The sequence below is a fragment of the Rutidosis leptorrhynchoides genome, chromosome 1, assembly GCF_046630445.1.
Source record: "Rutidosis leptorrhynchoides isolate AG116_Rl617_1_P2 chromosome 1, CSIRO_AGI_Rlap_v1, whole genome shotgun sequence".
Taxonomy (NCBI): Eukaryota; Viridiplantae; Streptophyta; class Magnoliopsida; order Asterales; family Asteraceae; genus Rutidosis; species Rutidosis leptorrhynchoides.
The window spans coordinates 487,190,600-487,262,688 of record NC_092333.1 but is presented as its reverse complement, the minus strand read 5'-3'; the positions used below and the strand labels follow the sequence as shown (position 1 = coordinate 487,262,688).

At 33.3% G+C, this 72,089-nt stretch overlaps 1 protein-coding gene and 3 non-coding genes across 4 annotated transcripts; 1 reads left to right on the top strand and 3 right to left on the bottom strand.

Annotated features, from left to right (window-relative positions):
* Positions 1–31,748: 31,748 nt before the first annotated feature.
* Positions 31,749–32,546, top strand: LOC139875324 (bZIP transcription factor 53-like). The gene has a single exon (XM_071862666.1). It carries the CDS (start codon positions 32,122–32,124, stop codon positions 32,542–32,544), a length of 423 nt encoding a protein of 140 aa, XP_071718767.1. The 5' UTR covers positions 31,749–32,121; the 3' UTR covers positions 32,545–32,546.
* Positions 32,547–35,459: 2,913 nt separating this feature from the next.
* LOC139887457 (small nucleolar RNA snoR97) lies at positions 35,460–35,569 on the bottom strand. The gene has a single exon (XR_011773289.1). It is a non-coding gene; the product is annotated as a small nucleolar RNA snoR97 (small nucleolar RNA).
* Positions 35,570–35,654: 85 nt separating this feature from the next.
* LOC139887431 (small nucleolar RNA Z278) lies at positions 35,655–35,770 on the bottom strand. Its single transcript, XR_011773263.1, has one exon. It is a non-coding gene; the product is annotated as a small nucleolar RNA Z278 (small nucleolar RNA).
* A 31-nt stretch (positions 35,771–35,801) lies between these two features.
* On the bottom strand, positions 35,802–35,892 carry LOC139887429 (small nucleolar RNA Z223). Its single transcript, XR_011773261.1, has one exon. It is a non-coding gene; the product is annotated as a small nucleolar RNA Z223 (small nucleolar RNA).
* Between the last annotated feature and the right edge of the window lie 36,197 nt (positions 35,893–72,089).

Genomic DNA, 72,089 nt, shown 5'->3' with positions numbered 1-72,089 from the left:
TTGCGGATGATTCATCTTGGGTACTGTTAGACGAGATTGAGCTAAACAATAAGTTAGAATATATTGAGGAGCCGATTGTCATACTCGATGAGAAGGTCAAAAGGTTAAGACATAAAGAGGTTAGGACTTTTAAAGTTCAATGGCGTCATAGTAAAGGTTCCGAATTTACTTGGGAGCCCGAAGAATTCGTGTTGGTTTATCTTCCCTCTTGTCATGCGGCTTGGATCGCGAGGACGTGCTCCGATTTAAGTGGGGGAGAGTTGTAAGACCCTAATCTTCATTGTACATCAGTGTAAATAGAGTACATAAAGTGTGGGAATAATTGTTCAGTTAAACAGAAGTCAGAGACGGATCTGAGCTAGGTGCGCTCAGCGCACCCTTAATAGTGCGCGTGGTGCACTAACACTGTAGCCGTGTTTCTGATCTTTTATTCAGATATTTTGATGGGCATTTTGGTAATTGCACTTGTGGACGAGTTAAAGGCCAGTTGGTCAGTTTGTAGAGTATCGTTAACTCCATTATCAACAACCTTATCCTCTTCACTTAAATTTTAGAGAGAGAGTGTGATTCTTGAGTGAGAAAGCTTAAATCCAAGAGAAAGAAGTTGTTCTCAGACCAAAGTGCGGGTATTAAAGTTGTTCATATCCTCTCTAGCTCCGTTGTGGTTGTAGTGGTATGTTCTAACTTTAATTTCCTTACTTTGATTTTGTGTACGGGTTAGGGTTTGGGTAAATGAAGAACATAAAACCCATATTTGGTGATTTTGGGTGTTCTTGGGTAAGATGGAGTCATGAAGACTCAATGGTGACTAACCTAGGGTTTCAAAATGTTAAGTGATGTTTATGAGTTCTAATTGGTTAGTTAATCACTAGCACGCCTAGTTAATTAGTAAATGGGTGTTAGATGGGTTAGTAGATAAACCGAAATGGGTGTGTTGACTTTAAATTAGTCAAAGGGCTAATGATTGACCTAATTGGGAAAAATGGGTATGAAATGCCCTAATTGTGTAATGGTTAGTGTTGTTGGACCTTAATCACTAGCTTTTAAGTGATTAATGATGGTCTTGACCCTTAAAGGGTGGTTTTGGTGAAAATGGGGCATTTAATGCATTTAAGTCATTAAATGCACATAAGTGAAATTGTTGGTATTTAGTCCAACTAGTTTTTGTGAGTTGATTGAAGTACTTATTATATTAGGTATTTTTCTTTGAAGCTTGCGGAAGTATAAAACCATCACCGAATCGTTAAAGGTGAGTGGAATGATTATATGCATATGTATGTAATGTATTTATTTGTATGTTTTGGTATGAACCAAAGAGCCGGTAGTGCCATAGTATGTGTGAGCGTGCTATGATGTGAACCAAAGAGCCGGTAGCGTCATAGTACGTGTGTTATAGTGTGAACCAAAGAGCCGGTAGCGCTATAGCACGATTTGTTAGGGTGTGAACCAAAGAGCCGGTAGCACCTTAGCGTTGTTAGAGTGTGAACCAAAGAGCCGCTAGCACTCTAGCGTGAGTATGACTCGAGTTGTGATGTGAACCAAAGAGCCGGTAGCATCATGACAAATGCATATGGTGTGAACCAAAGAGCCGGTAGCACCATGACGCGAGAATGGTTAACCATGGTTGTGTATTTTGTTTTGTAGCATATTATATTATGTCGATTATATGTTATTGATTACGCTAGTAGCGATTTGTTGGAGAATATTAGCTTTGTACTTGTGATGGTATGCTAATTGTATGGCTAGCGTGTATGCGGTTTATGTGTAAGTGATTGCAAGTAGGTATATTATATATATATGGGTATAATTATTGCATTCACTAAGCTTTGCTTACCCTCTCGTTGTTTATCTTTTTATAGGCTCCGGCGTTGGCCTTCGATTGGATTAGAGATCCCGCTTGTTGTTTAAGGGACGCTTTTGGGATGTGATAGCTTTTGGAGTTTGACCGAGATATGGGTAGTTTAACCCCAAACACCATGCTCATAGTGTCGTTTGGAATTTAAACTAATGTGGTCGAAACTCGAACTTTTGTATGAAACTCGTAAAAAGGCCGATGTGGGCCCTGTTTTGTAAAACTCATTTTATTATTGAATCGTGTGAGTTTTAACCATTATAACATGTTGTGAAAAGCGTTTCATCTAAATATGTCGGAAAGTGGGAGATCTTTAATTGAAAATTGACAAAACCGGACAGAACTGAATTGGGGCCTGTGCGCGCCGCGCACCCTATGGTGGTGCGCGTGGCGCACTCCACTGTAAAAAAAAATTATTTTATTTACACGTATTCGATTGTATATTGGGTTGGGTTGTTACATGTAGAACTCCCTTCCCCTAGTAGGTACACCCAGAATTTCACCAAAGGTTTTGAGGGGGTATTCCCACCATTTTTTGTTAACATGAAACCTTACAACCTTTGTTTCGTAGTTAAAACTGAAGTTGACATAGAATTCTCTTATTAGATCAGGATATATAGGTCCATTGATTAGCACAAAAGACGCTAGATTTCTTTGGAATAGCTTGTCGATTATTTCAGGAAATGCTTCAAGGTTTATAATCCTTCCTTCTGCGATTGTTCTCATTTTGAACCATTTCTTGTTGTATAGTGTGCGTTGTCTTGCATCAGCTGGAGGATTATGTCTTTCCTCACCACCTCTTGATTGAGCATCCCTGGTTATTGCCATTTTCTACACAATGATTCTTCAAATTAATTCAAAGTGTATAATCCAATTGTAGGCAACAAGTTTTGCAAACTTTAATTATCATCGATACTTAGATGTTTTGATGTTAATGTTCTTCACATTTTCACTCTTCATTAGTGTCAATGAGTTTGCAACTAGATTAAGATTTTCACAAAGTTCACATGTGTTCTAGACTTTTGAGATCACCATCAACACATGTTTTGACATCTAACATTATTACACTCAATTTGCAACAATGTCATTTATATCATATGAACAATGATTCTATGAAAATCTAACCTAGATGTATAATGAATCCTAGAATCGTTCAAGGTTAAATTAACGCATAGATAGACATTACTACAATCGTTTCCAAGTTGTTCTTCAAGAACAATTTTGATTGTTTGATCAATTTAAGTTTTGATTCATTCTAGTTAGGGTTTCTTCATAACCCTAATTCATCATACAAACACAACTGAATGCTAGGAAAGCAAGGATTAATCATACCAAAAGTAGGAATTGAGATGGAAGAAATGCGTGTTCTTCTTCGTGCGGTCGATCTCCTCAGCCGTGTAGAAGGTGTGTATTTTGAAGTGAGTTTGAATGAAATAAGAGTGAGGGTTTTATTTAATTTAAAACAGAATCAGACCATGCACGGTTGAAGCACGGTCGAATGTGGTGTTAGCCGTGAAGGAAATTTCCAGACGTACAAAACAGGAATCTGCGGTCGAGTATATGCGGTCAGCCGTGATTCAGCCGTGGCTTTTTCTGACCACCAATTTCTTCACTTCTTCTTCCTTTGAGCTCGTTTTGACGATTCTTAGGTTCTATAGAATACTTAAGGACAAGTTTTCTTTTTCTAACATTGAATGATCACATCCTCCCGATGTTTAATCATCAATGACACGTAATATATGTATGTATGTATGTATGTATATATATATATATATATATATATATATATATATATATTCAATCATACACATAGTATACACAAAACGCATCAATCTTGTATTTAGCATGCAATTCATAGTTTCACACAAACACACAATCCTAATATAAGTAAACTTCCTTCAATAATCTTTTAAAATTATTTTTCAAAAACAATTTTGCATTTGTACAAAAAACCTTTCATTAATTCAAAGTCTTTTTGAAAAAGGTAATTCTCATTCGCATTTTGATCATTAGTTTTGATTGATTTTGAGATTACTTAATCCTTGATTTATCCCTACCATTGAATTGCTAGCTTGATCCATTTCCCCATGTTCTCAATTCTTTTAATAATAGACAATGGACTTTGATTAGATGATTTGTATTTGCTAGAGTCGTGACACACATTCATTTCAAGTTTATCTTTTGATGAATCATAAATAGTCATTCTTTCAAGTTTTCTTTTCAAAGTGTTGTTTTCATCAATTAAAACTTTGTTAAGTTGTCTAACATTGTGTAATTCTTTCTCTAAAAGGTTTACTTTATCACGACTACTATCATACACAAATTTAATAGTCTTGTGATCATCTAACAATTCTTCATAATTAGAAGGATAAAATACATGTACCTCATTGCAATCCATGTTTGAGACATCATCTTCTTTGAAGGGAGATTCAACCTCTTCTTCACTTTGACCATCTTGATTTAGATCATTCCAAGAACTCATGAGGCAAAAATCTTCATTTCCATCCAAACCCTTTTCTTGAAAATCTTCAAGCTTCTCTAAATTCTTCCTTACCCATTTACCCTTTAAACTCCTAGAGTTTTCTTCTTCTTGAGAGCATAGTTAATCTCAACATTTCTTTGCACTTTCACATGAAATTATCTTTGTTCTTTCTTCATTAGAAAGAACTCCATGAAGTAGTGAAATTGCATCAAATTGTTTCAAAACATCATTGTTTTGAAATGTTGACTTCACTAGTCTTGAATTTGCTTGTGGAACAAAGTCTCATACTTTGATTATTCTCCACAAGTAGTAATCTTTGGATTTGAGATAAGTCTTAAATCTCAATTTTCACACATCAATATCTACCTTATCAAAGATTGGTGCTTCTTTCACCAATTCTTTCAAGTATCTCATAGTTTGAGTTGATCTGAGAATCGTTGACTCAAGTTTTTGCACAAAACGAATTTTGGCACTTTCAAAAACATTTATAGAGCAATGATTTTGAGAAACCGCTCTGATACCAATTATAAGTAACTAGAGGGGGGGTGAATAGTTACTTAATACGTTTTTAACTCTTTTTCAATTGATCACCAAATTCGATTAACTATGATCAACTAATTCAACTCAAACTTGATGTGTGTAGTGTATATGTTTAAAATGATGAATAAAGTAATATAAAGAACATAGACACGAGGATTTATAGTGGTTCGGGTAGATTTTAACTAATCCACCTTAATCCACTCCCTGATTACACTAATCGGGATTTTTTGCTTCACTAAGCACTTTTCTCCAAACCCGGTGGAAATCCAATTTACAAGTCTTCAGCTTCATTGGTAGACAACAAACCTAATCTTTCTATCCCTTTGAAATATCAACTCCAACCTAGATCAACTTTTCTTCACCTTGGACAAGTATTAATCTCCAAATAAGATTAATCAACTTCCAAAGTCGCTTTAAGGAAGTAGATCAGTAAGCTAACCTATGCTTCCACTAATTGAAGTTACAAGACTTGTACACTTTGAAATGATGATCTTAAGACAATACTAGGACATGCATTACACTAAGTAAACTCACAAGATTAATGATTTTGATTAGTAAGTTTACAACAATCAAATTCTATATCTATAAGATCATAGAATCTTCTCTTGCTTGATCACATTTGAGTAGTAATTAGAGCCCTTGTGATCTCTGGAAATAAGCTTTCGAAATATGCAAGAGGGTCAACTTCAAATGCTCTTCAATGCTTGCCTTTTATAATAGGATTCAAAAAATAGCCGTTGACACACGGTTGCCAGCACGGTCAACCGTGGTTCGACCGTGCATGCTCCAGTCCAAAATAGGTATCCGTTGTATAGCCATTTGACTCAAATTTAAACACCACATTTTGGCACCTTTACTCCATCTAGCACCTGCAAAAGAAACTCAACATCCTATACAAGTACTATATGCATTAAGTGTGTGAGATTTGGTCTTATTGAGTGAAAGTGACATAACACTCCAATAGTGGTAAACTCAACATTCTTGGAGAAGTGTCTTGATTGATATTTTGGAAAATCTCAGTTTGGTCAAGACTTAGTTAGTCACATTAATGCATTTGGTTCAATTATAAAGACTAGTCAATATGTCATTAACTTCCTAGTTTCAATTAATCACAAATCATGTTTATTTTAAGCTTAGGTAGAGATTAATTGAATGATGTGTTTCTAAGATAATCATTAAGTATGTAGAGACATCAAAGTTAAGTAATACTTGAACAAGCAATCACAATTTGTTACTTAGACAAGACCAAATAAACAATTGACCATAATTCCATTGTGAACCATTTTATACTTAATTTATTGGAGTAGACTAATTACTTGAATCTTAGAATTCTAACTAGTAAGCACATAGCAAGCATATTAATTAAGTTGACAAATTTATGAGTATTAAACACATTTAGCAAGTATCAAGTAATACTCACACATAGCAAGAGATAGTTACTCTAAGATCATATAGATATTTGCATAACTTATAATTTAAGCTTTTAACAAGCTTACTTGCAATATAACATATTGCATGATTAATGTGTAAGCACACATTAATGTCCAACACATGCACAAGGGAAGAGCAATCTCTAGTTGGAACTTGGTGACCATCCTAAATACATCTATGTGTATTTTAGGATTGCAAGTCTTCACTAGTTATACTTGAAAGCATTGTTCTTCATTTAGCCTTAATTAATCACTAAGTCATTTTTTATAGTAATTATTGTTCTAGTGATATTGGCTTAAGTGTGTTGGTACTTGATGATCATACTAAAGATGTCTACTTGATGATCATACATAAGTGTGTTGGTACTAAAGATGATCATACTTGATGATATTGAGGTTCTACGGCTGGGTATGCGGTCGACCGTACCTTGACCGTGTATTTTGCTGATCTTTAATTCCATTCTTTAAGCTATGTTTGACTTGGTCATCTGTAAGATAAAGTATGGATTAGTGACCTTGCATGTTTTATGGTAAGATGTCGATCATCACTTATGCATATGTATGTGTCATCATCAAAACATATTCTTTGGTTAATCATCATACTTAACTTTGTCATTTAGTTCATTAACCAACATTCAACCAACAGATCTGATGATAATATTAAAATGTTAATCACTTTGTTTTGATGATGACACCAAGTCTTAAGTGCTTAAAAGCGTATAGAACAACACAAGTTCACAAGCCTACATAATCTCTAGCAAACGACCGATACACATAATAAATAAGTCAAAAGAATCCTTTGAAAAACTCAGGAAGTACACGACTCAAACCACGGTCGAACGCATGTCAGATCGTGGGTGTCTTGTACCTTGGTTTCTGAGAAACCAGGTACACGGTCGACTCCACGGCTGATGGTGGATCGACTGCAGTTTGTTCTGGCCAAATTTCTTGACTAACTAAAGTTTGACCACTTCGGGGCATCTATAATTCACGAAACCTTTTCCAACATGCTTAGAATAGGTAACCTCTTTATATCCAAGAGAGTTTTGGTCAGTATAACGTTAATCTTAGTTAATGTCACCTAATGATGTCTTAATGATATTTTAGCTTGTAATTAAGGGTAAAACAAATAAGTGTTGCAAGATATTATCTTGTACCTAATTGCAAGTAACCTTTTAAATCTAAAATATATCTAGACATGATTAAGATGGTCATTAAGTTCCAACTAAAGAGATGCTTTTCACTTGATTAATCATTAAGCATTACTTACATTCTTAAGTAAGTTTATCTCTTTATGATTGGTGTAATTTTCCTAGAAGTCTTCATGTAAAACAATATTGGAGTGTTGCAAGTAACCAATGAAAGCACATACTTGCAACCAAATGTTGACAAAAGCTTGGAAGACTTGTGATATGGTATTTAGAGGCTTGTGGTTTGTCAAGGGATAAAATTCTGTATTTGCCATTGTGGAAAATCAATGACACAATGCAAAGATTATGTGACTTTCATCTTTTACAAGCTCATGTCCACTTCAATGAATGCATCCAAAGTACTTTGATGATGGTCAAGCCTGTCAAGATGTTTTGGAATCTTTTTGCTGACATCAAATAAAGGAAAAAGGCCAAAAATAGCAGTTTACAATGGCTCTATAACGAAGATGAGCTTGCGTATTCGTTTGAAGTTTGCGTCTAAAAGGAACGCTTCTAGTATCACTTTGAAGATACTTTTTGTTGTTATCGTTTATTTTATTTGGCAGGAACGTAATTGCAGATTGTTCATGAATGAGTCTAGATCATGTGATAAGCTAATGGTGGTGATTTTTTCTACTGTTCGACTAAAGTAAATTAGGGGCGGATCTAGTATACATCGAGTGGTAGCACGGGACACCAGTAAAATACGCGATGCAGTAGAAATGTTTTTAGATTTTTAACTAGTGACACGAGTGGGTAAAGCCGAATCCTGCTTGGGACACCCACATCAGGTCCTTCTCGGTGCCAAAAAATAAAAAAAGTAATTTCATGAAGTTTTATGTAAATTTTGCAAGAAAATGGTTGAAGGTGAATATTAGTTGAAGATGAAAGAAATGAGTTAACACAAAGATGATGAAAGAGAAATGAAGAAGAGGTGGTGAACTATATGACCCACATTAAAATGGGTGTACCCCTAACCTATCACTTCATTCCATCAATGACTTTTTATTTTATTTTTTTTTTTGTTTTTATTTTTAATTAAAATTAAAAGAAAATTGATTATATTAACTAGTACGTATAACCAAGGTTGCAAAAATCGGTTCTCGGGGAGTTCTCGGCAGGGTCTCCAAAACGAGAACTCGGAGAACTTGAGGAGTTATCGGCGGTTGACTTTCGTTGACTTTTGAGATTTTACCGAGTTTTGTTGGAGATTTGACCGATTTTACTGAGATTTGACCGATTTTTCGTAGATTTGACCGATTTTTTCGAGATTTGACCGATTTTTTGGCCGATTCCAAAACGAGTTCTCGGCAGGAAGGTCAAACCGATTTCTCCCCGAGAAATCGACCGAGTTTTCCGATTTTTGCAACACTGCATATAACAATAGAGTATATTTAACCTTTTCTTTTCTTTCTTTTTCCGATAATAATTACTACCTTCGTCTCAACTTAATATCCGGTACTTTATTTTGGAATGTGTCAAATTAATTGTTTATTTTGATAAATGGATGAAAAAATAATATGATAAAAATCTTTTTTGTTCTTACTTTGTTATATTGTAGAACAAAAGGATAGATAAAAAATACATGTGACTGGTAGAAATCTTTTTTTGCCCCCTTATAAATATTTTCTGGATTCGCCACTTGTCGGTAGAATTTTTTTTTAGTTTTAGACAGTGACACTACTGACTATCATTTCTAGATCCGTTACTGAACTAAATCTCAGTGAAGTGGAAGTATGCAAAGCAGTCTAGATTAATAAGGGATGCATGGAAAATCCCTTAATATTTTTGTATTAGTTTTGGTTGAGCCTTAAAGTGCTTGTGTTGATTCAGTTAAATTGTGGGGTTTATCCTATAACTCGTTCTACTTTTTATTGCTATATTTTTTTATTAATAAAATTTATGGAGTGTATCCCATTACCAAAAAAAAGAAAGTAACCAAACATCCCAAAAAACTAACCAAAAATCCCACGATGCTTTTTACAAAATTTATCTAATACTCTAGATCACCTAATTAATTACGTAAGAAATATATAATTAATTACGTAAAGAAATATATGGTAGGCTAATTTGTATATATTAATCGCGTGTCTATCAAATACTCGTAATAATCAAGACAGTAGTTTAGAAAATATCATATACTCCGTATCTATCTATCTATACACGGAGTAGAAATTAGACGATCATAATCAAATCACCAATCAACATTACGTGGCCTTGCTGGCTGCCACCCATACATCATATTTACACCCATGCCACTCCTTCCTTGGAGTAATAATCACGACTGAGTACTTAACATTTTAGATTCTTATATTTATATTTATGTCACTCTCTACATTTTGAATAAGTACAAAACACACCTTCAAGTTACAATTCGAGAAATTCGAGATATTAGTTTTGTACTCCAAGACATTCGGCTTAAAAAGGGTCATTCATATCTTTATATATGCATCTGAAACCATTAACATAAAAATATCAAAGAAAAAAGTCAAAGTCATGGGTAAAACCATTAAAGCTCAAAGTAATGTAATCAACAAAGTGTAAAACAAATAATGATACATCAGTGTGAAAATTATTTATAATAAACTTATTATTTATGTTGCATCAACAATACTCGGGGCGGATGTATTACTTTGGCATCGGTAACACATGCTATTATTAGTGGAATGTGTCATCTAGTTAAAAAATTAAATTTTAACTAGTGAACCTTTTGATAATGTAATGAATTTTTAACTAGCAACACCCATAACACCTGTAACTACGCCTTCTAGATCCATCATTGACTATCCTTATTGGTGTAAAAGTCTTGAAAAGCATACACAAGAGGACTATAGCTACTAAAATCTCTAAAACAATACATATAGACATAGTAGGTTTGAAGTCATATGAATTTATAGAATCAAAGACGTAATGAATCAACATGGTATCGCCATTTCCACTTTGTAAGAAGAGCTTGGCTAAAAGCTATCAAACTACCAATATCTAAGCCCCCTTCGCCTTTGAAGCCAATGTCACATCCTATTTAATCCATGCCATTTTTGTTTTAGTATCATTATGTAACGACCCGACTTTTTCGACTTGCTTTTGTGCCTTGTGTTTTTGTGAAACTGCGTATTTGTGCGTACTGTGCTATCTTATACTCTGGAATCTTTATACACATGGCTTACTTTCATTTATATGTTAAAACGTGCCTTTAGGTACGTAGGATACTTAACTTGATCACCGGAAACCTTTATGACCGTTAGTGTCACTTGACGTTACGAACAAACTGCGTGTGGATGTCTAAATCACTAGGTGTTGAAGTACTAGCCATGAACATTGATAAACTCACATAAACCAATTCATAACTTGTATAATTGAACTAGAGTAAATGGATACTTACAACAATGGATCTATGGAAGAACATAATTGATTTAGATTAATTAGATTAATTAGACCCAACCCGATTAAACTCACGTAAAACCTAAATTACAACAATCACTTGAGGTAAATTCATGACTATGTAGTTCTAGTACTTATTCAATTACCGATATAAACATATAGCAAATTCATCAATTAAGTATATGTTTACCCGTCTAGATTACTAAAAGTATTGAAGCATAGATTGTGTTCCTAGTGTCACATGTAGTTAACAATCTATGTAATTGAAGGAAAGTACCAAACTAGCATAACTATGGTTCTTTTGGTTGGACATGGTAATTTAATCAATCAAACATCATATTAACTTAAATAACATTAAAAGATAAAACAATCCCAAACCATAAATCTTACATTAAAGTAAACACACAAGGCTTTAGCCAATCATAATAATGAAGGTTACAACGATACAATCAAAACAATAGGAATTCATAATCTTATCACTAAAATAAATGAAACCGAGAGTACCTATCTTAGCGTATGATCCCTTCTTCAATCTTGATGCTCAAAAGGGTGAAGAACCCTTTAGAATGGCTAGGGAAACCCCCTTTCTCGGACTACTACTGATCTATATTGTGGTGTATGTTTAGAATTAGTTTAGACCCTTTAAATAGCAAGAAAAGTAGGTATTTCAGCCTCCGATGCGCCGCATCTCTTTGTGATGCGCCGCATCACCTTCTCACCTACCACCCAGCTCACGTACAGGTCATTTCCTGCTCATTTTTGATGTTTTATACCCAGATGCGCCGCATCTGACCTTACTGATGTGCCGTATGCCTCTGAAACGCCGCATTTAATACTTTCGAACAAGAAAACTGCACAGATGCGCCGCATCCCTTGCAGATGCGCCGCATCTCTTGAGTTAAATGAGGAAATGTCTAAATGAAAGTTGTAGTTCTCTGAGTTACGGACGTCTGGGCTCCGGATTCACCTTTTTTCGAGTCCGTATGACCAAGTTATGGCCAAAACGGTGCAGGTGCGCAAAATCTTCTAAAATCAGCAATGTTTTCGATAAATCTTCGCTTCAACACTCACAAAGGATTATACACACATTTTAACTTATTACAATACACAAGTACAACAATTACATACAAAGTGATACAAAATCGGATAGAAATAACGACAACAAATATGTATAATTTTGGCGTTATCAACATTTTACATACTAGGCACGAGTACTTAAACTTTATATATGTGTGGGTTATACAACGGCATAAACTTTCCCCTTAGCTTGGTAACGTTTAGTCATTGGTTTTTGAACCGGTGAACGCGAATCTTAGATATGGATCCATAGGGTTTGACATCCCCACTCAGGCTAGTCGTGCTAGCATTTAACGGGTGTTTAATACTTCGTAAACATACGCACTCTCCAAGTGTACTTTTAGGGGGTTATAAACGTTAAGTTAGTTACCAAGTTCCCACGGATAAGCATATACTTTATCATACTGATTTGAAATACTGATTTGAAACGCTGGTTGAAGCACTGAAATCTCGTGACCTACATTACATTACTGATTGCAGATAAACTATAGCTCACCAACATTCGTGTTGACTTTTTAATCATATATTTCTCAGGTGATTAGACGTTGTTGCTTCCGCTGTTAGACTTGCTGTCTTGCTGTTATAGCTTTGCTGTTAAGGACCTGCTGTGTTAGATTTCCGCTGCATTACTTAGAGATATCTCAATCATGGAACTTTTCTTTTGCATTCGTAACTTATGTTATTTTCAAACAATGACTTTGTAACAACCTTTGTGTCACGTTATCTTTTGTAAATGCTGTCTTTTATGAATGCAAAACTGGTTTTCAAATAGCATGTAGTACTTGACCGTGTAAAGATCCTGTTGTTGACGAATCGTACACGATGGTTTTGTACGGGGCATCACATTTGGTATCAGAGCATTAGTTGTAGGGAATTAGGTTGCATTAGTGAGTCTTGACCGAGTCGAGTAGGATTCACTAATAGGACTAATCTACAACTTGCTTGTTTACCTGTTTCTACGGAACTGCTGCATGCTACTGTATTATATTACTGCATGTTACTGCTTACTACTACTGCATGCTACTGCTTACTTTTACTGCTATATGAACTTGTTGCATGCTACTGCCTACTTTCACTGCTATGTGAACTTACTGTATGTTGCTGCTTATTCTCGCTACCGCATGCTACTATCTTCTTTTTGCATGATACTTCTATTGATACTGCTATTACTGCCATGATATGTACTGTTGTAGACGCTTTAGGCTGCTTTAGTTACTATGCCTGATTTCGTGCTTGCTACTCGTCTGCTTTTCGCTGTACCGACTTGGAGAATTTACCTTTCCTAGTTTAGATGTTTTTCTGAACTCTTTTCCCACTCGTCTAACCCTAAGGACTAGTATGTAAACCACCTGTTACCACCGTTCCACCATTCCAGAGATTGAAACATTACTTCACGCAATCTAGGAGGAGTACCACTCGGATTACGCGCCCACTAAAGTTGATCCTTGAAGGAGGAGATATGTGAGAACTTGTCGGAGTAACCGCACCCCGAGCTCACTCTAATTAGCCACGTACAACGTATGAACATTAGAAGGATGTTCAGTTTCCGCGAGTTGACCCATATCCCGTAAGCTTTCATGATCGTCACTTATCTCTTTCATTCTTCACCACTACTCGACGATCTAACGATACTTCTGGACTTAGGTCCCTAACACTCTTAGGAATTGGAGAAGTCGAGAGGACATCTCCTTCCACAAGGTCAGAGCTTCTTCTACTAAGGCTCAGCCATATCCAAAGACTTGGGAGTTGCCTCAAGACATATCGTATTACTACTTGCTACACGTACAACTTGACGCGAGACCCAGATTGAATTTCTAGAAAGGAACCTAATGAAGTTACTTGAACCCGAACATTTTGAAGAAATTTCGAGACATTTAGGCATTGATACATGACCTACGGAACCTACGCACCCACACCGAAAGACCGTGAGGTTAATTATGTAGATTTGGTTTTGAGATAGCATAGATAAAGCACCATTATATGAAATTGAGTAGAACTTGAAGTGATCACGCTACATTGACCATATGGAGTGATATTGGAATGAACGTACGATTTAGTACAGTATAATGATGCCAGGCCAGCGTGATTATATTGAAGTAAATCATACAGAAGTCCCAATGCTACTATATAAGGAATATGAAGTGATTCAAAGAAAATTTTGGTAGGAATCACTTGAGTATACGCATTATGGTCTGTTAGAGGTAGGGGAAGAATAACCACTTAGCCCAGATACTGTACAAGGAGGGTCTTTATTGCAGAATTGATAACCCGGAAATTTTTTATAGATATAGACACCCTGGATACTTAAGGAAAGAGTTCTCAAATAGGAAAAACTTTGGACTTACGTGCGGTAGAGCAATCATTATCTCAGCTATGGAAACTCGCATGGATCCTGATTTTAGTTAGGATACGTTTCGTCACAACATTTTATTGTCTCAGAATTGTTTAATACTAGAGCGATAGAAACCTCATATCTAAGAACATTAGTGTTATGACTGATAAGCCATTAACAACCATGAGAGTTAAGTATTCTATTGGGCAAGCTAATGGTAAGCTGGCAGAGATAGAGGAATAATTTAAGGTAGTACTTTAAAATTAACAGGTGGGTCATTGGAGATGGCCTCATGCCAACAAAACTTGGAAGTTTTAAAGTAGTAATTGGAAAGGATTTGTTACCTACGCACAAGCTGATGTTATTTGAGAAGTTTGATAGAATTTTCCACGGTAGTATAATAAGATTTAGTTGGAATGAACCTTAAGATTAACCTAACACCCATCAATTTGAGAAGCTTGATGTAACAGTTGGAATGGACTTTAGGATTAACCTAATACTCATCAAGTTAGGAAGCTTTGATGAAATATTTGGAACGGATTGGCTTTCAAGGATGAAAGTGGAAGTTATTTATAGTGAGAAGATTATTCATATACCTCGCGAGAATGGCGAACCATTAATAGTTTACGAGGAGAGAAGTAGCCGAAGCTAAACCTTATTAGTTACATGAAGGCACAAAAGGTCAAAGCCGAATACCAAAAGCCATCTGGGGTACTTCAACAGCCCGAAATCCCACAATAGAAATGGGAATGAATAACAATGGATTTCATCACGAAGCTACCGAAAACGGTAGGGGTTAGGACACTATCTGGGTTATTATTGACCATCTCACCAAATCTGCTTACTTTCTAACCGTGAAAGGAACCGATACAATGGATAAACTTGCACAACGATACATAAAGGAAATTGTATCCCGTCACTTCAGCGATTCAAATTCTATATTAAGGACTACCCAAGAATCTTATTTGATACTCATACTTGCGCGACTCTAAATTCTAACTTATTCCGAGTGATTTCTTATATGATGATAATCACACCATCATCCTTCTTACTTCGATATTAGTCATACCAATTCAAAATTTTCCAAAATCAATGGGTAGTTAATTCACATCCTCATACTCTCCCATCCGTATCTCACTTATAAGCAACAACCTCACACTTAATCATTTTTGGTCAAAGGACTTATGCCCTACTAATAGTCATCAACCACACTTAAATTCAATAGTTTTTATTACCCCAAATATCACCGAAAATTTTTCAAAATCTTTTGCTTAATCCTCATCAATCTTTTCCCAACTTGTAACCTCCGAAATATGAAAATTTTGGTTGCCAACATTTTACTTACACTATTTTACTGTGCGATCCTCTCAAAGCTTAATAAAAATAAATTTATTTTATTTGCCATACGTGCAAATTTTTGAAATCGTATATGTAAAATAAAATAAATGATTACTTATTTTTGACAAACACATATGAAATTTTACTTTTACTTTTGCAAATCATATCTTCTATTCAAAAAAAATATCTTACTTTGAATGGCACGCGTTGTACATAACCCCAGTTTACTAAGAACTTCGTTTCTTTTCTTACATTTTCACCTTAAACGATTTCTATAAAATTGTCGTTGCTTATTCGTATCCAAGTCATCATGAAGACTTTACAACTGTCGAAATTGAGAGATTCATGTGTGTGTGTATGTGATGAAGGCACTTACTACCACGTCCTGCAGAGCCTTCGGGAATCCACTAACACTTAAACCATTCAAAATTACTGTGTTACCCTAAGGATCTTATTTGCCACGTCTGTTGGAAAGATGCTCTTTCTTACATAACTCGAAGTCCTGACTTATTCCAAGAGATTCTCATCTAGCGATATTAACACCATCAGTATTCCGACTTTAATGTTAGTCATAACCTGTTTGGCATCTTGCAAAATCAAGAAGCAATTAACTTCTCATCCTCATGCTCTATCCTTCATACCTCACTTTTTAGCAACGGCTTCGCACGTGAACATTTTTGGGCTAAAGACTTAAGTCCCTGATAATCATCAAAACTACATTTAATACATTATTTTTCATTACCTAGTAACATGTCAACTGATGATTCAAAGATTTTCCACTCAATCTTTTTTCAAATCGTAACCTCTGAAATACGAAAAACTATGTTTATCAAAAAAATTACACGTTGATTTTACACGTTGCTTATTTGTGCGATCCTCACGAGATTTATGGACAAATGAAAGTACTAAAAACTTTTCTATCACTTATGTAATTTATAAAATCATATATGTATAAATTTACCCTTACTTGTTTTGGTCAGTACATACTAAGTTATACCTCCAAATTATAAAAAAAAATAAAAAAAAATCGCTCCTTTATTGATTTGTTTAACTTAAGTCAAATAGTTTTGTACAAAATGGTACTCGTTGTACATACTTCTAAATTTACCAAGAACTTCGTTCCATTTATGTTGTCACATCAAATGTTTAAAAGTTTTCAAAACTTCCTTGGTTGATTTTATTAAGGGTTTTCTTATTAGACTACACCATATATGGATCACACTTCTTCTCGTCTTCCGTCAGGGATGAAGCTTACTATTAAGATCTTTGTTAAAAACTCTTGAGTCACTTTGGATGGCAGTTTTATAAAATTGTTAGGAAGTCTTTACAGTCATAAAATGTTCCTCTTAAGGTTAGACATAGCAAAAACGCGGGCCGATAAATCAGTTTCCGGAGTACACTCAGTGGTCACCCCATTGTAGGAAAGGCACTAGGTGGGTTTCTACTCTCAATATTTCACAACTAATCGCAACACCCTCGTAAACATCATCTCTACGAATCAGTAGGTTGAGGTACAATGAATCATTTTTGAGATTCTTTTCACTTAGAGTAAACCGTTCTTTACGACCAAGGGTCCACGTATCTTCTCGTCCGCGCATCCCCTTAAGTATAAGGATAAATTTAGAACAAACCGCTCGAAGAGTTCACCCTGGTTCAAAGATCACACCTTTCGTGCGATTCTCTTTCGGAAATGTGAAGTAACATACTTTAAGAATCTATGAATCTTGTTATCCTCTTAGAAGGGACTGCTTAAAACGCCTGTAACACGGATATGGTTACTCTACACATTCCTTCCTTCGTTGGTTGCAACTATATGTTGTTCTAGTTAATGTTAACCTTAACTTCAACATGTAACTGAAAGGATAAAGTTACATTATGGAACTGTGCTTTCATTCCATCTAAGGATAAGTTCACCTGCAGTATGGTAAACTGGGTGATATCCTTCATTGTTCGTTTAGACCGTCCTAAAGGCACTATAAATAATTATGGCTTGCATTGTATATAACTCCGATTAGTCACTTTCAACAAAAGTTTCAATTCATATAGTCAAATGAAATGTTCTTAAATATCGAGTTCTTTATGCCTATGGTCTCCTTCCGAAATCAAGGGGTTAGTAAAATCTGTGGCTAACACTATCCAGACATCAAATCGCATGGTTATGATCACCATGTTTTCCATCTTACCTGTCAGCTTTGTATTGCGACATAAGCGCTTAATGTTTTAGATGATTTTGGTAACGTTCATGATGCATTTCATGCATCCAGCTTACTGAAGATGCCTGTAAGGCTAAAAACATCATCTTTCCTTTTGTGGGTATATATTCAGATGGAAAACACATGTTAACCAGAAACGAAATCAATTTGTTGATCTCTTAGGACAAGAGACTTAATTAATGGCATATACCTATTCTTACTGTTATACGCCGAAGTACCTTTCAAGGCAATTAACTCACTTCTGAGCCCTCGAGTCTCACGGAACTTTAATACGCTACTTCTTAATTAAATACGACACCACTCTTAGTCACTCCTCAAATTTCAGGACGAAATTTCCATTAACAGGTGGGTAATGTAACGACTCGACTTTTTTGACTTGCTTTTGTGCCTTGTGTTTTTGGGAAACTGCGTATTTGTGCATACTGTGCTATCTTATACTCTGGAATCTTTATACACATGACTTACTTTCATTTATTTGTTAAAACGTGCCTTTAGGTACGTAGGATACTTAACTTGATCACCGGAAACCTTTATGACCGTTAGTGTCACTTGACGTTACGAACAAACTGCGTACATGTTTAACTTTTGTCGTAATCGGAATATTATGACTACGAAATCTTAATTATTATTTTATAATAATAATTACTTGGATTTTTGAATGCTTAATTACGCGTAGTAATTTACTTATGCTTACTAGTTAGTCTTGTTGGACTTTCTACCTTGTTGGGCCTTAGCCCACCCTACACTAGTTAGTGGACTATTTAATTAGCCCAATTATTATTAGCTAGTGACCTATTAATATGTAAGGCAAATGCCCATTTATTAGAGGGAACATACTAGCATTTATGTCAAGTATTATCCTTAATGTTGCATGGGATCCCAACATAAGTACCAACTTTAGACAACCATTAACCAAAAAGCAAAATTTGGTCTCCCTTGTCCCCCCCACCCAAGTCCACGGCCAAACACCCCCTCCCTCACCCCATCCACCTATAAATACAAGCCTCATTCCATCCATTTTACACTTGTTTTCATTTGTAATTCATACACACTCACTCTCTAATTCTCTCTCTAGTCCTTCTCTCTCTAAAAAGTGTAAGTATTGATTTTTCTTCTTCTTCTTCCTCTCCCTCTCTCTCTCATAAATTCATCATCATCATCATCATCATGGGTCTAGCTTTTTAGCTTTGATCTTGATTACATCTTGTAGATTCAAACTTAGATTTGAATCCTTCAAGAACATGGAAGATTCAAGCTTTCTAGCTTTGAATCTTCACCTACTTTATAGATCTACATCTTTTTAGCTTTAATCTTGTTATTTTGTTGTAAAGATTCAAACTTTTGTTTGTAATCTTCATGTAACTTAAAGATCCAAGCTTTATGCTTCAAGATCTTCAAGAACAACCAAGATGCAAGCTTTCTAGCTTGAATCTTCATATCTTTTGTTGGATCTAAGTTTTCTAACTTATGATCTCATTATTTTGTTATAAAGATCAAAACTTGTGTTTATGGTCTTCATATAACTTAAAGATCTAAGCTTTATGCTTCAAGTTCTTCAAGAACACTAAAGGTTTAAGCTTTCTAGCTTTGTGACCTTATAACTTGTGTGAAAGGGATCCAAGCTCTCTAGCTTAGGGTTCCATCACTTCATTTGACTTAGATTATGTTCATATTTGCTTGATTGAAGTAAAGTTTGTAGCTTTAGTTGTAAATGTAACTTGTAATTGTGTTAAGACTAAGGATATGATGTAACCTTGGTTCATCATCCATCTAAGACTCTTAAATGAGTTGTGTTCTTACTTGATCTTAACATATTGTGTGTTGATGGTAGAATCTTGGTCAAGGTGATGCTAACCCATCAACGAGTTGTACACTTGAAGCTACATGCATCAAGGATGAGAACCGTGATGAGCATTAAGCAATAAGAACCCCACCGGAGCACCTTGCTTACTATTTACGGGATCTGATCAGACCACCTGGGCTACTGGAAAGTTGATTTTCAGTTAGCTCGGTTCGAGTAGATGATTTTCTGTTTAGACCTCGTCTTAATCCGAGTTACGGTTTAGGATTTATGGCCTTCCGAAAGTCACTACACCCTATTAACGTTGTGCTGAAATTTCTGACCTACTCACACTTAAACCGTCGCCGCGGTCAAACGAAGACGAGTTAGGTTCTGAAAATTGGTCAGAGGTTAGGGGACTCATATACAGAGCCATAGCCACTAACTACGCGTCTTTTCGATTTACGTAGAGGTCATAGAAGCTGACCGAAATCAGCCTATTGTTTCGATCCCTATTCTTGTCAAACTTACTTAGCTTTTATGATGATGAACGATGATGATGATGAAACTTAAACTTAATTTATTCACTTTTACACTTATGATAATAACATACTGACCTAGTAACCTTTGACTTAGGTTGACGACCTTTCGGACCGACTTACTACTCGCATACTTTCATTATCGACTTTACCGCTCTTATCACTGTGAGTTATAGCATCCCTTTTTACTTTAACTATTTTGGGATTGAGAATACTTGCACTTTTTACGTTTTACATACTAGGCATGTGTGATGACCCAGAAATTTCTGACCAAATTTAAACTTAATCTTTAACGTTTCCGACACGATAAGCAAAGTCTATGAAGTTGAATCTCAAAATTTTAGAACTGTTTCATGTATTCAATTACATTTGACTGCTCTCGAAGATTCATGAACAATTATATGTATGTATATATATATATATATATATATATATATATATATATATATATATTTACAAGTAAAAACGACTTTCCTACATTAAAACACTATTTGCTACAGTAAAAATGACTTTTCTACAGTAAAACACACTTTGCTACAGTAAAACACTATTTGCTACAGTGAAACCGTACTTTGCTACAGTGCTACAGTGAAAACCGACTTTGCTACAGTGAAACCGTACTTTGCTACAATGCTACAGTAACACACTATTGCTACAGTAAACACTATTTACTACAGTAAACACTATTTGATGTCGACGAACTAGCAAACAAAAACGGATAAGGCGGCCATGCGATCGCATGGCAAAAACACTGAAAACTCATGCGAACGCATGAGGTACTGTAGCAGGCCACATACTATAAAAGCTCGATCTGGTCTCCACATACTATTATTATTTATTATATTATTATTATTATTATTATTATTATTATTAGTATTATTATTATTATTATTATTATTATTATTATTATTATTATTATTATTATTATTATTATTAATCTTATTATAATATTATTATTAGTAGTATATATACATAAAATACTACGACGAGGTTATGAGCGTGTCACTTTCAAAAATGGGTTTTCGAGCGGGATAGAGCTAAGGAAATTATGGCCTATTGCCATGGAGGTTATGGGTAATGTTCATGGGTAATATTCGCAAGTCAAACCTAGTGTTTATCATCTCCATTACGTCTACGTACTTTCCTGCAATATTGAATCACAATATTGATACGTGAGCATTCATATCTTATCTTTTATATATTAATTGTGTATCCAAGTCTAGTGCTAGAGTATATATATTTATGCATGCATGTATGCTAAATTTCGTCGTTAAACAGTTTATAATGAATCACGAATTAAATACATATATTACTGGTAAATGGTATATGATATACATGTTTTTGGAAAGCTGGCGAAAAATCAATAACTTTTCATTTAGATATCGAATAATTTCGATGAACAGATTAAAAAATATGATCAACTGAATTATGATTGACGTTAATTGAAATTGCTTTTGAATCTACAATTAAGATTTTAACAACTTGTTTACGAGATTGATAAATTGGATTTTTTGAATATTACCAACCGAGTAAATGAATCCTTATATAAGGTACGTCTCGTTTTGTTAAACAACTGTCAAAATTGACTTTTTGAAACGACTTTGGATAACTTTTGTATGTCGATATCGAGCATTAGGATTGTGATACACTATGACCTGACCTAGCTTGATAGACATTTATTGACCAACATATGTTCTCTAGGTTGAGATCTACGGTTATTTGGTAATCCGAGTTTCAGTCACATTTTGGTGAACGACTTTATATGCTGCTAAAGTGAGTTTCATTTGCTCCCTTTTTAATTGCTTTTGTAATATATATTTTTGGCCTGAGAATACATGCACTTTATTTTAAACGCAATGGATACAAGTACATACTAAGTTCTATACTGAGTTTGAACCGAAAATCCCTTAGCTTTGGTAACTAGTAACTGCCGGTTATAAGAACTGGTGGGAGCGAGTAGTAGTATATGGATCCATAGGGCTTGATATCCCCGTCCGAGCTAGAGCACTAGCCTTTTAACGGACGTATGCTATTTGAGAAGCGTACACGTTCGTTTGCGTGTATTATTAAGATGATTATACAAAGGGTATAAATTATATATACGTTAAGTTTAGTTACCAGGGTGCTCAATCTTGTAGAATATTTTGATAAACGTTTCTGGATGAAACAACTGAAAACTTGTGATCCACCTTTATGTACAGATTATGCAAAATATTAAAATTATGAACTCACCAACCTTTGTGTTGACACTTGTTAGCATGTTTATTCTCAGGTTCCCTAGAAGTCTTCCGCTGTTTTCTTATATGTTAGACAAGCTATGTGCATGGAGTCTTACATGGCGTATTTTTCAAGGAAACGTGGCATTCACCAAATCATCACCATGTATCTTATTTTAACTGCATTGTCAACGGAAGTACTATTGTAAACTATTATTTACAGTGATTGTCTATATGTAGAAATCATTTGATGTCTAAAATCTTTGATTTAAATATTCATTTATGGTGTGCCTTTTCAAAAGAATGCAATGTTTACAAAACGTATCATATAGAGGTCAAATACCTCGCAATGAAATCAATGAATGACGTGTTCGTCCATATGGATTTGGAGCGATCGTCACAGTTGGTATCAGAGCGTTGGTCCTAGCGAACCAGGTCTTGCATGAGTGTGTCTAACTGATAGTGGTTAGGATGCATTAGTAAGTCTGGACTTCGACCGTGTTTGCATGTTAAAAGTTTTGATTATCATTTCTTGTTGGAAATTACATGTTTATCATCTTAAGTCTAAACGCGTATAATATTGCAATGATTGCATAGATAGTGTATAGACAAAATTCATATCTTAGTGTATCTGTTACTGTAAACTTTTCCTGACATCTTCCGAAAATTCCTCCGTGATTTATGGAATTTTGGTATTATATATACATATGTAAATTATGTATTGAAGAGTACCAATCTAAATTCTATAATTTATTTCATATCAAAAATCATCTCTCTAATTATACAAGATGGATCCCGTATCTAGTTCAAATTCCTTAAACTCCGTCAGCTATTCGGATATGGATATTCACCTGAATTCCGAAGACAGTGTAACCGGAATGGATCAACCAATCAGCCATCACCTATTCTGGATGAATTGGGGATGGGTTCGTAGCCTACTTAATTATTGGAGACAAGAAGAAGGCGATCCCTTCCATCCACCACATTGCCCTCTTGGCGAAGAACCTGAAGCACTTACCGGTGAACCTATTTGAGACACCATTTTCTCTCTCATTTCCAGAGTGTCTCATCACGATTATATATTATCTCAAATTCTAGATCTTATTCGTCCACTCGTCCAAACCGACAATCACCCTGGTGTAATAGAAGAAGTCAACGAGCTTCGCGCTTGGGTAGTGGCTTTGGAGAATGTGGTGCAAAGGTTACAAGCACCAGCAGCAGCACCGGCAGCAACAGTACCACCATCAGCAACACCAACAGTACCATCACCACCACCAACAACAACATCCGCATCCCACACCTTAACATCACAATCTGTACCTCGAACATCAACGTCATACGCACCATAGATACCAAGGAATACCAACAACAACAAACGATGAAGTATTGATTCATAACTTCATCGAAGAAATATTTTGCAGAGAATATGTAGTTTCTAAAAGTTTTAGAGATTATATATTCTAGTCCTAGTCGAAAACCAGATGAGATTAATATTTTTTTAACTCATTAAATCCATGATTACATCTAAGGAAAAATATATATGTAGGTATATTTTCATAAAGATTGTAATTAAGAAAATTCTTTTGTACAAACTGTTAATGGTGAGAATATTTTAACGGGTAGGTAATACCCGAGAGATATATAAATTCACAATTAATATGTTACATTCTTCGATTCTGATTCAACAAATCATCAACTATACTCACTACTTTCACAACAATATATATATTCTTTTATAAAAATCAAAGCAACCATCCTCATCCAAATTTGATTACATATTTTGATTTTGACAAATCAAAATCCAAGTCAAGATTTAACAAAAGACATCATTCTTAGATTCATACATCTTTCGAAGCTATACTCTGACTTCAAAACTGTGCTAGAATATCATAGAACCCAGAAAAGTATTTGTATCATTCAAATTCCTAGAACATCATATGAATATTAACGATTACAATCTATGTTCAAATCCCTCGAAATTCCTGAAGACACTTCAAATAATGAATCATCGAGATGATGATCCAACCACATGTTACCGCAGTCTTGTACCTAAAAAACCCTCGAAATCAAAGTCATAGTTTAACATGTATCCGTGTCAGACCCTTTGGCATTTATTAGCTAAAATAACTTTTCAATCCCTTTTCAAAATAGACAGTTTTGTCACCACTCCAGCAAATCACCTTCAATTGTTCATTCGAATAAGCCTTATTATAATGATTACCCCTTCATCATTGTTATCAGGGAACCTTTCATATTCCACCACATTAGCAGTAAACTTATCAACAACTTCATTGATCATTAAGCCTCTCCGAAAAATCACGATAATTATTCATTGAAACTCTATCAAGTACTCATATACAACTTGTAACAACAATTGTCATACCAACTACTGGGAATTAGCAAATCAGTATTTTGAATTTCGTAGCAATTTTTCGCCAACAGTTATATATATACATATAACGTTTACCTTCAAGACTTACAGACATCGAATGTGAAGTTTCTGAAAAACACCCTAAACAACGAACTAGTTCTCAAAATCTTGAAAAATGCTGATGAAGCAGCAAAAACTGTAAACGACCTTAACAGTAAAAAGTTTGATGATAAAGGATAGTGTGCTGGCAAAGCTCAGAAAAAGAGAAAGTTTTGAACTGAAAAACGGATTAAGCAAAGTATGAAAGAGGCTGTGGATAAATCACAAGGTCGAAACCTGCCTTCAAAGAATCCAAATGATTCAGTATCTGCTGAAGCCATTAACGAATACCTTGCTTCCAAATCTAAACCCTTGCGGAAAATATTCTTCATCATCCTCTGATATTAGAAATTCTAAGATATCATCGTATCTTTCATTATAAATATCCTCCATATTTCTGGAGATAATTCCATAATCATTCTTATCGGAAATCAATTTTCTCCTTATGATATCTGTGCTACATCATAAAAGAAACTATTTTAGTTTCTAAATTCTGAAACCTCCGAGTTTAAAATATAAATGTTTTTGAAGTAGTGTTTGGGAACTGAAGCATGAGTTAGTATAATATAATGACACATGATCAACATGATTATATTACAGTAAGTCATGTTGAGTTTCTAATGGAACGTGATAAAGGTTCACAGATCATACCCTCATCACGAACCATGTTACATAACTCTTTCATTCTATATAATCTCCAAAAATATCAAGAAAATATTTTCTTAATGATTCGATCTTTTTCGAGGTATTCTGGTAATTTGACAAGTCAGATTGTGCTATTACCATTTCTTTCTTAGAACATTAGTTATGTTCATCTGAAACTTCATACCTACGAATTCTGGACCATTATCCGCTTGACTTAAGGTCAGGAAGAGATAACTAAAGCATGAAGCTTCGAAATATAATGGAGAATATAAAGCCCGATAACAACCCCGAAATTACAAACCGTGTATATCAATGCGTATAGCAATATAGAGACACGGGAGAATGAAAAATACTATAACCCCAAGGTAATAGTAGAAGAAAATAAATTCCTCTGGTGGCAGATGAAAAAGAAGAATGAAGGATACGATAGCCAGGAAAATATCAAGAATCAGAACTGGATTAAGCATTTTCACAATCTATTGGGATGTATGAAATAAAAAAGAAGATTATAGGAGTGGTAAAAATAAATGAAACGGAATAGGTCAATTTATAGCGAAATATCAGACATAGCAATAGAGGCAGATTACGCATTTAATCAAAGAAAATCCTAATTTCCGCAATTTTCGAAGAATCAAATCTTATATAGATTATGAAGATTTTCTATTCCTTAAATTTCGGAAATCAATCGTTAATACGTCAAAAGTTAAGATGAATCTCTATTCCCTCATTTCACTTTATTACGATAACTTCTCTCATACGCTTCGAGTAATCGGATTGTTTTATCTGTGTTATTCAGTGGTGATAAAACTCTATTTATCGACTCATATTCGTTATGAAAACATTTTTTATTGTTAGCCATGACGACCTCACTCAAATTTCGGGACGAAATTTCTTTAACGGGGAGGTACTGTGATGACCCAAAAATTTCTGACCAAATTTAAACTTAATCTTTAACGTTTCCGACACGATAAGCAAAGTCTATGAAGTTGAATCTCAAAATTTTAGAACTGTTTCATGTATTCAATTACATTTGACTGCTCTCGACGATTCATGAACAATTATATATATGTATATATATATATATATGTACAAGTAAAAACGACTTTCCTACAGTAAAACACTATTTGCTACAGTAAAAATGACTTTGCTACAGTAAAACACTATTTGTTACAGTGAAACCGTACTTTGCTACAGTGCTACAGTGAAAGCAACTTTGCTACAGTGAAACCGTACTTTGCTACAGTGCTACAGTAACATTATTTGCTACAGCAAACACTATTTGCTACAGTAACACTATTTGATGTCGACGAACTAGCAAACAAAAACGGATAAGGCAGCCATGCGATCGCATGGCAAAAACACTGAAAACTCATGCGATCGCATGAGGTACTGTAGCAGGCCACATACTATAAAAGCTCGATCTGGTCTCCACATACTATAATTATTTATTATATTATTATTATTATTATTATTATTATTATTATTATTATTATTATTATTATTATTATTATTATTATTATTATTATTAATCTTATTATAATATTATTATTATTAGTATATATACATAAAATACTACGACGAGGTTATGAGCGTGTCACTTTCAAAAATGGGTTTTCGAGCGGGATAGAGCTAAGGAAATTATGGGCTATTGCCATGGAGGTTATGGGTAATGTTCATGGGTAATATTCGCAAGTCCAACCTAGTGTTTATCATCTCCGTTACGTCTACGTACTTTCCTGCAATATTGAATCACAATATTGATACGTGAGCATTCATATCTTATCTTTTATATATTAATTGTGTATCCATGTCTAGTGCTCGAGTATATATATTTATGCATGCATGTATGCTAAATTTCGTCGTTAAACAGTTTATAATGAATCACGAATTAAATACATATATTACTGGTAAATGGTATATGATATACATGTTTTTGGAAAGCTAGCGAAAAATCAATAACTTTTCATTTAGATATCGAATAATTTCGATGAACGGATTAAAAGATATGATCAACTGAATTATGATTGACGTTAATTGAAATTGCTTTTGAATCTACAATTAAGATTTAAACAACTTGTTTACGAGATTGATAAATTGGATTTTTTTGAATATTACCAACCGAGTAAATGAATCCTTATATAAGGTACGTCTCGTTTTGTTAAACAACTGTCAAAATTGACTTTTTTGAAATGACTTTGGATAACTTTTGTATGTCGATATCGAGCATTAGGATTGTGATACACTATGACCTGACCTAGCTTGATAGACATTTATTGACCAACATATGTTCTCTAGGTTGAGATCTACGGTTATTTGGTAATACGAGTTTCGGTCACATTTGGTGAACGACTTTATATGCTGCTAAAGTGAGTTTCATTTGCTCCCTTTTTAATTGCTTTTGCAATATATATTTTTGGACTGAGAATACATGCACTTTATTTTAAACGCAATGGATACAAGTACATACTAAATTCTATACTGAGTTTGAACCGAAAATCCCTTAGCTTTGGTAACTAGTAACTGTCGGTTATAAGAACTGGTGGGCGCGAGTAGTAGTATATGGATCCATAGGGCTTGATATCCCCGTCCGAGCTAGAGCACTAGCCTTTTAACGGACGTATGCTATTTGAGAAGCGTACACGTTGGTTTGCGTGTATTATTAAGATGATTATACAATGGATATAAATTATATATACGTTAAGTTTAGTTACCAGGGTGCTCAATCTTGTAGAATATTTTGATAAACGTTTCTGGATGAAACAACTGAAAACTTGTGATCCACCTTTATGTACAGATTATGCAAAACATTAAAACTATGAACTCACCAACCTTTGTGTTGACACTTGTTAGCATGTTTATTCTCAGGTTCCCTAGAAGTCTTCCGCTGTTTGCTTATATGTTAGACAAGCTATGTGCATGGAGTCTTACATGGCATATTTTTCAAGGAAACGTTGCATTCACCAAATCATCACCATGTATCATATTTTGACTGCATTGTCAACGGAAGTACTATTGTAAACTATTATTTACGGTGATTGTCTATATGTAGAAATCATCAGATGTCGAAAACCTTTGATTTAAATATTCATTTATGGTGTGCCTTTTCAAAAGAATGCAATGTTTACAAAACGTATCATATAGAGGTCAAATACCTCGCAATGAAATCAATGAATGACGTGTTCGTCCATATGGATTTGGAGCGATCGTCACAGCATGAGTACTTAAACTTTATATATGTGTGGGTTATACAACGGCATAAACTTTCCCCTTAGCTCGGTAACGTTTAGTCATTGGTTTTTGAACCGGTGAATGCGAATCTTAGATATGGATCCATAGGGTTTGACATCCCCACTCGGGCTAGTCGCGCTAGCATTTAACGGGTGTTTAATACTTCGTAAACATACGCACTCGCCAAGTGTACTTTTAGGGGGTTATAAACGTTAAGTTAGTTACCAAGTGCCCACGGATAAGCATATACTTTATCATACTGATTTGAAACGCTGGTTGAAGCACTGAAATCTCGTGGCCTACATTACATTACTGATTACAGATAAACTATAGCTCACCAACATTCGTGTTGACTTTTTAAGCATGTATTTCTCAGGTGCTTAGACGTTGTTGCTTCCGCTGTTAGACTTGCTGTCTTGCTGTTATAGCTTTGCTGTTAAGGACCTGCTGTGTTAGATTTCCGCTGCATTACTTAGAGATGTCTCAATCATGGAACTTTTCTTTTGCATTCGTAACTTATGTTATTTTCAAACAATGACTTTGTAACGACCTTTGTGTCACGTTATCTTTTGTAAACGCTGTCTTTTATGAATGCAAAACTGGTTTTCAAATAGCATGTAGTACTTGACCGTGTAAAGATCCTGTTGTTGACGAATCGTACACGATGGTTTTGTACGGGGCGTCACACATTACTTCCCCAAAAAAATCGAGATCGAATACTTTCAAGAGATTTTGATACCGTTTCAGGACATTTGAACAAAGAAAAATGATAAACACCAAGGCTACATAAAATTGATTTAACAAGCGTTAATCTTTCACCTATCGATAGTAGATTAGCATGCCAAGTAGAAAATCTAGATTTAAATCTATCAATGAGGTTTTGCCAATTTGAAATAAAATTCATATTAACACTAATATGTAAGCCGAGATATTTAGTTGGAAATGACCAAACTCGGCATCCTGTATAAGTCGTTAAATCAGCTACTTTCGAAATCCAATGTACCAACACTAAAAATATTAGATTTCCCCCTTTCAAACCCGAAGCTAAAAATAAAATATGAAGGATCTGCAAAATATTAACCATTTCTTGTGTATCCCATTCAGATAAAATAATCACTTCATCAGCATAAATGAAATGAGATAAGAAAAATACCAGAACCGTCTATACTGATACCCTTCAAGAGATTCACCTCCAAAGCTCGTTAAAATGCCAAGTGTAAACCTTCCATCACCAAGAGAAAAAGAAACGGGCTAAGTGGATCACCCTGTCTCAATCCTCTGTGTAACGAGAACTCCATCATTGGACTACCATTAATCAAAACAGATGTTTTTGCAGAAAATATACAACCTTTTATCCAACTTTGCCATTTAATTCCGAATCCAATAGCTACAATGGGGTTTGGCTAAAATTGTATCATCTTGTCACCATGTTGCTGATCGTGGCATCTGGAATGCTAATTCCATACGCAAGCAGGTGGAGAATGGAACATCTATTCGTTTTTGGTTAGATGTTTGGATTGGTAATGATTCGCTGGCCACGAGGTTTAATAGACTTTATCATCTAGCATCAAATAAAGAAGCTATGATTTCAAACAGATTGGTGAATGGAGTTTGGCATTGAGGTTGGACCAGAAACTTGGGTAGTCGAAATGAGTCTGCTTTGCAGCAACTTGTTTTTGTTGTCCAAAATACAATATTGATTGATCGTCAACATACATGGTACTGGGAACATACATCGGATGGGGTTTATACGGTTAGTTCAGCTCGTAATATCATTGATCAGTTTTGCCTTCCTTCAGTTCCTACGGCTACTAACTGGTTGACTTTAATTCCTCGAAAAGTCAATCTGTTTATATGGAGATTGGGGTTGGATTGCTTACCTACAAGGTGGAATCTTTCGGATAGAGGAGTGGTTTTAGATTCTATTTTATGTCCTTTGTGTAGTGTGGAAATTGAAACAGCTTCACATACTTTTTTTGGTTGTCAAGTCGTTCAAGAAGTGTGGTCAAGGATAAAAAGATGGACTGATGTGGATCTACCTGATTTTGATGCTTGGTTACAATTGTTTGAGTGGATACAGGCGTGGAACACTTCCAAGGATGTCAAGAAAAAAGCTACTGGCGATTGTCTCAACGACTATGTGGGTGATTTGGCGATTCCAAAACCAAGTTGTTTTCAACGATAACTCGGCTCAGAAAAGTCTTATTTTTGATAATATTGTTTTGTCTTCTTTTACGTGGCTTTCTCATAGAAGCACTTCGGTTTCTAATTGAAACTTGTAACTTTTAAAGCCTTTGTAATTCTTTTCCTAGCGTCTTGTTAGGGAGGCTTTGTTTTTAATATAAAAAGCTTTGCCGTTAAAAAAAGACGTAATGAATCAAAATTATAAAAATAGCACACAAACTTTGACAATATTTGTTGACGCTTGCAATATAACGAAAGAGTGGGAATAATGTTAATGCTAATACGATAAAAAAAAAAAAAAATTGTGAATACTGTAATGCGGGTACATAGTACATACTCCGTACAATACATACATACATTTTAAATTTGTGACATTTAAAAAAGTATATTGTTTTAAAAGAGAAAATAAAAAAGACAGGGACTCATTTTGTAGTTAACAAAATGTAAGGGGTCAAGCTTACAAAAAAATAGCATCAAAATGGAATATACCTTCTTATTGCCATTAAAATATTGCAGAAATTGCTGGGAACCTACGACTTCATCCCCTATAAATACCCAATCAAAATCCTTTCTTAACCTTCTTTCGCCAATCGTTTGGTTCGCCTACCACAACTTCATTCTTCCTCAGGTACCTTCCATTTCTTTCTCTTTTTCTCTGTTTTCATCGTTACATTTTCTTTCTGATTATTTATTAATTTGTCTTTATTTATACTTCGTATTATATATAGTTATAATTATAATTATAATTATATTATAATTTTATGATTTTTAGTTTTCTGTTGTTTTCATAGTTAGGTATACCAATTCCTATTCATAGTTCTGAACATACATCGTATTTTTTGTTTTTTAATTGCAGATGTATTGAATTAGCTGTCTTGATAATCCGATCCTTCAATTTTATTGTTTTCATAACTCAATTTTGCTTTATTTTCAATCAAATCTATGGTTTTGTTAAAATTTGGGGCTTTTTATAATACGAATAAAATTTAAATGAACTCTCTGTATTTATGACGTATGCTGTACTGATGCACCGGATCCGTATTCTTCATTCATTTTCCGTTGTTTTTCTCTACTGGTTTCACGAGCTTTCATGAATAATTAGCCCTAATTTCGTCTGTATTAATTTCTTATTAAAAAAAATTCAAAATAATTATAATCTCTCCAAATTTGCCCTAATTCATTACACCTATTGTTAAATTTCCCCAATTCCATCATCGTACCTCAATGGCATCACCGAACTCGAGTTCCGAAACAAGGTACGCCAATCTCGATGAACGCAAACGAAAGAGAATGATATCAAACAGGGAATCTGCACGCAGATCACGTGCGAAAAAGCAAAATCGATTAGACGAACTGCTCAGTGAAATCAACCAATTGCAGAATGACAACACTACAATAATGAAGAAAATCGATGGAGCAACACAAATACTTGTTGGAGCTAATTCACAGAACAATGTTTTGAGAGCTCAACTTACAGAGTTAACGGATCGATTGCATTCGTTGAATTCGGTTTTACATATTGCTCAAGAGGTTAGTGGGCTGGCTATGGACATACCTGAGATGCCTGATACTTTGCTTGAACCATGGAAGCTTCCATGCTCGATTCAGCCTATCACTGCTGCATCATTTGATATGAGTATGTTTTAGTTTATGATATTGTTTCTGTTTGCTTATATAAGAAGTATGTTTAGCAGGGAGTGGTTTATAAGTTTATGTTGGTTTCATGTTATTGTTCAAAACTATGTTTAGTAGGTAATATATAGAACCTTTAGTTCTGGGGTTCGAAGATAATATTGTTGCTGTTATGGGTTTGCTATTTAGAGGTTATATTGATATCGAGGTATTGGTGATTTGTATGATTTATTGAATTTTATCCATATTCCTATTATTGATGAATTGATGATTAGTATTACGAGTATTATTGAGTATTGATTACATTAAAGTTATAATCACACTTTAATTTAATTCACTTAACATAAATTAGGTATTTATCGTAATATTTTCGATTAAAACAAGCTTTATATAAAGTTTACATTAAAGTAATTTAACATCTACGATTGACAATCAGTTCAAATAACGTAATACGTTTTTTATAGGTTTATGTTAATAAATTATATGACTCAATCAAACGGGCTTGGTTGAGCCGGTTAGGGTAACGGGTAAAATGGGTTTGGTTGAAATGAGACATGGGTCAAATGGTTAAAAAATTTAAACGAGTCCAGACGGGTCGGTTTGGATAATAGGTCATGGGTAAGTGGGTCAAACAGGTCAAACGGGTTGGGCCACTACTCATTTTTTCCCTTCAATTTTTGAAAGAGCTGGAAGTCTTACGATAATAAACGAGCTTGTAATTAAAAATAACCTCATATAAAATGTTTATCACATGTTTCAAATATCACATGTTTCAAAGCATAAGTTTCAAAAGAATATCCAAACATGTTTCAAAAACAAAAATAGATATAAACAAATATAAGATCAAGTTTAATGGATAACTAGTACATTTTGTTTAAGACACAAATAACCAGCATATAAGCACACTCAAAACCAGGATAAACACATTCAAATGTGTATTCACATTAGGAATTGAAGTATACCCAAGCACAATTCAACCATCAGTATAGCATTTAGCATAATTGGCTAATGACCAAGTTGAAAATTTGCAGCTAGAAAAAAAATTAATGATAACAAATACGGAGTACATCATATTACATTCGGTAAATTAACCACCTGAAAAGTCAAAATGCAGCTCAAAACTTCGGAAAAAAAAATCAGAATCACAAACCTGAACAACTCTAGATCCTAGATCAGTGGTGCCGTAAAACAAAGTACGGAAGTACCCCATTTATTTTACTGTTTTACATTTTGGTTACAGTGTCTCAAATTCCATCTCACCTACCAATTTATATGTATTTAAAGATAAGTTTAATTAACATTAACTTTGAACAAAACTATAACATCAAGAACGTGATCAGTCAACACCAAAATATGATATTCTAACCTATTTACTAATCAAATATTCAATTGTTACAAATCAAACTTATATGCGGAAATTTAAGCTTTCAATCAAATTACAAAAATCATAAAATCCCCAGTTATATACTACTGTAAGATAAACACCTTGATAAACCCTTTGATAAACACTTCAATTGTCAATTTTCAAAAATTCTTCTTCCGTATTCATGAATCGGTGTAGGGGTTTTTGATCTTGGAATCGCAATACTCCGGGTATCTTAATTTGTAAGCCATTAAACCTATTAGGTAAAAATGAAGGCTCATAATAATAAACCCAATATGGGTTGGATTGCCAGGCCTACTCCGTATTAATGTAATAAACTTTACTATTGTTTATATAAATTAAGAGTTTCCTCTTTTCATTCCAAATTCAAGAATAGTACCGATACGATTGATTGGTCTGTGCGCCTCTTTTATTACTTTTTTGTATTCCCCTGTTCTTCGGATACAATTCGATCCTTCTACGGCCAAATCTCAATTTGAAGGCTGATTTTGAAGAGTTTGATGGCATAGATGAAGTGGTTCGAAGTCTGAGGGAAAGTGATGGCAAAGGAAGAAGTCAATATACGCTGCCTGAGAAAGTCATTAACGAATAAATAGTTGAGATTCCATATAATTGAATTATTAAACATTATTCAAAGGTTCGGGAATGCATTGAAATGAATGGAGTTACCTACGCATCACAACCACAAAATAGAGAACAAAACAGCAATTTTTTTTGTTTACAATACAATTACTTGCAAGATATTAAAACTCGAAGCAGCAGCACAAAGAGAAAGCATGGCAAGATAGGCCAAACATGCATCAAATTAATTGAAAGAGCTCACAGCTTCATTTTGTAATTTATTTTGTTATTTTTTGTAAAAAAAGGTGAAAAGATATGGAAGGACAAACAAATTAAAACCAAACTAAATCAGCCTACCAAAAAGACACAAGAAATCAGAAATGGCAAAGGTCTTCATGTTGACAAGGTTGATGGGTTTACTTCACGTCCGGACGAAAGAAATCAGAAGGGCAGATCCAACGCCGGTTAATTTGGTTTTTTTGGTTGATTAATTGTTGGGGTTTGTTGTTGAGTAGTTTGATGGCTGGGTTGTTCTATCTTGTAATCTTGTTTGTTTCGCTCTTTTGCTCTTTTGCAGATGAAGTCATCCGTCTTGTTGAGTTTTGTTGTGGTTTAGATGTTTGTTGTTGTATGTTATGGCTCAACATAGTTACCTAGGTCACATTGTTGGTTATGGGTCTAGCAAGTTTGCTTTTTAGCGAGCCGTTCTGGTTTATTGGTTGTATCGGTTTAGAGGTTCCTTATCTTTTGATGAATTGATAGTAATCGTTATTTTGCCAAAAAAAAAAAAAAAGACGCAACAACCTCAAGTTGCAGCACAAAACAAACCAAACCAAACCCAAATATTTACCAAGTTTAGATTGTTTTAATCACAGTCAGCGGTGATGATGAAATAATGTCGGTATACATACTAGAAATAAACATAAACATTGTGTATCGTTTAAAAAAAGAAAAATATAAAGATAAAATAGTATAATACGTGATAAGCTGTTGTGCTATTATTTAACTCCAATCTCGTTAATATTACAAGAGACGAAGCTGATAGATAGCACATTCTTGTCTGAGTTTCTTCAGACTCCAAGCCCATTCTAATTCTATATATTGAATATATATAGAAATAGTTTAAGGCAAGAAGTATAATTTAAACTCATTAAATCAAATGCAAAATAAATAAATTTTTACCTCAGTTAAATCCAGTAATATCATTTGAAATACAATTTCAACCAAGTGGTTCTCCCTGTAAACAGGGTCTTGGATCCACTGTATCTCACACAATTGGATTATTTCATCATCGGCTGAATTGAAAATCTCAAAAAATTAAAACAAAATAAAGCTCAGATATATAACAGCTCTATCAATCATGAATATTCAGAAGCAGAACTGGCTTAAAGCTGTGTATTTAATCATCACTGCAGATCTTATAAACAGAACACAAAAATAGAACAATACAGAGTATCAACCATCAGTTAAACCCTAATACCAAACAGAAAATTCGAAAATAATTACTCCGTATATACAAATTTACAGATTAACATTAACAAAGAAGGTACTCCGTACTTTAGATGATATCTATGAGAGATGATTATGTAACGGCTTATATAACGTGATAATTGTTCTAGGGTTTTAAAGTTGAACGGCAGGTTGAAAGATTGGGCCGGCCCATGGCGTGGCGATGATAATTTCATTGTGTGTCCTTTAGTTTTAGAGATTGACAAGTTTGCTCCAACTACTTTGGTAAGAGTGTCAATCTCACCAAGTTGTTCTGGTATGATTGTATGTTTACTTTTTTCAACGACAGATGCACACCCCATTTAATAGTTAATGACATGATTCGAACTCACAACTCCAAATTTTTGAATTACCTCGATATTGTTAGATTTTAAGCCTTTGTTATGATAATGTGTTTATTGATTGATGAAGGTAAGTTTTTGATAAGTTGTTTTAGACATTAGACTTTGATATTATTAATATAATAATAATAATAATAATCAAGTTCGTTCAGATTGAAGTTCAAAGTTAGAAAATGACATAAAATAATACCTAACTCATATTGAATTTTCAGTACTAAATTTTTTGATCAAGTTAACATATCTAAATTTTTTATAACCTTCTAAACAAAAAAATCTGTGAGACTTAAATATGTTTGTGCTTACCATCAATAAGATCATTTCTATTAGTGTGTATTTCAAGTCTGAGCCTCCCATTGGTCATTGACATTGATGACATCAAAAACGTGTTTGATCGTCTTTTGATAGTTACTTCTTTGTGGTACGGTTGAAGATGAAAAAAGGTGAGGCCTTTTATTTTTTTTTATTTTTTTATCTTTGCGTTGTATGAATAACATATAATATTGCTAAATACGAAGTTTATAAAAGTTCGGTTGTTTGAAATCTAATTATAAGGTTTAGTATCTACAAGAAAGTGCTGATGTGACATTGATATTATACTTCAGTTTTTTAGTTATTCAGTCAACGGTTGAAAGTGACAACATCAGTTAAATTGTAACACCCTAATATTTATTGTACAAAAGTGTAAATAAGTTGCATGAAGTGTGGGAAGCTGTGTGTAATTAAATTGTGGTCAGAGACAGTTCAGATCATTGTGCGCACCGCGCACATGTATGGGAGCGCGCCGCGCACCCTTTCCAGCCGGCAGATTCTGTTTCTTTTAAATGGGTATTTTAGAAGAGCTTTTTGGTAATTTCACTTGTGGACGAGTTTAAGGCCACTAGATCAGATCTTGGAGTGTCATTACTCCACTTTCAATTACCTCATCCTTTCCACTTTAATTTTAGAGAGAGAGAGAGAGAGAGAGATTTTCCTAGTGTGAGAAAGGTCAGGCAAAGGAAGAAGAAATTAGTTTCGGGACCTAGCTCGAGTTATAAAGTTGTTCATCTCATCACTAGCTACGTTTTGATCGTGATGGTATGTACTAATCTTGATTTCCTTAGTTTAATTTTTTAAGAGTTAGGGTTTTTGGGGTAGTGATGAACATAAAACCCATTGTTGGTGATTTTGGGGGCTTTTGGGTAAGATTGAGTCATGAGGACTCAAAAAATGACTAACATAGGGTTTCAAAGTAATAAATGGTGTTTATGAGTCTTAAATGGTTAGTTGAATCACTAGCTCACTTGTGTTGTTAGTGAAAAGTGTTTCTAGGGTTCATAGTGGACTTGAAATGGGTCAAATGGTTAAGTTTGACCTAGCGGGATAAATTGGGTATAAAAACACCCTAGATATGTATTGATGGGAGTCTTAGAACCTTAATCACTAGCTTTTAGTGATTAGTTGGGGATTTGGACCTTGATTGTGTGATTCTAGTGCAATGGGGTCATAAATGCACTAGTGAAATTAATGGATGCTTAATACGTGAATTAATTGGGCATTAAATTGTATTAGGTGAATCGCCTTGAAGGTTACAAGTATTGTTGGAAACCTCACCAAGACGATAAGGTGAGTGGAATACTTATGTATGTATGTATATGATTTATGTGCCCGTGTTATGTGACAACCCGGAAATTTCCAACCAAATTTAAACTTTAATCTTTATATGTTTCCGACACGATAAGCAATATTTGTTAAGTTAAATTTCAAGAATTTTAAACTATGTTCATACATTCATTCAACCTCGACCAAGTTCCAACGATTCACGAACCATTAAACGAATATGATTATATATGTATATGTGTATATATATTATAACTTGAAACGTAAACAAAATATTAGATTAAATACTTTATATGATTGTATCTGTTTCAAAATGTTTATCAATGGAATTAGAAGATAAGATCAAATGATTGAATTATCAGATATATTGAATTATGATTACAAGTCTCTGTTGAAAGGCCCACGTTGATTTGAGAAATCTTTCCATTTTAACAATATTCGGAAAATGGTAAAGTGATTTATAAATAAGAACAAATTGTCAATCATTGAGAACTAGACAAATGATAGTGGAAGATTGAATCTCATAAAGACTCGATTGATCTATTTAGTTTCAAACGTACAAAAACGTTTTCAGTTTAAAAAGAACTTTATTATTAAAACGTATATAACTTTTATAAATATCTAGAACCACTTTTGACAACTCATTACTTAACTAGTATGATAAAGATAACGATATTTATATTTTATTTTATATATATAACGATTTAAATTAATATTATATATATTTATACGCGTATTATACGTACATAGTTTTATACTTTTACTATACTTAAACTTTACCTTTATTTTATTTTTACTTTACTTTAACTTTAATAATTCACTTTAATAATTCATACTTTAATAATTCACTTTAATAATTCATACTTTAATAATTTACTTTAATAATTCATACTTTAATAATTCACTTTAATAATTCATACTTTAATAATTCACTTTAATAATTCATACTTTAATAATTCACTTTAATAATTCAAAAATCTATTATAAATAGAATTCAATAGGTTTCATTATTTCATAGAAACTTGAAAATATTTTTCTCTAAACTCTCTCAATCGATTTACATATATATATTTACTCCGTATTATTTCAAGATATTATTAGTATACATAAAATATTACGACGGAGTGCTGTCCGAGTGATTTCGAAATTGTTTTTCGAGTGGGATAGGATTAAGGAAATTATGGGTTATAGCTATGGAGGTGATTGAGTATGGTTCATGGGTATGCTCGTGAGGTCAATATAGTGTTTATCATTTCCGTTGCGTCTACGTACCTTTCCTGCAATATTGAATCTCAATATTGATACGTGAGTACTCATAATTTAACTTTTACATACTAATAGTGTATCCCTGACTAGTGCTCGAGTATTTAGGATTATGCATGCTTGTACTTTTGATATTGCCCTTAGACAGGTTAGGTTGAATGTTGAATTAGTTACACTTGCGGTTGAGATAAGGTATAAGATATGCATGTTCTTGGAAAGCTAGCGAAAAATTAAGAACTTTTCCTTTAGATATCGAATGGTTTCGATGAACGGATTAGAAGTTATAATCAATTGAATTTTCGATATTTTTATTAAAAATGATTATTATTATCGTCGTTTTTATCGTCGTTCTAGTTTTATCTTATTATTATCATTATTATTATCTTTATCAATAAAAGGGATTTATCATTAAAAATTGTTATTTTTTTTATTATTACTATCGTTATTATCGTTAAAGTTATAATTAGTATTATTATTATTCTCCAATTATTATTATTATTATTATTATTGGTATTATTATTATTATTATTATTATCATTATTAATATATATATCATTATTTAAAAATGGTTATTGTTATTGTTATTATTATTATTACTATAATATCATTAAGATAATTATTAGTATTATCGTTAATAATGTTATAGTAACTATCATTATTAATATTAGTGTAATTAAAACAAATATTTGTAACACCTAATTATTTTGATTACTATTATTATCATTATTATGAACACGATATAAAAGACGATTAAAAGCTATTAAACGAAACGATTAGGAAATAATGGGTAAGAGTATCATGATGAAATTAAAATATTATAAGATATTGATTTAGATAAAATTATCGTTCTTATTATTTTTATCATTACTATTATTATTAAAAGTATCGTTAGTATTAAAACTATCATTTTAACAAAAATTATCATTTTAATAGAAATGTCATTGTTACTATAAAATATCATTATTATTATTATTTTAAATAGAATTATTATTTTAAAGATAATATTAAAAATTATCGTAAATATTAAAGTTATCATAATTAGAATTATCGTTTTATCTAATGTCATCTTAGTAATTATAAATATTAATATTTTTATAATAATAATTATTATTACAAAATAATACAACTTTTACTTACTATCATTATAGATATTATTTTATCAAATAAATATGTGATACAAACATATTTTACTACGTGTAATAACTTACTTTAATAATACCTATCATATTATCTTTATGATATTAAATGAACCCTATAAATTTCATTACTTAATATATATAAAAGTATATTTTATTATATAAATTTAATATAAAATTTTATTTATTAATAAATAAATTATATTATTTACTCTAATAAATCTTTTAAAAATATTTAAAAATATAAAACAACGATATTTAAACTATATATTAATCATGTATAGATTTTTGGAAATTATTTTGAGTCAAATTTACTTTTGTTGACTTTTGCATATTAGTCTCGAGCATTAGGATTGTGGTACACTATGACTTGACCTAATTTGTTAGACAAATATTGACCAACACATAAATATATATAATTAATTTAGGTTCGTGAATCCGAGGCCAACCTTGCACTTGTTCAATGACGTTATATGTATTTTTACTACGAAATACAGTATGGTGAGTTTCATTTGCCTTTTTACCCTTTATATTTTTGGGACTGAGAATACATGCGCTTTTATAAATGTTTGACAAAATAGACACAAGTAATTGAAACTACATTCTATGGTTGAATTATCGAAATCGAATATGCCCCTTTTTATTAAAGTCTGGTAATCTAAGAATTAGGGAACAGACACCCTAATTGACGCGAATCCTAAAGATAGATCTATTGGGCCTAACAAACCCCATCCAAAGTACCGGATGCTTTAGTACTTCGAAATTTATATCATGTCCGAAGGAGGATCCCAGAATGATAGGGGATATTCTTATATGTATCTAGTTAATGTCGGTTACCAGGTGTTCACCATATGAATGATTATTTTTGTCTCTATGCATGGGACGTATATTTATGAGAACTGGAAATGAAATTCTTGTGGTCTATTAAAATGATGGAAATAAATGATTATGATAAACTAATGAACTCACCAACCTTTTGGTTGACACTTTAAAGCATGTTTATTCTCAGGTGTTAAAGAAATCTTCCGATGTGCATTTGCTCATTTTAAAGATATTACTTGGAGTCTTTCATAGCATATTCCGAAGAACGTTGCATTCGAGTCATTGAGTTCATCAAAGATTATTATTAAATCAATTTATAGTTGGATAGTGGATATTATGAAATGGTATGCATGCCTGTCAATTTTCGATGTAAAGAAAGATTGTCTTTTAAAAACGAATGCAATGTTTGTAAAATGTATCATATAGAGGTCAAATACCTCGCAATGTAATCAACTATTGTGAATCGTTTATAATGTATATGAACGGGTCCTTTCATGTTATTTGTGTACATAGCCGTTTTGTGCACATGTTTGTGAGTAATGGCCATTATTAAGTGATGCCATAGCCGTTTTGGAACACTTTGGGGTAATACCATAGCCGTTTTGGGATACCTCGGGGTTAGCATACCATAGCCGTTTTTGGGAGCTAATTGAATAGCCGGTTCTTACTCACACGTGATTCAAGTGATGCCATAGCCGTTTTAGAACACTTGGGGGTGATGCCATAGCCGTTTTGGAATACCTCGGGGGTTAGCATACCATAGCCGTTTTTGGGAGCTAACGGTTGTTACGAACACCGATGACTTGTTCACGAGGTCATTCCCTTGCGATATTGGTTAACCATGATTATTATTTGTTGATGTTAGCATTTAATTATTATTATGATTATTCATGCTATTGATGTCGCTAGTTGTACGAATTGATGATACTAGCTTTGTTACGAGATGATATGCAAATATATGCATAATATGATGTTGTGGATGCGAGTAGGTAAGTTGTATATGCATGTATATATTTATTCTACTCACTAAGCTTTAGCTTACCCTCTCGTTGTTACCGTTTTAGGCTCCGATTTGGATAAGGGCAAAGGTATTCGCTTGGATTAATGGCTCACTGGGGTTTTAGCTTTTGGAAGTTCGGCTAAGATATGGGTAGTTTAACCCCAAATACCATGCTCTAAGTGTCGTTTGGAAATTAAACTTTTGTGGCCGAAACTCGTACTTTCGTACTTAAGGGTATTTTGGGCACATGTGGGCCCCGCGTTGTAAAAATCGTTTTATTATTGAATCGTGCTAGTTTTACATATTATAGTGTGATGTGAAAAGCGTTTCGTCTAAAAATGTGGGGAAGCGTGCGATCTTTAAACGAAAATCACGAAATTTGGACAGCGGCCTGTCAGCCATACTGCGAGCCGCGCACAGACTGGGCTGCGCGCCGCGCACCCAGTCTGGGCAAAACTGTTTGAAAATTTTTTTAGCGTGCATTTTTGGTTGGTTAACGGGTTGGGTCGTTACAAGTGGTATCAGAGCATGGTCTAAGGGATTTAGGTGACTTGAGATAGGCGCCTAGACTTAGACTTTTGTGTTGTTGAGTTATATGCGGGACTTGTAGGACTACGGGTCGGTATGGGTTTTAATTAGTGCCTCGGTGCATAGGTGGACTAACTATGCTATGTTGTGATGTTACTAATCATGCATTATTGTTTTGAACATCGAGCAAAATGGTTACGTTTGAGCATGGAACGACATGCGAGCGTAATAGTGAGTCGCGACCACTCTTACGGTTGCAAGTCAAGTCAAGCAAGGACGTGCGACAAGTATTGAGCTAGGTGTGTTGTGAGTGTGGGCATATGTATGTATATATCCTTATTATTTTTGACGTGATGTCTAATCCATTTCAATTTTTAGAATGAAGACGAGAAATGGAACGGATATAAATAACGGTGGTGGTCCCTCTCATGTGGAGGAAGATGAAATGACTACCAAAATAGAGGCCGCTCTAGAGAACTACGTCTCGGTATTCTCTCTAAAGGTTAAGCAAATACTTGAAGAGTCGGTTTCGGAACATATTGTCGATTTAATTCGGGAACAAATGGCCGACGCCGTGAAAGAAGAAGTTGAAAGGAGGTTTCTTAGACCTCAAAATGGGGGCGATATGGTTTTTAGCTACAAAAACTTTATGGCAACTAAGCCTCCTCTCTTTTACGGGGATCCCGACCCCATGAAAAGTACGGCTTGGATCTCCGATGTTGAGGGTTGCTTTCGTACTAGCGAATGCCCACCCGAAAAGAAGACAAGGCTTGCCACTAATTTGATGAGGGGCAATGCTAAAGATTGGCTTGATGGTAAACTTGCCATGGTAGGTGAAACGGCTTTTGTAGGTTTGTTTTGGGAAGAGTTCAAGAAAGAGTTTTTCCTCGAGTATCGTACACAAGCGGATCTTTCTAAGTTGCGTAAAGAATTAAGAAACATGCGTCAAGGGTCTTTGGACCTAAACACTCTTAAAACCAACTTTCTCGCCATGGCACGTTTTTGCCCCGAGTATGTGGGGAATGATCAATTGTTGATGGAAGATTTTCACGCAACCCTTAGAGATGGTTTGAAGGGTAAAATTAGTATTGGTCATGTTGAAACTTTTGCTAAGCTATTGGCGGTGGCGAAGGGGTTTGAAGCGCAAGCTCCGAGTCTGGTTAGTTATGGGACGAGTAAGAGAAAATTTGAAGCGTCTAGTTACTCCAACAAGAAGAGCAAGGGCGGGTCCGAAAGTGTCGGAAGTGTGAAGAAAGGTGGTTCGAATACTTTTACACCTACTTGTTATAGTTGCGGGAAGAAGGGTCATTTCTCCCGTGATTGTCCGAGCAAGACGGTCACATTCTTTAATTGTCAAAAAGCGGGGCACCGGAAGTCGGAATGTCCCGAATTGTTAGGGGATCAAGTGAAGAAGCTAGAAAAGGCGGCAGGTACGGCTAGGGGAAGAAACTATTTGATGACCAACGATGAAGCTAAACAATCCAAAGAAGTTGTCTCAGGTACTTTCATGGTTAATTCTAATCCGGCAAGAATACTATTTGATAGCTGTGCTAATTTATCGTTTGTGGCTCCGCGATTTGTGTTTAAGCTTAATAAACCGCTAGCTAAGTTAAGTCATCCGGTAGAAGTTGAAATAGCGGATGGTAAGACGGTGCTAGGGGTAGATATTTTTAGAGATTGTAATGTTGTGTTTGGTACCGAAACATTTAAAATCGATCTTATTCCGATGACTTTTGGTGAGTTCGACATTGTTGTGGGTATGGATTGGCTCGATCGTTATAGAGCCGATATTGCATGCCATGAAAAGTTTATTCGTGTGAAGACCCCAAGTGGGGGAGAGTTAATTATTCATGGCGAGAAACGGAGAAGACTTGTGCCGTTGTGCACTTATGCACGAGCTCGCCGTTTCATTAGTAGTGGTGGCATGGCTTTTCTTGCCCATGTGGTTGATACTCGTGAAGAGCAACCACCCATTAGTAAAATTCCGGTGGTTAATGAATTTGAAGACATTTTTCCGGATGAGTTGCCGGGTGTTCCGGTGGAAAGACAAGTTGAATTTCGCATTGAGTTGGTTCCGGGGGCTACCCCCATTGTTAAAACTCCTTATCGTTTAGCACTGACGGAAATGCAAAAATTGTTAAATCAAACCCAAGAGTTGCTTGAAAAGGGTTTTATCCGACCGAGTGCTTCGGCATGGGGTGAAATGTCCCGTTCATATTGATTATAAACGTTCCATATTAATTGATTTCGTTGCGAGGTTTTGACCTCTATATGAGACGTTTTTCAAATACTGCATTCATTTTTAAAACAACCATAACCTTTATTTTATCAATAAAGGTTTTAAAAAAAACATTACGTAGATTATCAAATAATGATAATCTAAAATGTACTGTTTACACACGACCATTACATAATGGTTTACAATAGGAATATATTACATCGACATATGTTTCTTGAATGCAGTTTTTAAACAATATCATACAAACATGGACTTCAAATCTTGTTCTTATTTTAGTATGCAACAGCGGAAGCTCTTAGTATTCACCTGAGAATAAACATGCTTTAAACGTCAACAAAAATGTTGGTGAGTTATAGGTTTAACCTATATATATCAAATCGTAACAATAGACCACAAGATTTCATATTTCAATACACATCCCATACATAGAGATAAAAATCATTCATATGGTGAATACCTGGTAACCGACATTAACAAGATGCATATATAAGAATATCCCCATCATTCCGGGACACCCTTCGGATATGATATAAATTTCGAAGTACTAAAGCATCCGGTACTTTGGATGGGGTTTGTTAGGCCCAATAGATCTATCTTTAGGATTCGCGTCAATTAGGGTGTCTGTTCCCTAATTCTTAGATTACCAGACTTAATAAAAAGGGACATATTCGATTTCGATAATTCAACCATAAAATGTAGTTTCACATACTTGTGTCTATTTTGTAAATCATTTATAAAATCTGCATGTATTCTCATCCCAAAAATATTAGATTTTAAAAGTGGGACTATAACTCACTTTCACAGATATTTCCTTCCTCAAAAATAAGACTTGGCCACGGATCGATTCACGAACCTATACAAATATGTACATATATATCAAAGTATGATCAAAATATAATTACAACCATTTTTATTATGTTTTAAAGATTTGAGTGTATTAAGTCAGCTGTCTTCGTTAGTAACCTACAACTAGTTGTCCACAGTTAGATGTACAGAAATAAATCGATATATATTATCTTGAATCAATCCACGACCCAGTGTATACATGTCTCAGGCTAGATCACAACTCAAAGTATATATATTTTTGGAATCAACCTCAACCCTGTATAGCTAACTCCAACATTACTGCATATAGAGTGTCTATGGTTGTTCCAAATAATATATACATGGGTCGATATGATATGTCAAAACATTTGCATACGTGTCTATGGTATCCCAAGATTACATAATATATTAGAATACATGTATAATACAATATAAGTTAGCTAGGATATTATTTGTATAGATTTGTTAAACATTTCCCGTAGCTAAAATAATCAAAAAATATCCAATCTTGTTTTACCCATAACTTCTTCATTTTAAATCCGTTTTGAGTGAATCCAATTGCTATGGTTTAATATTGAACTTAAGTTTATGAATCTATACATAAAAAGTATAAGTTTATTGTCGGAATTAAAGGTTACAAGTCGTTTTTGTAAAGGTAGTCATTTCAGTCGAAAGAACGACGTCTAGATGACCATTTTGGAAAACATACTTCCACTTTGAGTTTAACCATAATTTTTGGATATAGTTTCATGTTCATAAGAAAAATAATTTTCCCAGAAGAACAAATTTTAAATCAAAGTTTATCATAGTTTTTAATTAACTAACCCAAAACAGCCCGCGGTGTTACTACAACGGCGTATATCCGGTTTTACGGTGTTTTTCGTGTTTTCCGATTTTAAATCATTAAGTTAGCATATCATATAGATATAGAACATGTGTTTAGTTGATTTTAAAAGTCAAGTTAGAAGGATTAACTTTTGTTTGCGAACAAGTTTAGAATTAACTAAACTATGTTCTAGTGATTACAAGTTTAAATCTTCGAATAAGATAGCTTTATATGTATGAATCGAATGATGTTATGAACATCATTACTACCTCAAGTTTTCTGGATAAAGCTACTGGAAATGAGAAAAATGGATCTAGCTTCAAAGGATCCTTGGATGGCTTGAAAGTTCTTGAAGCAGAATCATGACACGAAAACAAGTTCAAGTAAGATTTCACTCGAAATAAGATTGTTATAGTTGTAGAAATTGAATCAAAGTTTGAATATGAATATTACCTTGAATTAGAAAGATAACCTACTGTAAATAACAAAGGTTCCTTGATCTTAGATGATTACTTGGAATGGATTAGAAAGCTTGGAAGTAGACTTGCAAACTTGGAAGTATTCTTGATTTTTATGAAACTATACTTATGGAATTTATGAAGAACACTTAGAACTTGAAGATGGAACTTGAGATAGATCAATTAGATGAAGAAAATTGAAGAATGAAAGTGTTTGTAGGTGTTTTTGGTCGTTGGTATATGGATTAGATATAAAGGATATGTAATTTTGTTTTCATGTAATTAAGTCATGAATGATTACTAATATTTTTGTAATTTTATGAGATATTTCATGCTAGTTGCCAAATGATGGTTCCCACATGTGTTAGGTGACTCACATGGGCTGCTAAGAGCTGATCATTGGAGTGTATATACCAATAGTGCATACATCTAAAAGCTGTGTATTGTACGAGTACGAATACGGGTGCATACGAGTAGAATTGTTGATGAAACTGAACGAGGATGTAATTGTAAGCATTTTTGTTAATTAGAAGTACTTTGATATGTATCTTGAAGTCTTTCAAAAGTGTATGAATACATATTAAAATACTACATGTATATACATTTTAACTGAGTCGTTAAGTCATCGTTAGTCGTTACATGTAAATGTTGATTTGAAACCTTTAAGTTAACGATCTTGTTAAATGTTGTTAACCCAATGTTTATTATATCTAATGAGATGTTAAATTATTATATTATCATGATATTATGATATATTAATATATCTTAATATGATATATATACATTTAAATGTCGTTACAACGATAATCGTTACATATAAGTCTCGTTTCGTAATTCTTGAGTTAGTAGTCTTGTTTTTACATATGTAGTTCATTGTTAACACACTTAATAATATATTTAAATATCATTTTATCATGTTAAATATAGTGTATCAATATCTTAATATGATACATATGTATTTAGTAGACGTTATCATAACGATAATCGTTATATATATCATTTCGAGTTTCTTAACTTAGTAATCTCATTTCTTATGTATATCACACATTGTTAATATATTTAGTGAGATACTTACTCATCATAATCTTATGTCAACCATATAGATATGTCTATATATATACCACAACATGTAGTTTTTACAATTTTGTAACGTTCGTGAATCGCCGGTCAACTTGGGTGATCAATTGTCTATATGAAACTTATTTCATTTAATCAAGTCTTAACAAGTTTGATTGCTTAACATGTTGGAAACATTTAATCATGTAGATAACAATTTCATTTAATATATATAAACATGGAAAAGTTCGGTTCACTACAGTACCTACCCGTTAAATAAATTTCGTCCCGAAATTTTAAGCAGTTGGAGGTGTTGACGAATCTTCTGGAAATAGATGCGGGTATTTCTTCTTCATCTGATCTTCTCGTTCCCAGGTGAACTCGGGTCCTCTACGAGCATTCCATCGAACCTTAACAATTGGTAACTTCTTTTGCTTAAGTCTTTTAACCTCACGATCCATTATTTCGACGGGTTCTTCGATGAATTGAAGTTTTTCGTTGATTTGGATTTCATCTAACGGAATAGTGAGATCTTCTTTCGCAAAACATTTCTTCAAATTCGAGACGTGGAAAGTGTTATGTACAGCCGCGAGTTGTTGAGGTAACTCAATTCGGTAAGCTACTGGTCCGACACGATCAATAATCTTGAATGGTCCAATATACCTTGAATTTAATTTTCCTCGTTTGCCAAATCGAACAACGCCTTTCCAAGGTGCAACTTTAAGCATGACCATCTCTCCAATTTCAAATTCTATATCTTTTCTTTTAATGTCGGCGTAGCTCTTTTGTCGACTTTGGGCGGTTTTCAACCGTTGTTGAATTTGGATGATCTTCTCGGTAGTTTCTCGGTAGTTTCTTGTATTATCTCCGGACCCGTAATCTGTCTATCCCCCACTTCATTCCAACAAATTGGAGACCTGTACTTTCTACCATAAAGTGCCTCAAACAGCGCCATCTCAATACTAGAATGATAACTGTTGTTGTAGAAAAATTCTGCTAACGGTAGGTGTCGATCCCAACTGTTTCCGAAATCAATAACACATGCTCGTAGCATGTCTTCAAGCGTTTGTATCGTCCTTTCGCTCTGCCCATTAGTTTGTGGATGATAGGCAGTACTCATGTCTAGACGAGTTCCTAATGCTTGCTGTATTGTCTGCCAGAATCTTGAAATAAATCTGCCATCCCTATCAGAGATAATAGAGATTGGTATTCCAAGTCTGGAGACGACTTCCTTCAAATAAAGTCGTGCTAACTTCTCCATCTTGTCATCTTCTCTTATTGACAGGAAGTGTGCTGATTTGGTGAGACGATCAACTATTACCCAAATAGTATCAAAACCACTTGCAGTCCTTGGTAATTTAGTGATGAAATCCATGGTAATATTTTCCCATTTCCATTCCGGGATTTCGGGTTGTTGAATTAGACCAGATGGTTTCTGATGCTCTGCTTTGACCTTAGAACACGTCAAACATTCCCCTACGTATTTAGCAACATCGGCTTTCATACCTGGCCACCAAAAATGTTTCTTGAGATCGTTGTACATCTTCCCCATTCTAGGATGTATTGAGTATCTGGTTTTATGAGCTTCTCTAAGTACCATTTCTCTCATATCTCCAAATTTTGGTACCCAAATTCTTTCAGCCCTATACCGGGTTCCGTCTTCCCAAATATTAAGATGCTTCTCCGATCCTTTGGGTATTTCATCCTTTAAATTTCCTTCTTTTAAAACTTCTTGTTGCGCCTCCTTTATTTGAGTAGTAAGGTTATTGTGAATCATTATATTCATAGATTTTACTAGAATGGGTTCTCTGTCCTTTCTACTCAAGGCGTCGGCTACCACATTTGCCTTCCCCGGGTGGTAACGAATCTCAAAGTCATAATCATTCAACAATTCAATCCACCTACGCTGCCTCATATTCAGTTGTTTCTGATTAAATATGTGTTGAAGACTTTTGTGGTCGGTATATATAATACTTTTGACCCCATATAAGTAGTGCCTCCAAGTCTTTAATGCAAAAACAACTGCGCCTAATTCCAAATCATGCGTCGTATAATTCTGTTCGTGAATCTTCAATTGTCTAGACGCATAAGCAATTACTTTTGTTCATTGCATTAATACACAACCGAGACCTTACTTTGAGGCGTCACAATATATCACAAAATCATCATTCCCTTCAGGTAATGACAATATAGGTTCCGTAGTTAGCTTTTTCTTTAATAATTGAAACGCTTTCTCTTGTTCATCTTTCCATTTAAATTTTTTCCCTTTATGCGTTAATGCAGTCAAGGGTTTTGCTATTCTGGAAAAGTCTTGGATGAACCTTCTGTAGTAACCAGCTAGTCCTAAAAACTGGCGTATGTGTTTCGGAGTTTTCGGGGTTTCCCACTTTTCAAAGGTTTTGATCTTTGCCGGGTCCACCTGGATACCTTCTTTGTTCACTATGTGACCGAGGAATTGAACTTCTTCCAACCAAAATGCACACTTTGAAAACTTAGCGTACAGTTTTTCTTTCCTCAATACTTCTAGCACTTTTTTCAAATGTTCTTCGTGCTCTTGATCATTCTTTGAGTAAATAAGTATGTCATCGATGAAAACAATGACAAACTTGTCAAGATATGGCCCACACACCCGGTTCATAAGATCCATGAACACAGCTGGTGCGTTAGTCAATCCAAACGGCATAACCATAAACTCGTAATGACCATAACGCGTCCTAAAAGCAGTTTTTGGAATATCATCCTCCTTTACTCGCATTTGATGATATCCAGAACGTAAATCGATTTTTGAATAAACCGAAGAGCCTTGTAGTTGATCAAATAAGTCGTCAATTCTCGGCAGTGGATAACGGTTTTTGATGGTAAGTTTATTCAACTCTCTGTAGTCAATACACAACCTAAATGTACCATCCTTCTTTTTAACAAACAAAACAGGAGCTCCCTATGGTGATGTGCTTAGTCGAATGAAACCACGTTCTAATAGTTCTTGCAGTTGGCTTTGTAGTTCTTTCATCTCGCTGGGTGCGAGTCTATAAGGAGCACGAGCTATTGGTGCAGCTCCTGGTACAAGATCTATTTGAAATTCCACAGATCGATGTGGAGGTAGTCCCGGTAATTCTTTTGGAAATACATCGGGAAATTCTTTTGCGACGGGAACATCATTGATGCTCTTTTCTTCAGTTTGTACTTTCTCGACGTGTGCTAGAACAACATAGCAACCTTTTCTTATTAGTTTTTGTGCCTTCAAATTACTAATAAGATGTAGCTTCGTGTTGCCCTTTTCTCCATACACCATTAAGGGTTCTCCTTCTTCTCGTACAATGCGAATTGCATTTTTGTAACATACGATCTCTGCTTTCATCTCCTTCAGCCAGTCAATGCCAACTATTACATCAAAACTCCCTAACTCTACTGGTATCAAATCAATCTTAAATATTTCGCTACCCAGTTTAATTTCTCGATTCCGGCATATATAATCTGCTGAAATTAATTTACCGTTTGCTAATTCGAGTAAAAATTTACTATCCAACGGCGTCAATAGACAACTTAATTTAGCACAAAAATCTCTACTCATATAGCTTCTATCCGCACCCGAATCAAATAAAACGTAAGCAGATTTATTGTCAATAAGAAACGTACCTATAACAAGCTCCGGGTCTTCCTGTGCCTCTGCCGCATTAATATTGAAAACTCTTCCGCGGCCTTGTCCATTCGTGTTCTCCTGGTTCGGGCAATTTTTAATAATGTGGCCCGGTTTTCCACATTTATAACAAACTATATTGGCATAACTTGCTCCGACACCACTTGCTCCGCCATTACTCGTTCCGACACCATTTGTTCCTTTCGTTCTGTTAACCCCTGGTCCGTAGACCTCACACTTCACCGCGCTATGACCATTTCTTTTACACTTGTTGCAAAATTTGGTGCAGAACCCCGAGTGATACTTTTCACACCTTTGGCATAGCTGCTTCTGATTGTTGTTATTGTTGCGGTTGTTATTGTTGTTGGGATGATTGTTGTAGTTGTTGATGTGCCGTTTGTTGTAGTTGCGATTGATGTTGCGATTGTTGGGATAGTTGTTGTTGTTTTGGTGACTCTTATCACCGTTTTCCTCCCACTTTCTTTTGTCTAACTTCACGTTGGCCTCTTCGGCTGCCTGTTCTTTAATTCTTCCCTCAATCTGGTTCACTAGTTTGTGAGCCATTCTACATGCCTTTTTATGGAGGCAGGCTCGTGTGAACTTATATCTTCTTGGATTCTCTCCGGTAACCCTTTCACAAACGCGTCGATCTTCTCTTCCTCATCTTCGAACGCTCTAGGACAAAATAGGCACAATTCTGTGAATCGTCTTTCGTACGAAGTAATATCGAATCCCTGTGTTCGTAACCCTCTAAGTTCTGACTTGAGCTTATTGACCTCGGTTCTGGGACGGTACTTCTCGTTCATCAAGTGCTTGAATGCTGACCACAGTAGCGCGTAAGCAGCATCTTGTCCCACTTGCTCTAGATAGGTATTCCACCATGTTAATGCAATACCTGTGAAGGTATGCGTAGCGTACTTCACTTTGTCTCCTTCAGCACACTTACTTATGGCAAACATCGATTCAACTTTCTCGGTCCACCGTTTCAATCCGATTGGTCCTTCGATCCTATCAAATTCTGAAGGTTTGCAGGCAGGTAATTCCTTGTAGGAGCATCCTACACGATTTCTTGCGCCGTTAGCTGTATTGCTAGATTCAGAGTTATTGTTGGTATGTAGCGCGGCCTGTACTGCGGCTATGTTTGAAGCAAGAAAGGCACGAAATTCCTCTTCACTCATATTCAAGGTGTGTCGAGTAGTCGGTGCCATTTCCTTCAAAATAGTCAAATGAAACAATTTAATCATACAGAATATTAAGAGTAGTTAATAGTATCTCGTAGCATAATATGAACTCATTTATAAAAGCTTTTTCTTCATATTAGCGTTTTATAAGTTTAAATTCGGGTACTACCTACCCGTTAAGTTCATACTTAGTAGCTAATATACAATTCAACTACTACAATTCCATATGAAAAACTGATTATAATAATATATCACATACAAATATTCTTCAAACTTGCAACTTCGCTATATTACATATAACATGAAATATAGTACACTATGATACATGACAGTTTTGAAGATAAATCTAGTTAATACACAAGTTGTTCAGCAAAGGAAATAAAGACACGTAATTCATAAGTTCAGAAACAAGTCATGCATTCTGGTTTTACTAAGACGACTTCCCATCCTTGGTCTTGTGGAAAATAACCGTTATGACCATTGGCTAGGCAGCATGTTGTAATGTCGTCAAAAGGACGAGGGTTTCGTAATGTCCAACAACCCCGTAATAATCTAAAAACCTTGTTTCTCACCCCAACTACTGAATCCGTCACTTGTGGGAAAGTTTTATTTAAAAGCTGCAATCCGATGTTCTTTTTCTCACTTTGGTAAGAAGCGAACATCACTAACCCGTAAGCATAACATGCTTCTTTATGTTACATGTTAGAAGCTCTTTCTAATTCACGAAATCCTATGTTGGGATATGTTGAGTCAAAATAGGTTCTTAACCCGTAGCGTAAAATTGCATTTGGGTTCCCCGCATTTAACGCTTTAAAGAAAACACGGCGTAACTTAAAGTCTCCCCAATATGATATACCCCACCTATCAAAGGAAAGCCTTTTATAAACTAAGGCATTTCTGGAAAGTCTTTCAAATGTTTAACAAGTTAATTTCGCCATAACTAAATGTGCTGATGAATTCTGATCGACTCTAGACAAGATTTCCTCAATCATATCCTCTGGTAGGTCTTCTAAAATATTCGGTTGTCTACCCTTAACGTCCATTTTGTTTTTATACTGTAAAATAGACAAGGATTAGATTCGTAAAAACAAACAATACAAGCAATTTTTACATAGAACATAAAAGTACAAGCACACTACAATACATTTATTACACAACATGCTCACACCCCTCTAATCTGAATCACTGGTTTCTTCTTCCTCGGACTTGGTTCTTTTTCCTAATCTTCTAGGGATATATGATGTTCCTATAATATGAGTCGTCATTTTCCACATTGGTTTAGAAAAACCTGGTGGTTTAGAGGTTCTAGGGTTATTGTCACGATATTGAAAATACGGGTGTTGACGGTACATATAAAGTTCATCGGGGTCGGAATCAGATTTCTCTATTTTGATGCATTTTCCCTTATTATTTTCTTTTGCCTCATTAAATTGGGTCGGGGTAATTTCTATAACATTATCGGAATCCTCATCAGGATCCGATTCATCGAAAAATTGGTAATTTTCCCAATATTTTGCTTCCTTAGCGGAAACACCATTGACCATTATTAACTTTGGTCCATTGGTTGAGGATTTTCTTTTATTTGACCGGTTTTCTGTGGTTCCTACTATTCCCCCCTCTGGAACCTCTTCTTCTTCTTCCAGTTCCTCTTCTTCTGGTTCCTCTTCTTCCGGTTCCTCTTCTCCCGGTTCCGTTTCCTCTTCTTCCGGTTCTTCGGAAACTTGTGAATCTTGCCAATATATATTCGACTCTTCGTTATTATTAGGTGAGTCAATGGGATTTGTGCTAGAGGTAGACATCTATCACACAATATCAAACATGTTAAGAGATTAATATATCACATAATATTTACATGTTAATAATATATAGTTTCCAACAAAAATGTTAAGCAATCATTTTTAAAGAAAACACGGTCGAAGTCCAGACTCACTAATGCATCCTAACAAACTCGATAAGACACACTAATGCAAATTTTCTGGTTCTCTAAGACTAACGCTCGAATACCAACTGAAATACAGTTGGGGACCACCACCGTCCCACCCAGTGCCTTCCTAGCTAACCGCCTGGTGACCACTGAGTGTACCTCAGATACTGATTTTAGGGCCTGCCTCTAGGCTACTGCCAACCCTCGTAAGGGATCACAAGGAGTAAGAGCCAATGCTTCGTCACAGGTAACACTGTGAGAACCTCCTTTACGACTAACCCACCACACATGGACGGCGTTATACCAGCTCTGATGCCAACTGAAATGTCCCATTCATATTGATTATAAACGTTCCATATTAATTGATTTCGTTGCGAGGTTTTGACCTCTATATGAGACGTTTTTCAAAGACTGCATTCATTTTTAAAACAACCATAACCTTTATTTTATCAATAAAGGTTTAAAAAAAACATTACTTAGATTATCAAATAATGATAATATAAAATATACTGTTTACACACGACCATTACATAATGGTTTACAATAGGAATATATTACATCGACATATGTTTCTTGAATGCAGTTTTTAAATAATATCATACAAACATGGACTCTAAATCTTGTCCTTATTTTAGTATGCAACAGCGGAAGCTCTTAGTATTCACCTGAGAATAAACATGCTTTAAACGTCAACAAAAATGTTGGTGAGTTATAGGTTTAACCTATATATATCAAATCGTAACAATAGACCACAAGATTTCATATTTCAATACACATCCCATATATAGAGATAAAAATCATTCATATGGTGAACACCTGGTAACCGACATTAACAAGATGCATATATAAGAATATCCCCATTATTCCGGGACACCCTTCGGATATGATATAAATTTCGAAGTACTAAAGCATCCGGTACTTTGGATGGGGTTTGTTAGGCCCAATAGATCTATCTTTAGGATTCGCGTCAATTAGGGTGTCTGTTCCCTAATTCTTAGATTACCAGACTTAATAAAAAGGGGCATATTCGATTTCGATAATTTAACCATAGAATGTAGTTTCACGTACTTGTGTCTATTTTGTAAATCATTTATAAAACCTGCATGTATTCTCATCCCAAAAATATTAGATTTTAAAAGTGGGACTATAACTCACTTTCACAGATATTTCCTTCCTCGGAAATAAGACTTGGCCACGGATCGATTCACGAACCTATACAAATATGTACATATATATCAAAGTATGATCAAAATATAATTACAACCATTTTTATTATGTTTTAAAGATTTGAGTGTATTAAGTCAGCTGTCCTCGTTAGTAACCTACAACTAGTTGTCCACAGTTAGATGTACAGAAATAAATCGATATATATTATCTTGAATCAATCCACGACCCAGTGTATACACATCTCAGGCTAGATCACAACTCAAAGTATATATATTTTTGGAATCAACCTCAACCCTGTATAGCTAACTCCAACATTACTGCATATAGAGTGTCTATGGTTGTTCCAATTAATATATATACATGGGTCGATATGATATGTCAAAATATTTGCATACGTGTCTATGGTATCCCAAGATTACATAATATATTAGAATATATGTATAATACAATATAAGTTAGCTAGGATATGATTTGTATAGATTTGTTAAACATTTCCCGTAGCTAAAATAATCAAAAAATATCCAATCTTGTTTTACCCATAACTTTTTCATTTTAAATCCGTTTTGAGTGAATCCAATTGCTATGGTTTCATATTGAACTTAAGTTTATGAATCTATACAGAAAAAGTATAAGTTTATAGTCGGATTTACAGGTTACAAGTTGTTTTTGTAAAGGTAGTCATTTCAGTCGAAAGAACGACGTCTAGATGACCATTTTGGAAAACATACTTCCACTTTGAGTTTAACCATAATTTTTGGATATAGTTTCATGTTCATAAGAAAAATCATTTTTCCAGATGAACAACTTTTAAATCAAAGTTTATCATAGTTTTTAATTAACTAACCCAAAACAGCCCGCGGTGTTACTACAACGGCGTATATCCGGTTTTACGGTGTTTTTCGTGTTTTCCGATTTTAAATCATTAAGTTAGCATATCATATAGATATAGAACATGTGTTTAGTTGATTTTAAAAGTCAAGTTATAAGGATTAACTTTTGTTTGCGAACAAGTTTAGAATTAACTAAACTATGTTCTAGTGATTACAAGTTTAAACCTTCGAATAAGATAGCTTTATATGTATGAATCGAATGATGTTATGAACATCATTACTACCTCAAGTTTTCTGGATAAAGCTACTGGAAATGAGAAAAATGGATCTAGCTTCAAAGGATCCTTGGATGGCTTGAAAGTTCTTGAAGCAGAATCATGACACGAAAACAAGTTCAAGTAAGATTTCACTCGAAATAAGATTGTTATAGTTGTAGAAATTGAATCAAAGTTTGAATATGAATGTTACCTTGAATTATAAGGATAACCTATTGTAAATAACAAAGGTTCATTGATCTTAGATGATTACTTGGAATCGATTAGAAAGCTTGGAAGCAGACTTGCAAACTTGGAAGTATTCTTGATTTTTATGAAACTATACTTATGGAATTTATGAAGAACACTTAGAACTTGAAGATGGAACTTGAGAGAGATCAATTAGATGAAGAAAATTAAAGAATGAAAGTGTTTGTAGGTGTTTTTGGTCGTTGGTATATGGATTAGATATAAAGGATATGTAATTTTATTTTCATGTAATTAAGTCATGAATGATTACTAATATTTTTGTAATTTTATGAGATATTTCATGCTAGTTGCCAAATGATGGTTCTCACATGTGTTAGGTGACTCACATGAGCTGATAAGAGCTGATCATTGGAGTGTATATACCAATAGTACATACATCTAAAAGCTGTGTATTGTACGAGTACAAATACGGGTGCATACGAGTAGAATTGTTGATGAAACTGAACGAGGATGTAATTGTAAGCATTTTTGTTAAGTAGAAGTACTTTGATATGTGTCTTGAAGTCTTTAAAAAGTGTATGAATACATATTAAAACACTACATGTATATACATTTTAACTGAGTCGTTAAGTCATCGTTAGTCGTTACATGTAAATGTTGATTTGAAACCTTTAAGTTAACGATCTTGTTAAATGTTGTTAACCCAATGTTTATTATATCTAATGAGATGTTAAATTATTATATTATCATGATATTATGATATATTAATATATCTTAATATGATATATTAATATATCTTAATATGATATATATACATTTAAATGTCGTTACAACGATAATCGTTACATATTAGTCTCGTTTCGTAATTCTTGAGTTAGTAGTCTTGTTTTTACATATGTAGTTCATTGTTAACACACTTAATGATATATTTATATATCATTTTATTATGTTAAATATAGTGTATCAATATCTTAATATGATACATATTTATTTAGTAGACGTTATCATAACGATAATCATTATATATATCATTTCGAGTTTCTTAACTTAGTAATCTCATTTCTTATGTATATCACACATTGTTAATATATTTAGTGAGATACTTACTCATCATAATCTTATGTCAACCATATAGATATGTCTATATATATACCACAACATGTAGTTTTTACATTTTTGTAACGTTCGTGAATCGCTGGTCAACTTGGGTGATCAATTGTCTATATGAAACTTATTTCATTTAATCAAGTCTTAACAATTTTGATTGCTTAACATGTTGGAAACATTTAATCATGTAGATAACAATTTCATTTAATATATATAAACATGGAAAAGTTCGGGTTACTACATGGGGCGCTCCGGTTTTATTCGTGAAGAAGAAGGATGGCAGTATACGGATGTGCATCGATTACCGGGAGTTAAATAAAGTGACGATTAAGAATCGTTATCCATTTCCTCGAATTGACAATTTTTTTGACCAACTCCAAGGTGCGACGTATTTTTTGAAGATTGACTTACGGTCCGGCTATCACCAAATGCGGGTCCGTGAGGAAGATATTGAGAAGACGGCTTTTCGAACTCGTTATGGGCATTTTGAATTTGTAGTTATGCCTTTTGGTCTTACGAATGCATCGGCGGCATTCATGGATCCTATGAACCGAGTGAAAGGACCCGTCCTAATCCATCTGGAAGAATACATTGCATTTGGTTACATCGCGAGGTACATGACCTCTATATGATACATTTTACAAACATTGCATTCGTTTTTAAAAGACAAACTTTCTTTACAACGAAAGTTGACGGCATGCATACCATTTCATAATATATCCAACTATGATTGACTTAATAATAACCTTGATGAACTCAACGACTCGAATGCAACATATTTTTAAATATGCCATGAATGACTCCAAGTAATATTTCTAAAATGAACAAATGCACAGCGGAAGATTTCTTTCGTACCTGAGAATAAACATGCTTTAAAGTGTCAACCAAAAGGTTGGTGAGTTCATTAGTTTATCATAATCAATCATTTTCATAATTTTAATAGACCACAAGATTCTCATTTTTCATAAATATCATTACACTCGCAAGTGCATAAAATCCATTAGTATGATGAACACCTGGTAAATGACATTAACATAATGCATATAGAATATCCCCCGCATACTCGCAAGTATGCCATAATATTGGCAATCGCAATCACCATTTAAATCAAAGTACTAAAGCATTCCAAATTCCAGAATGGGGTTTGTTAGGCCCATAGATCTATCTTTAGGATTCGCGTCAATTAGGGGCTATTTCCCTAATTCTTAGGTTACCAGACTTGAAGGGGCGATATTCGGTATAGTAATCCAACCATACAATGTAGTTTCAAGTACTTGTGTCTATTTCATAAAACATTTATAAAAGCAGCGCATGTATTCTCAGTCCCAAAAATATATATTGCAAAAACATTTAAAAAGGGAGCAAATGAAATTCACTCTACAATATTTTGTAGTAAAATATTCATACGACGATACTGAACAATGCAGGGTTGGCTTCGAATTCACGAACCTATATCATTTGTATATATATATTAAAACATATACTTGTAATTGAATAAATCTATATATTATTATTAGTGATGTAATTGTTGTATTTAATAATTTATAAGTTTCCTTATTTATTTACATATTTTTATTTTATATATCGTAATATTAATATAGTTAAGTTATGTATATTAAATATATATCTTTTTATATGAAAATCATTTGTTTATGAAATTATTATTAATTTTGATAATACTAAAGTAAATAAAATTAATGATATTTTATAATAATATTGATAAAAGTGATAATAACAATGTTATTAATGATATTAATATTGATAGTAATACTAAGTTGTATTAAAATGACTAGGATAATATTAATTATAATAATTCTTTTAAAACATACTTTAGTTAAGATTTTAATAATTTTCATAATAATATTTATATCCAAAATTTCTATATTTTTAAATCTTAACAATATTATTAAACCTGTATATTCATAGTTATAATAATCATATCTTTCGTTTTTAATTTATAACTAATGACTATAGTTTCTTTTAATATTAATTTGTATTCATAATCATATTCTATATGTATCCATATAATTATAATCAATTTCCTAGTCTTTATCATAACACCTTTTATTATAAATTAACATGTTTAGTATTCTTGAAATCATAATAATATTACTAGCGAAAATAATATAATAATAATACTATAAATAATAATATTAGTAATGATAATACTAAATGATAATACTAATATTGTTGATAATAACAACTAACATAATAATGATAATGATATAACTTGTATTATTGTTAATAATAATAATAATTTACTTATTAATAATAACTATAATAATACTAATAATCATCATAAATTCAATATTAGTAATAATAATACTACTAATAATTATAATTCTAATAATGATAATAATCAAATTAATGATAATACTAGTGATAATAATTATATAAATAATACTTATAATAATACTTATGATAATAATAATTATAATACTTATAGGTATGATTATAACAATAATTATAATACTAACTATAACAATAACAATAATAATCATAATAATAATGATAATAATAATAATAACAATAATGAATAAAGTGATAAACTACCTCACAAGGAGTAATAATAAAAAAAATGTTGCTGTCAACGCCCAAGCTCGGGCTCGAACCCATGACCTTAAGCTTAACCCGAAATACACAACACCACTCCACCACTTCTGCTTTCTCTGATTTATTACGGATTTAATTTGTTTTATCCCATTTCTTTTTCTGTTTCTGTTCTTCCCTCACCTTCTTCCATCATCAAATCAAAATATATCAGTCTTTATGTATTATATTTAATATTTAATATTTAATATAAATAGATATTAAATATCCTAATTATAATTATATTGTTAGTATTAAAATAAAAATAAAAATAATACTAATAATAATAATAATATTTATGTTAAAAATAAACTAACAAGATTGTATTTTTAATGATAAAAAATAATTTTAGTAATCATAATAGATGATAATTTTTATAATAATACTTTTATATTAATAATATTAATAATAATATAACAAATCAATTTTTTTTATATCTACATATTATATTAAAATAATAATATTCATAATACTGATATTAATATTAATGTTATTATTAATTAGAATAATGAAAGTAATAATAATATTACTATAACAACTAAATTTTAACTTGTAATAAGATTTCATGTGATGACCCGGGAATTTCCGACCAAATTTAAACTTAATCTTTATATGTTTCTGACACGATAATCAAAGTCTATAATATTGAGTGTCGAAACGTTTAGAACTATGTTCATATATCCAGTTCACCTTAGACTATGCTCGACGATTCACGAACAATTATTTATAAATAATATGTATATAAGAAATTTATGATAATTCATTTCATATAAATAGTTATGTGGTAATATTATTTTGTTACATTAAAAATTATTATTATCAAGTATTAGCAATATTAATGTTATATATTGTTATTATTATGATTATTAATAAAACTATTATTCCTATTAAAAATTATTATTAATTATTGTTATTATTAAGATACAACTTATTATCGTTATCATTAACATTATTATTATTATTAATATTATTATTAACTCTATTGTTATTATCATTTATATTATTATTATTATTAGTATTTATTATTATTAATAATGTTATCAATATTATTATTAATATGTTTATTATTGATTTTTCTTTTTAATTAAATAAAATTATGAAGATAGATAGTTACAAAATAGGTTATCAATCTAATCTGCTTTTGTATTATTCTCACTAATTAGATCTTCCTTGTCTCCCAATTTTATCAAATTGATGATTTAATATATTAATTGGTACTATCTTTTGTCTGTGTCTATTTGTTCAGAATAAGATGTGTTTCCACTAACTATTATATCTAAACATATACATCTGGATTACTTTATCACCTATCAATGTTATCTAGATATATATACAACTGCATGAATCATAAATAATTACAACTTGGTATCTCAAAACACGAGTCAAGGACTGATGAAATCGTGCTTCTACAATTCTTTTTCTGTTTTACAGTTAAACCTCAAACCAACCTGCAAACCTTCCTAACTACTGCAGCGTTTTTCCTTCCTCATTCTCTATATTCCTATTCGAATATCATAGGTACTCAACACCATTCCTTCTATTGAAATTCGAGTGGCCCACAAACACTTGTATACTTCAACATAATCACCAACTAGTCTACTTGCTAAATGCTCGACTGATACCCTAATTTCTACTTCAAATTCGAGCTGCTACAACTGCTATATAACTCGTACCTGCTGCTCGCGTTTAACCAGCTGCTACTGCAGCCAGTCTCCACCTGTTTCGAATGATTGCAGTTTACTAAACCATCACTAGACCCAAATCAAACCGTCACCCAAACTGTTGTCCTTGATATTATGAAAACAACCCAAAAACATGTCTTTAATTCTCCTGTTGTTGTTACAGTTCAAAACCACCACCATCACCATCTTCAAACTAATGACTCCTAATTTTACTGTTCGATAGAGAGTTGATACCTGCAGCAGCTACTGATAGTGCTCGACTTCCAACAAATAAAAACCATCATCAAACAAGAACCATTAAGATTTACTACTACATATAAGTTTAAGGTTAGTGGATTAAATATTACCGTTTATGAAACTGTGTGCTTTCCCTTTTGCTTCACCACATCATCGAAAACCATTAAAGCTGTTACTGCTACTTGTTTTCCCCTGACCAAACCATGATGTATTATCACTAGTAATACATTATTTCATTACTTGGTTTGAAGCAAACCCAATAACTCATCACATCCTCTAGAATTGCCATCTGCAAAAACTATCTTTACCATAAAAAAAAAAAATACCAAGAACATCATTAAAATTTTGCTATAAATATTTATTTTATTTATCCTGCTCGATAACTCATTCAAATCTGGAACCCATGATTTTCTACTGTCAAATTCCATATTCTTTCAATTAGACCCAAAAATTTTGAATATAACAAACAATCTCATCAGTTGTTCGATTACCATCATCAAAACACCAAGAACATTCGTAATTGCTGCTATGGATCTACCATGTAAATACGCAAAAAATTATAAAGGGAGTATATAAATTAAAAGAATAATAAAGAACCAAATTGTCTACATCACCAATCAATGAAACGATTACTTACTTGAATCAATGAATCGATTGATTAGTGAATCGATTGAAGAGATGTTGACTTGAGAAGCGTTGAACAATCGAAACTATCCTGTGTCGTGTCTGTGTAGAATGAAAACCCTAACTACCACCGGCCGATTTATCTCAAATTTAATGATGGGCTGTTGGTTGAAGCATTGGGCCAAGTTTGGTTCATAGTCGGGCTGTGATACTATGACCCAAATCTAATTCTGGGGACGAGTTAAAAATAGATATCAAGCTAAGTAAATCGGAAATGACTAGGTGGCGTATTGGTTAAAGAGGTTTGCGTATGGGCGAGAGGTCTCAGGTTCGATCCTCACCGGGTGCATTTTTTTATTAGAGGCTTTTAAAGGTAGTCTTCCTTTTAAAGATTATTATTATTATTATTATTATTATTATTATTATTATTATTATTATTATTATTATTATTATTGTTATAGTGATTATTATTATGTTGTTATTATTATTGCTATTATTAAAAATTACAATTGTTATTATACATATTAAGATTAATAAAATAATTAGTATTATTATAAATATCATTATCATTATCATTACTGGATTTATCATTGAAAATTATTAGTATCATCACTAATATTAGTATTAGTATAATTATGATTTATATAATTATTACCACTAATTTTATCATTTTAAATATCGTTATTAATATTATGATTAATTATCATTATCATTGATACTGTTAGTATTATAGTTATTAGTAATAATATCCTATTTAAATTTATAAGTATTAGACATGTTAGTAACGATAGTATTATTAAGATTATAAATATGTATTAATCGTATAACAATTTGTATATCAATATTCATAAATGACAAATTATATACTTTCAAAATAATACTAATATATGAGATAAATATAACTACATATATGTTACACATTTTGGATATATATACAAACTAAATAAGTATAATATATAATTTAAGATATAATATATAATTTTGTTCTATTACGATTATATATCTTAATATATATATACGATTAATATAGGTTCGTGAATCCAAGGCCAACCCTGCATTGTTCAGTTTTGTAATATGTATTTTTACTACAAAATACAGTATTGTGAGTTTCATTTGATCCCTTTTACTCTTTACGTTTTTGGGCTGAGAATACATGCAAATGATTTATTAACTGTTTTACAATATTTATATGCGTGAGTTTCATTTGCCCTTTTTACTCTTTACGTTTTTGGGCTGAGAATACATGCAAATGCTTTATTAACTATTTTACAGTACTTATATGCGTGAGTTTCATTTGCTCCCTTTTTAAATGCTTTTGCAATATATATTTTTTTGGACTGAGAATACATGCGCTGCCTTTATAACTGTTTTACGAAATAGACACAAGTACTTAAAACTACATTCTATGGCTGGATTATAAAACCGAATATGCCCCTTTTTAGTCTGGTAATCTAAGAATTAGGGAACAGACACCCTAATTGACGCGAATCCTAAAGATAGATCTATCGGGCCCAACAAGCCCCATCCAAAGTACCGGATACTTTAGTACTTCGAAATTTATATCATGTCCGAAGGAGGATCCCGGAATGATGGGGATATTCTTATATGCATATTGTGAATGTCGGTTACCAGGTGTTTAATCCATATGAATGATATTTTTGTCTCTATGTATGGGACGTATGTTTATGAGAAATTGAAATATGAAATCTTGTGGTCTATTAAAATATTGAAATGATTGTTATGATAAACTAATGAACTCACCAACCTTTTGGTTGACACTTTAAAGCATGTTTATTCTCAGGTATGAAATAAGTCTTCCGCAGTGCAATTGCTCATTTAAAAGATATTACTTAGAGTCATTCATGACATATTTCAAAAGACGTTGCATTCGAGTCGTCGAGATCATCAAGATTATTATTTACCCAATTATAGTTGAATATATTATGAAATGATTTGCATGTCAGCAAGTTTCGATATAAAGCAAGTTTGTCTTTTAAAAACGAATGAAATGTTTGTAAAATGTATCATATAGATGTCAAGTACCTCGCGATGTAACCAACTATTGTGAATCGTTTGTAATCGATATGGATTTTGTCCGGATGGATTAGGACGGGTCTTCACAGTTGGTATCAGAGCGATGGTCTTAGCGAACCAGGTCTGCAATAGTGTGTCTAACTGATAAGTCGTTAGGATGCATTAGTGAGTCTGGACTTCGACCGTGTCTGCATGTCAAAAGTGTTGCTTATCACTTCGTGTCAAAAATTACCTGATTATCATTCTTAGAGAATCACTTGCTTATCATTCTTAGTCTATACACGTTTTACTGCATTGATTGCATGATTAGTGTATGGACAAAATTCATATCTTAGCATATCTGCTAATTCATATCTTAGCGTATCTGTTATTGTAAACTTTGCCTGACATTTTCTGTAGATTCCTCCGTAACTTATGGGATTTTAGTATTATATATGCATATGTAAATTATGTATTGCAGGGTACTAATCTACATCATATAATCTATTTCTTATCGAAAATCCTTCATCTGATTGTACTGGATGAATCCCTCAACCAGTTCGAGTCCCTCAGATTTCGATAGCTATTCCGATAGTTATTCCGACAGCTATTCCGACATGGATATTCACCTAAGCTCCGAAAGCGATGTCATCAGAATGAATCAATCAATCAGCCATTCCTAATTCATCTGATGCATTCGTAGTTGACTTAATTAATGGAGATGCAAAGAAGGCGATCCCTTCCACCAACCGAATTCACCTCTTGACAATGAACCTGAAGTATTTACTGGCGAACCTATCCGAAACACCATTTTCAGCCTCATTTCCAGGGTAGCTCGTCACGATTATATTCTATCTAAAATTCTAAACCTTATTCATCTGCTCGTTCCGGCTGACAATCATTCCGGAATAATATAAGAAGTCAACGAGCTTCGCGCCCGAGTTTTAACCTTGTAAAATATGGTGCAAAACGTACCAGCTTCAGCAACATCACCGGCACCAACAGTACCATCAGTAACAGCACCAGTACCATCAACAATCCATGCCTCAACATCTCATTATGTACCTCGAGTATAATCATCGTTCTACGTATCGTTCTACATCGATTATCTTCGTTCTTCATGACGATTAAGTAATCTCTAAATGTTTTAGAGATTATGTATTCTAGTTCTAATGGTAAACCAAATGAGTTTAATATCATATTAACTCATTAAATCCATGATTATATCTGAAGAAAATATATATGTATATATATTTTCATAAAGATTGTAATTAAAAATTCTTTTGTACAAACTGTTAATGATGAAATATTTTAACGGGTAGGTAATACCCGAGGAATATTTAAATTTCACATTAATAAATTACATTGTAAGTTCTTCGAATCTGTTTCAGTAGTCATATACTATCCTACTTACATCCACCGATATACGTATCCGTTCACCAAAGAATAACTATTTTCATTCAAATTCAAATTTCATATTAGGATTTTGACATATCAGAATCCAACAAGTGGCATAATGAAGAAAAAATGGACAAAATAAAAATTGATTAGAAACACACTAATTAACAAATATGAAATTTTATTAAGAATCCACGCTAACAAAATTCTAGCTAACTGTTCCTAGCTAACTGTTAATTCCGTATTACATTTTATTTATTGCAACTTAATTATCGCAATTTATTTTATCGCAATTTAATTCTCGCAATTTTATTTATTGTTATTTAATTTCTGTTATTTACTTTACGCACTTTATTTATCGTTATTTAATTTCTGTTATTTATTTTACGCACTTTAAATATCGGGACACGTATTCAAGGTTTTGACATATCATATCGACGCATATATATATATATTATTTGGAATCACCATAGACACTCTATATGCAGTAATGATCGAGTTCTCTATACAGGGTTGAGATTGATTCTACAATAATATATATAGTTTAAGTTGTGATCGAGTCTGAGACGTATACGGGTCACGACACGTATTAATTAATTCGAATATTTTATATTAAACTATATATATGAATTATTGGACTGTCAACTGTGGACTATCGACTGTGGACTAATAACATTAAACAATTAAAATAAATTAAAATATTGATTATAACATATGAAACTAAACAAGTCTTCAAGTTTGCCACTTGATTTCATCTTAAACCTCATTTGTATCTTGACGATTACAATCTGCGTTCAAACCTTTCATGATTCTTGAAAATACCTCAATCGATAGGATGAATCAACCGCACTTCATCTACAGAAGGAAAGATTTATGCATATAGTTATGCACCTGAGAAACTCTCGACAACTGAGTAAAAGCTTAACACGTAGCCGCGTCAGATCCTTTCTCATTTATTAGCAAAAATAACTTTGCAATCCCTTTTCAAGGTAACAAATTTTGTCACAGCTTCAACAAATCAACTTCAAACTTCCATTCGAATTAGCCTTATTATAACCTCGATATATAAGGTTGCCTGTCGTCATTGTTACCAGGGAACCTTTTATATTTCACCATATTACCGTCAGCGTTTAATCATCTAAAAACACAATTTTCTTGAAATCACCTCGGATCGATAACCAATGATTCAGATATGGTAACAGTAAATGTAGAGGAATCGGCAATCAATACTTTTAAAACTCACAGCATATCTACATCAACAGTTATATGTATAACATTTATCTCTTAGAATTATGGTCTTTCATTCTGAAATTCTGAACAGCACTCAGTCTACAAATCAATACGCTGAATGTTGAAAAAGCTGAATGAAGCAGCAAAAACTGTAGACAACCGTAAACGACCTTAATCGTCGGAAGTTTGATGATAAAGAATAATATGTTGGAAAAGCTCAGAAACGTTGGAACTGGAAAGCGGATAGAGTTAACCACGAAGGAAACCAAAGACAAATACAAGGACCATAAGGGATATTCAAAGAATCCAGAAAATTCTGGATCCGTTGAAATCTTTAGAGAATATCTTGCCCCGAAGTCATGTTAAAATCTTGCGGAAAAATCTTTCTCCATCAACCATCGAACTTAGAAATTTCAAAATATCATCATCAATATCTTCGATATTTCTGAGGATATTTTCATAAATATTCTCGTCCGAAATTATATACCTCTTCGTGTTTCCTGTGTATCATTATATTGGAAACATTCAAGAGAAAATTTAGTACCGAAAAGCAGATTATGCGAAACTATGAAGGAAACCGTGGACAAATCACAAAGAATAAGTTTGACTTCAAAGAATCCAAATAATTCAATGCCTGCTGAAGTCTTTAGCGAATATCTTGCTCCTTACTCTAAATCCTTGCGGACAATAGTCCCCAGCATCCTCTGATCTTAGATATTCAAAGATATTATCTTATCTTTCATTATAAATATCCTCCATATTTCTGAAGATATTTTTATAACTATTCTTATCTGAAATCATTAATCTCTTCGTTCTATCAGTGTTACATCATATAGAAACTGTTAGTTTCTATATTCTGTAAACTTTCGAATTTAAAATATGAATGTTTTTGAAGTAGTGTTGGGAACTGATGCATGAGTTAGTATAATATAATGACACTTGATCAACGTGATTATATTACAGTAAGTCATGCTGAGTTTCTAATGGAACATGATGATTCACAGATCATAACGTCATCATGTGCCATGTTACACGACTCGTTCATTCTACTTCACCTTCGGACATATCATGAAAATATATTCTTGATAGTTCTATTCTCAGTGATTCTGGTAATTTGACAAATCAACCCGTGCTATCACGTTCCTTCCTGCTTAGAACATTATAATCATTCAAAACTCTATATCTACAAATTCTGGACTATTGTTCGCTTGACTTGAGGTCGGGAAGAGAAAACAAAAGCATAGAGCTTCGAAATATCAGGGAAGATATAAAACCCAATAACAACACATAAATTACAAACCGTGAATATCAGTGCGTATAGCAATATAAAGACACGGGAGGATTATAAATACAATAATCACTAGAGCATGGTAGAAATAAACAGATTCTTCTGGTGGAAGTTGGAAAAGGAGAATGATTGTAGCAATGGAAAGGAGAAGGACAAGGATCAGAACTGGATTAAGCCTTTTCACAATCTTTTAGATGTATGAATTAAGAAAGAAGTATAGGAATGGTGAGAATAATGGAACGGAAGAGTTTAACTTATAATGGAAATATCAGGCAGAGTAATCGAGGCAGATCACCGTATTTAATTATAGAGATCTTAATTTTCTTATTCGCTGAAGAATCAAATCTTTTAGATTTCAAAGATTTACTTTAAATCGCTTGAATTCCGGAATTCAACCGAGAAAACGATAAAAGTTAAGACGAACCTTATTTTCTAAATTCAACCCTGGTTACGTCAAAAGCTAAGACGAATCTCTATTTCTTCATTTATTCTTTCATGACAGCTTCATTCGTACTCTTCGAATAATCGAGTTATTTTTATCCATATTACTCAATAATGATAAAACTCAATTTATCAACTCATATTTGTCATGAAAACATTTTTATTGTTAGCCATGACCACCTTACTCAAATTTCGGGACGAAATTTCTTTAACGGGTAGGTACTGTGATGACCCGGGAATTTCCGATCAAATTTAAACTTAATCTTTATATGTTTCTGACACGATAAGCAAAGTCTATAATATTGAGTCTCGAAACTTTTAGAACTATGTTCATATATCCAGTTCACCTTAGACTATGCTCAACGATTCACGAACAATTATTTGTAAATAATATGTATATAAGAAATTTATGATAATTCATTTCATATAAATAGTTATGTGGTAATATTATTTTGTTACATTAAAAATTATTATTATCAAGTATTAGCAATATTAATGTTATATATTGTTATTATTATGATTATTAATAAAACTATTATTCCTATTAAAAATTATTATTAATTATTGTTATTAATAAGATACAACTTATTATCGTTATCATTAACATTATTATTACTATTAATATTATTATTAACTCTATTGTTATTATCATTTATATTATTATTATTAGTATTTATTATTATTAATAATGTTATCAATATTATTATTAATATGTTTATTATTGATTCTTCTTTTTAATTAAATAAAATTATGAAGATAGATAGTTACAAAATAGGTTATCAATCTAATCTGCTTTTGTATTATTCTCACTAATTAGATCTTCCTTGTCTCCCAATTTGATCAAATTGATGATTTAATATATTAACTGGTACTATCTTTTGTCTGTGTCTATTTGTTCAGAATAAGATGTGTTCCCACTAACTATTATATCTAAACATATACATCTGGATTACTTTATCACCTATCAATGTTATCTAGATATATATACAACTGCATGAATCATAAATAATTACAACTCGCTATCTCAAAACACGAGTCAAGGACTGATGAAATCGTGCTTCTACAATTCTTTTTCTGTTTTACAGTTAAACGTCAAACCAACCTGCAAACCTTCCTAACTACTGCAGCGTTTTTCCTTCCTCATTCTCTATATTCCTATTCGAATATCATAGGTACTCAACACCATTCCTTCTATTGAAATTCGAGTGGCCCACAAACACTTGTATACTTCAACATAATCACCAACTAGTCTACTTGCTAAATGCTCGACTGATACCCCAATTTCTACTTCAAATTCGAGCTGCTACAACTGCTATATAACTCGTACCTGCTGCTCGCGTTTAACCAGCTGCTACTGCAGCCAGTCTCCACCTGTTTCGAATGATTGCAGTTTACTAAACCATCACTAGACCCAAATCAAACCGTCACCCAAACTGTTGTCCTTGATATTATGAAAACAACCCAAAAACATGTCTTTAATTCTCCTGTTGTTGTTACAGTTCAAAACCACCACCATCACCATCTTCAAACTAATGACTCCTAATTTTACTGTTCGATAGAGAGTTGATACCTGCAGCAGCTACTGATAGTGCTCGACTTCCAACAAATAAAAACCATCATCAAACAAGAACAATTAAGATTTACTACTACATATAAGTTTAAGGTTAGTGGATTAAATATTACCGTTTATGAAACTGTGTGCTTTCCCTTTTGCTTCACCACATCATCGAAAACCATTAAAGCTGTTACTGCTACTTGTTTTCCCCTGACCAAACCATGATGTATTATCACTAGTAATACATTGAAGCAAACCCAATAACTCATCACATCCTCTAGAATCGCCATCTGCAAAAACTATCTTTACCATAAAAAAAAAAAAAAATACCAAGAACATCATTAAAATTTTGCTATAAATATTTATTTTATTTATCCTGCTCGATAACTCATTCAAATCTGGAACCCATGATTTTCTACTGTCAAATTCCATATTCTTTCAATTAGACCCAAAAATTTGGAATATAACAAACAATCTCATCAGTTGTTCGATTACCATCATTAAAACACCAAGAACATTAGTAATTGCTGCTATGGATCTACCATGTAAATACGCAGAAAATTATAAAGGGAGTATATAAATTAAAAGAATAATAAAGAACCAAATTATCTACATCACCAATCAATGAAACGATTACTTACTTGAATCA

Coding starts and splice junctions, on each gene's coding strand:
- LOC139875324 (XM_071862666.1), top strand. CDS start 32,122: ATGGCATCACCGAACTCGAGTTCCGAAACAAGGTACGCCAATCTCGAT.